At 32.4% G+C, this 64,009-nt stretch overlaps 3 protein-coding genes across 3 annotated transcripts; 2 read left to right on the top strand and 1 right to left on the bottom strand.

The window, feature by feature from the left end:
* The first annotated feature begins 29,606 nt into the window (after window positions 1-29,606).
* LOC105773397 (E3 ubiquitin-protein ligase AIP2) lies at window positions 29,607-31,402 on the top strand. Its single transcript, XM_012595264.2, has 5 exons — window positions 29,607-29,968; window positions 30,059-30,275; window positions 30,502-30,704; window positions 30,802-31,017; window positions 31,114-31,402. The coding sequence occupies exons 1-5, from the start codon at window positions 29,810-29,812 to the stop codon at window positions 31,261-31,263; spliced, it is 945 nt and encodes a 314-aa protein (XP_012450718.1). The 5' UTR covers window positions 29,607-29,809; the 3' UTR covers window positions 31,264-31,402.
* Window positions 31,403-33,729: 2,327 nt separating this feature from the next.
* Window positions 33,730-37,436, top strand: LOC105773396 (uncharacterized). Its single transcript, XM_012595263.2, has 9 exons — window positions 33,730-34,226; window positions 34,306-34,509; window positions 34,581-34,638; window positions 34,820-34,882; window positions 35,737-35,812; window positions 36,058-36,173; window positions 36,494-36,583; window positions 36,670-36,801; window positions 36,962-37,436. The coding sequence occupies exons 1-9, from the start codon at window positions 33,874-33,876 to the stop codon at window positions 37,094-37,096; spliced, it is 1,227 nt and encodes a 408-aa protein (XP_012450717.1). The 5' UTR covers window positions 33,730-33,873; the 3' UTR covers window positions 37,097-37,436.
* Window positions 37,437-38,083: 647 nt separating this feature from the next.
* On the bottom strand, window positions 38,084-39,587 carry LOC105773398 (acyl carrier protein 2, chloroplastic). Its single transcript, XM_012595265.2, has 5 exons — window positions 39,385-39,587; window positions 39,126-39,253; window positions 38,841-38,957; window positions 38,603-38,722; window positions 38,084-38,476 (listed from the first exon to the last, which is right to left on the bottom strand). The coding sequence occupies exons 2-5, from the start codon at window positions 39,225-39,227 to the stop codon at window positions 38,351-38,353; spliced, it is 465 nt and encodes a 154-aa protein (XP_012450719.1). The 5' UTR covers window positions 39,228-39,253; window positions 39,385-39,587; the 3' UTR covers window positions 38,084-38,350.
* Between the last annotated feature and the right edge of the window lie 24,422 nt (window positions 39,588-64,009).

Below are 64,009 nucleotides of genomic sequence, written 5' to 3'. Positions count from 1 at the left end.
TCCTTTAATAGTCACTTCGCAAATATGAATCATCATATATGTAATTTATATTTTTAATCATATACGATTAACTTATTAATGATTCATTACTAATGTTATTCAGGGTGCATTTACATTATGTAGTTATTAATCAATATTCGCTATTATAATTTCTATTAATTGCTAATTATCAACAAAATTATTTCAACAACTTAAAAGTATAATTACGAAATTATATATGCTAGAAATATTCGTCGGGACATACCTTGCAACTATGTTTGGATCTAGGTTTAATAAAATATATATTGATTATATTAATATTATTTGTATATTGTTCTCAACGAGTTTTGCACACAAAATAAAATTGAAGTAAATATTGGTTTCTCGATTATCTAACATTTAACTAATACTAAATGATATTACATGGTCGAATAATAATACGAAAAGATAACTTGTATTAGTAGATAAAACTAAATATGTCCTTAGCCTAATCGAAAATGAACAAACTAATTGAAAGACTAATATGTGTCTTTTGAGTCCAATTCGGGAGTTTTTTTTGGCATCAAAGTATATAACTCCTAGAAGATAGAGACATAGATGTTACTAATTGGACTGATAATATATCAGACAAGACTTAAGTAAAATAGATCCTAAATTTGTTTGTGGATTTATTCACTTGTGGCGTTCATAATATAGTGTACCTTAATCTTAAGTGGATGATGAGCTATGTATGCATAACCCATATACTTTGATGTAGGTAAAAAGCCAGAGTTCAAATAGAATAGGAACCGAAAGTTGGTACATTGGGTATACAATTTCTGTATTATGTAGCATCATTCACAATAGTGGAACTCATAACCCAATTAAAGGGTAAATGATATCCTCTCATTGGCATTACATGATAGATAAAATGTAAGCGTGGCCATGAGTCATTTGTCTTTGTGATAAATGACTTTATTATTTGATAGTAATTGACTTTTTCTTAAAGGAAGATGTAATAGTTAGCATGAGATAAAATAAAATCATATAGGAGAAGGGATTTATTTAAAAGAGATTAAGGATATCCTATGAGGATAACACACTTATGAAAAAGTCATTGGACGAGAACTTATTAAGTAGCTTTCGTAATGATATGTAATTAGGGAGAATTCAATTAGGATATTATATTGGAATGACTTGGTGATTAAATAAGTTTATAATTAATAAGCAAGAAGTTAGAACTTAATTTTAAATTATTTAAGCCGTAATTATATATGTCCAATCGGTCCTTACGCTAGCTCTTTAAAATAAAAATGAATTACATATAAGAATCAAATGGAGAGAAATGAATGGAAATGGTGAAGTAAGGAAATAAGTCACATTCACTAATAAATGTGTTTTCTCGCTAAGTACATAAATAACTTGAGAATTAATTTACGATTTTTTTTGGAATTATTATTTAATTAATTATAATTAAATAATTAAAGTTTAAAATAAATTAAATTAAATTAAATTAAATATATTTTCTTATAGATTCTTTTATGGTAAAGTTGTCGTGGCTTTAATGAAATTAAAATTGAGTGAGAAAATTATTTAATTGAGAAATTAATTTAGTTAATTGAATAAATAATAATCATTTTGGAAATAGGAAACAAGTATTGGGTTGAATTATATTATAAAGTTTCGGGTCAAAAAGTCTAGGAAGCACTTATAAATGGGCCTAATACTACCCCTCATGGACATGAATGGGTGGCAATAGAACTATTCATGGGCTGCAATAGAACTACGTCAATTACATTCAATTTCAACAATTAAACATTTAAAATACGAGTAATACATTTGTATGATACGATATATAATCATGAACCATAGGCTTACCCATACTTTTCTTGATCAAATCATGAACCTGCTTCGAAAAATTAATGTTCAAAAATCCATCCACAATATTCATGATAACATCCCCATCTAACACAGGAAAATCATCCTCTCCATTAGCAACACTGCTAACAGTCAAATACTCTCAATTCCACAACAAAGTGTCCTTAAAATAACATTACACTCCACAGCCTGGAGCCACCAAGTCCATGTCCCGTTGTTCTATTGGGTCCGTTGTAACACCCCTAACTCGAATCTGTTGCTGAAGCATGGTTATGGAGCATTACTAGAGTTTATAGATTAATCAATCAGACATTTCGTATAATATAATATTCACATCAGAAATCAAGTCAAAATCAAACATATTGTCCCTTATATGAGCATTCGAGACTAAATCGGGTATACAAAGAATTTTTTTAGAAAATATTGGAATTTTTCAAAGTTGCAGGGGACGCATGACCGTGCGGCCAGGCCGTGTGACTCACACGGTCAGCAGACACGCCCATATCTCAAGCCGTGTAGGCATTCAAAATAGGGACACACGGCCGTGTCCCAGCCCGTGTCCATGCCCGTGTAACTCTCTGACTTGGGTCACACGGCCAAGTCACACGCCAGTGTGCTAGGTCGTGTTGAGCATACTGACTTGCGCAATTTTAAAAGATACAAGGGACACACGGCGGTGTGTCACACACGACTGAGACACACGCCCGTGTCTCTGCCCGTGTGGACGAAAATAGGTCATTTCCAAGCTACATTTCTCACCCAATTTGGTACCAACCTAAACACAACAATTTGCATATCAACAAGCCATAAAGGCACTCAAATCAAGTTAAAATCAAGTTTTAAACATGTATTATCACAACATACAACCAATATGCCCTTAGGCACCTCAATTGACAACTTAAAGACATGTCAACAAGTATCACAATTTACCTAAATGATCAAATTCATGTATGCATATTCAAACTCCATTTTACTTTCGTTCATTTGTAACATATCAATCACACATCAATCATGACAAAGTCACTTATATATATGCATCAAAATATACCAAACACAAGTCATTCAAGTGGCTAGTCTCAACAAAACCCTTATATGCTAACATTAGCCAAAATAAACTATACATGCCATTATAACCGGAATTAATTTACTGAAAGTACCAAAAGAGCCGATGGATAGTGTGAAATAGCTCCGACCAGCTTCCAACCCGAATGAGCTTCCGAATTATTATAAAACATGGAAAATAACACAGAGTAAGCATTTAAACTTAGTAAGTTCATATAATACAAAATCTAACTTACCATATTTCCACAAAATAGGTAAGTAAACATAGCATATCTCAATCAATTTGGCCAAAAGCCTTAACACATGATCACCAACATATTAGCCATGAAAATCACATATAAAATCTAGTACACATGGTGGAATATTCATCAAATAATCATATTTCATGTATTTCATGTATATATCGGTAATAGTTCATATCAAACTCATATGATTTCATGAAAATTCTCTTTATAAAAGTTGTTTATCTAGCAACAACATTTCATTTTCTATCATAAAACTTCAAAATTCAAGCATACTCATCAATGGAAAAACCCTAATACTTTATCAATTTTGCAAATTAATCTCCGAGTTAGTTAGATTAAGCTATTACAATCTCGAAAACATAGAAATCATTAAAACGGCACAAGAATACATACCTAATTAAGCAAAACAAGCTTGTTAATATCTCAAGCTTCCATGACTAGGTTTTCTTTTTTTTTAGTGGTAGATGAGGATAATAGATTTTTATTTTATTTTATATCACTTTAATTGATAATTTCCAAAATTAACCTTAATGTTTCATGAAATTTCCAATAATGACTATTCATGCTTAACCACTAAGCATTTTAATGGTTTATTTACTATATAAGGACCTCCAGTTTAAAATTTTATAGTTATTTAATACCTTTAGCTATTAGAACTCAACTTTTGCACTTAATGCAATTTAGTCCTTTTCATCAAATTAGGTATGTAAACAGTAAAATTTCTTAACGAAATTTTTATATTGTATTTCTATCATACAGTAGACCATATAATAATAATAAAATTTTTCAACTTCAGATTTGTGGTCCCGAAACCGCTATTCCGATTTAACTGAAAACGGGTTGTTACATCCGTGCCCCCATTCAAAGGTTCATCCTCCTTTTGCCTAACCTTCTTCATTGCACAACCAACACCTACATTAGCAACTGCACGAAGACAATTAAGCATGCCCTAAGATTTTGAAATGAAATTAATATTATAAGTCACAATTTCTTTTTCGAATTTTTATCATGAATAAGGGTGTATTTGATAAACCGTTGAAGATTTTATTTTATTAAAATAAAAATTTCAACATTTAATTTTTTTAATTGTGTTTGATAATTATATTAATTTTTACTTAATATAATTTTTTAACAAAGAAATGTCGAACATAATAAGTAATTAGATAACTACTTATTAAAAATTAAAATATTAAAATTTATCTTTAACTTTTATAAAAAAACTATTCAAAATAAAATAAATAATACTGTACTAATAAGATTAAAATTATGAAATAATAAATTTAAAAATCAAGATTTATTATTATCGAACAAAATAATATATTATGTGCTTAAGTTTTATTAATATATCAAATAATTTTTAATATAAATTCAATACCTATAAAATTCAATACTAAAATTAAATATTTAAATCTTCATTGCTTAAGTGCTATTTGGTAAATTGAAAATAGTTCTGAAAAATTAAGTGTTGAAAACTTAAGTACTGAATTTAAGTTATAAAATATATTTAATATATTCCTTAAAATTAATTACGGAATATAATTAGATTGTATGATAATATAGATTTTCAATTATAAAAAATTATATCTACATTTTATATTTAATTTTAAATATTTCACCTCTAAATAAAAGTGAAAATTTAAATGTATTTTATAGAATAAAATAATAATAAAATAAATACAATAGAAATAATTAAAATATTCCCAATCAAGTAATAAGTAGCTCTTATCTACTTATCATTTTTCACACCTTATTTATAAAATTATTTTTATTTTAAATTATCAAATAGGTGTAAAAATTGACTCATTAGAAATTGTATGCTTGTCGAAGCCGTAAAAATAAAACCTACTTGAAAAATAATAATTAGTAAAAGCGACAAATAGAGTTAAATCCACAAAGGTTGATAGTAATCTTATTCAAAATGGGGTTTTAAAGAAAACTTTAAAACTAAAATTAAGATTTGAAAAAGAAAGAAAGAAAGCAATAATTTGTTATGAATGTTATTTAATGGATGTTCAACCTTTCATCTTTCATTTCCCTTGATCTTTCACCTTTCATCTTCTTTAACCTTTAACTTTCCATCTTCCTTAAGTTGTGTAATGCAAGCAGCATTATCTTTATATAAAACTGTTGGATTGTTTTTTTTTCAGAGCATAAAACACAATCTTTTCGTATGTGATGAATTACATACCTTAGCCACACACATTCACAACTAGCCTCATGGATTGCCAAAATCTTAGCATGATTAGAAGAAGTAGCAACAATTGTTTGTTTCATAGAACGCCAAAAAATTGCAGTACCACCATTTGTGAAAACATAATCAGTTTGTGATCGAACATTGTGAGGATCAGATAAGTACCCTGTATCTGCAAAACTAATCAATTTTGTTTTGGGTAGGTTAGGGCAAAACAAACCCATATCTCTTGAACCTTGAAGATAAAGAAAAACATGCTTAACCCCATTCCAATGTCTTCGGGTTGGAAAAGAGCTAAATGTTGCTAATAAGTTGACAGAAAGTGACATATCAGGTCGTGTATGACTAGCAAGATACACCAATGCACCAATAGAACTTAAATATGGTACTTCAGTACCAAGCAAATCTTCATCACTTTTTTTATATATGTTGTTTAATGCACAAGGATTCCATTATTTAGGTTCTCAATTTGTAACCCTAGACAAAATCTTGTCTTTCTAGGGTCTTTCATTTCAAATTCTTTCTTTAATCACTCCATTGTCACTAAAGTCTCTTTAGGAGTCCTAATGATATTTAAATCATCAACATACACAGCAATTATAACAAATCTTGATCCAAAATTCTTTATAAAAATGCATGGGGAAATGGGATCATTCTTATATTCTTACTTCAATAAGTATTAACTAAGGCGATTATACCACATTCCCCCAGATCGTTTCAATCCATAAAGGGATCTATTTAATTTGATTGAGTAATGTTCTCGAGAACATGAATTAGCTGCTTTTGGCAGTTTAAAACCTTTTGGGAGTTTCATGTAAATGTTATAATCAAATGGGCGATATAAATAGGTTGTAACTACATCCATTAGGCATAAACCAAACCCTTCTCTTATTGCCAGACTAATCAAGAACCTAAAAGTAGTTGCATCCACCACAAAAGAGTATGTCTCTTCATAATCAATACCAAGTCTTTGTGAAAATCCTTGTGCAACCAAACGCGCTTTATATCTCACAATTTTTCCCTTTTCATTTCTCTTTCTCACAAAAACCAATTTATATCCCACAGGTTTTACACCTTCAGGTGTACCAACTACATGTCCGAATACATCTCTTTTCTCAAGAGATTTTAACTCCACCTCAATTGTTTCTTTCCATTTTGGTCAATCATCTCTTTGTCTACATTCATCAATTGACATTGGTTCATGATCCATATTGTCATTCAAAATATCTAGTGCTACATTGCATGCAAATATGTCATCGACGTCAATTTGATTTCGGTTCCATTTAATTCTTGACATGACATAATTTGTTGAGAACTCTTCATTATTAGGTACCTGAGATTTTTCTTGAACTTTATTCATTCTAAAATCTCTTCTAGGGATCCTTTTAAAGTCATTGTTTCCTTAATATGATCATCATCTATTTTTTCTCCTTTTCTTTTTCAAGGATTCTTATCTTTGGAGTCAACTGGTTTACCACGCTTCAAACGTGATTTAGACTCACTAGCAACTAGAGTTTATCCTTCAGGGACATCAATTTTGATTGGAGCATTTACAACTAGTATATGTGATTTTGTCACTCTTTTTGGATAGTAAATGTGTTTGGCAATTGATTTGCTAAACTTTGTAAATGAGTTATCCTCTGAACCTCTAATTCACATTGTTGCATATGAGGATCAAAATGTAACAATGATAATTCATTCCAATCTATTTCTTTTTTCAGCTATTTATTTTGTCCCCCTAACATTAAGAAAACTGACTTATTAAAATGACAGTTAGTAAATCGAGCCGTAAATAAATTCCCCATTGATGGCTCAAGATATTTAATTATTGATGGAGATTCATATCCAACATATATTCCTAACCTCCTTTGAGGACCCATCTTAGAGCATTGTAGTGGAGCAATAGGAACATATACAACACATCCAAAAGTTCTTAGATGGGAAATATTTGGTTCTTGACCAAAAACCATTTGTAACAGGAAAAACTTATGATAACTTGTTGGCCTGACTCGAATTAGTGATGTTGTATGTAGCATGGCATGTGTAACACCCCTAACCCTTATCCATCGCCGAATTAGGGTTACGAGGCATTACTGGACAAAACACAACTCAATACAGACGTTCAATAGAATTCATGGATTTAACATTTATATGCAATTTGTTTGAATACAGGTTTAAATCTACTATTTCCAAATCAATATATAAGCATTGTATATATATATAAATTGAAATATATTAAGCTTAGTCAAATTTTAAGTAAGTATAATTATAAATTCTACTTTAACCTTTTAAAACAAAACATAACATTTCGATCCCGTTAAACCATAAGAAAATAAGCTATTTTCATATGGCTATTAATTATATATACAGTACATCAAAGTACGACTTCCAAAACATTATCTAGCCTATACATGCCATAAGTTAAAATTTAAACATTTCAATACCGAGACAATAGATAGAGTGATGATCTTTGCTGACGATCACGAGCCTGCAGCTTTGTTTTTATCTATAAAACAAATGGACATAAACTAACAAAGTAAGCTTTTATCGCTTAGTAAGTCTTTAGCATATCTATAATACATATAAAAGAATCATATAATTCCCTAAGTAAATTTATTGAGATCACAAATACCAAATATAATTACTATTCAAACATTGCTATCTTAAGTCATTTTGTTGGTATCTAAAAGAATGTATATTTAATTAATACATATAAACGAACATATATATGTATTCATTATATGCATATAACCAAGTTATAAACATACTCACTAACTGCATATACCGATTGTTAGTGTACTTATCGCTTGCACTTCATCGAATGCTTTTATATATATAATTATTCAAATACATATGCCAAAAGCATATATTTATACTTATCAATTACATGTGCTGAATGCACATATATACTTATAATCCACATATGCCGAATGCATACATATATATATATATATCCAACAATTTCATAAAAACCAATATACGTACTTACTCATTAAACACAAAGATCCGAACGTTTATATGCTCATCAAATACATAGAAACAAATGTTCATATATTTATCCATTACATATAACCAAAATCATATATATACCCAATGCATATAATCACTTAATTTAAACAGATTCACCGGCACTTAACCTGTTAGGCTTAAAGCCTGATTCAGATCACCAGCACTTTGCCTGCTAGGCTTATAACCTGATTTAGATCACCGGCACTTGGCCTGCTAGGCTTATAGCCTGATTCAGATCACCGGCACTTAGCCTGCTAGGCTTATAGCTTGATTCAGATCACCGGCACTTAGCCTGCTAGGCTTATAACCTGGTTCAGATCACTGGCACTTAGCTTGCTTGGCTTATAGCCTGATTCAGATCACCGGCACTTAGCCCGCTAGGCTTATAACCTGGTTCAGGTCACCGGCACTTAGCTTGCTAGGTTTTAAAACCTGATTCAGTTCACCAGCTTTTAGCCTGCTAGACTTATAGTCTGAAACGTTTCACCGGCATCAAGCCTGCTAGACATAAAGTCTAAATTATCTCACTGGCGATAAGCCTTCTAGACCCTGAGCCTGAAATCTCATTTCACATAAGTTGTAACTCATATTCAAACTATATATGTATATAAAATCCATACATAAAAATTCAACCCAAAATTTATAACTTATATTCTTGAACCACATGGATATATATAAAGTTCATTCAATCACCAAATCTAACATTAATATCTCAATGATTCAACCGAACACATTTATATATAACTTCATACTTTAGATACTACTATTAATATCATACTATTTAACTTATAACATACTATGTACATTTAACATTCAATCTCACATATACCTATATAATTTCATACCCCATTTCAATACAAAAACTTATACATGTACATATATACATATTCAATCTAACATATATACATATATAATTTTATACTTACATTCAAACAAGTACTTATACTTGTATACACATACATTTTCAATTTAACATATACATATATAATTTCATACTTATACTCAATATAAGTAATTATACATATATATACATGCTTATTCGATCCAAACATATACAAATATATTATACATATATATATGTAACATCCATACTTTTAATAAAATCTAAGAATTTATACTCATATATACATACGTATTCGAACCTATTGTAAACATATATAACATTCAACATTAACTAAATTCAAAACGTATTCATGTATATACACATATATCCTAACTTTATATATATAAATATAACATACGTACTTTTAACTAAATTCAAGAATTTATTCATGTATATACATATATATCCGAACTTTATATATATAAATATAACATACATACTTTTAACTAAATTCAAGAAATACATATATTATCCACTATTAGTTCTATATTATTGAACGTTAAACAACTTTAGCTAACATACATGTAATTTGCATCATTAATATCAACTTACCAAAGTAAATTCTTGTATTCGCTATCAATAATAAAATTTAAAGTTTCATTCAATTTGAATATATTAAGTTTCAGTTTATCATATGTAGAATAAATATAATAAGCATATATTTAATTTAGATAACATTTAATTTCTAATTGACTTACCTCGGATATCGACAGACACGTTCGACTATTCAACTACTTTCGTTTTTCCCCAATCCAATTCCATTTTCTTTGTTTATTGATCTAAACATATTCAAATTTAGCCTTTTTATTCAATTAAATCCAAAAATACATAAATGGGAAAATTACCATTTTGCCCTTAACATTTTACACTTTTTGCAATTTAGTCCTTTTTGTACAAAACACAAAATACACAAAATTTAATCACACCATACTAGGGCCGAATGTTCCTAGTGTTCATACAAGTCCACACATTTTGTTTATTTCACATTTTAGTCCCTAAAAAATTTATTTTCACAATTTAGCCCTAATTACTCAATTTCACCAAAAATTCAAAGACAAAACATGTTAATCTTTCACATATCTTTCATTTTTCATCATCAACTATCACAAAGCTCAAGCATTCATCAATGGCACATTTCAAAATCATCAACAATTCACAAAATTAAGACATGAGTTTTGAAGTATTCAAAGCAACGATATCAAAAACGTAAAAATTATCAAAAACCAAATAAAAACTAACCTTGAATTAAGCTTCAAAAGATGGCTGAACCTAGCTTAGGTTTCTTTCTTTTTCTTTTCTCTAGTTTCGGTCAAAATAAGATGAAAATGTGGCTTTTAATTTGTTTGTCTTTTAATATATTAACTTTATAATATAATATATTATTATAACCTTTATACATAATATAAAAACTATAAATTATAAGCATAATGTCGTCCACTATCTTGATTAATGGCCTAATTTCCTATTAAGGACTTCACATTATAAAGACATTAGCAACTTAGCACTTTACACATTAATTAGTCAATTTCACATTTTACGCGATTAAGTCCTTTTATTAAATTAAGCACACAAACAATAAAATGAATTCACGAAACTTTCACACATGTAAATTAACACATAATAAACACAGAAAATAATATTAAAATATTTTTAAACTCAGACTCGTGGTCCCGAAACCGCTATGTCCGATTAGGGTCGAAATCGGGATGTGACAGCATGCCCTCAAGCAAAAATTGGAAGTTTTGACTTCATAAGTAATGGTCTTGCAATCAATTGAAGACGTTTGATTAATGATTCAGCAAGACCGTTTTGTGTATGAACATGTGCTAGAGGATGTTCAACACTTATTCCAATAGACATACCAAAATCATTGAAAGCTTGGGGAGTAAATTCACCAGCATTGTCAAGACAAATTATCTTGATAGGGAAATATGGAAAACATGCTCGTAATTTGATTAACTGAGCAAGTAACCTGGAAAATTCCATGTTTCGAGTTGATAACAAGGATACACGCAACCATCTAGTCGAACCATCAAGTAAAATAAAAAAATATCTAAATGGTCCATACAGAGGGTGTATTGGTCTACACATATCTCTTTGTATTCGTTCTAGAAAAGTGATAGATTCATAATTTATCTTGGCTGGTGATGGCCGAATGATTAATTTTCCTTGAGAGCAAGCATCACATGAAAAATTATTAGCTTGAAGAATTTGCTGGCTCTTGAATGAATGTCCACATGAATTGTCAATAATTTTTTGCATCATAATTGAACCGGGATGACCTAATCGGTCATGCTAAATAATAAAGTCATCAGTAAACTTCTAATTTATTTTAGCATTTGCTTCAATTTTACTAATTCTCGTGTAGTACAAACCAGAGAAGAGTGCGAACAATTTCTCCAAAATAATTTTATTTCCTTGAATTATACTTGTAATTTGAAGATATTCATCATTCCCTTCACTTATTGTCTCAATATGATATCCATTATGGCGAATATCTTTAAAACTCAACAAATTTCTTGGAGACTTAGGAGATTATAACGCATCATTAATTTGAAACTTAGTTCCTTTAGGCAACAATATAGTTGCTCTTTCGGAGCCTTGAATGATTTTGATACTACCAATTATAGTACTTACACTAGCTTTTTGCATTGTTAAATGAGAAAAATATTTCTTATTCATAAGTATAGTATGAGTAGTTGTACTGTCTGCTAAGCATAAGTCTTCATCATTTGTCGTTAATTGAATTTAAGGGTATTAATATTCTTCAAAGAAAACAAATAAATGTCACATAAATTTTCAAAATATATAAAATTTTCATAAATAGTTTAAAACATAATATAAAAACCATTTTGTTAAAACATAACAAACTTGCATAAAATTTATTCTTTAAAACTATAATAATAAAATTAAAAGAGCAATCATTCCCTTAATACATAATCATCTTTGCCATTCTCGCAAAAAAATTTCTCTATATTTTATTCCCTTTATCCTTCAATGATTGTTGATATAGTTCTACAAGATGCTTTGGTGTACGACAAGTATGGGACCAATAGTTTTTACCTCTATAACGATAACACAAACTTCTCACTTTCCCAGTTGTATTTTTATCATTCTTTCCATCATTAAGATCCCACTTATGGTGGGTATTCCTGAAATGACCTGCTAATTCGCATCCACGTCCTCGACCACGATCACGACCATGACCTCGACCACGACTGTAACACCCTTAACCCGTATCCATCGTCGGAATAAGTTTATGAGGCATTACCGGATAAAACACAGTTTCGCATAGTCATTTATTAGTCATTTATCATTTTTCATAGACAAGGTTATATCAACTTCTATAAAATATAACTTCTAAATCCAATAGCGATTATCCATTAAATCATATTAGTTAAATTTGCACATATGGAACACATAACCGATAAAATTGATCATGCCTTATTACTTATAACACATACAAACTATGCTTCAAATTTCAACCATATTAATATCATCTATATAACCACATATTCAATTAACTAATGTCTAACAAAGCCAAGTTACATGCACTTAATACATATAAATGTTCGAACCACATGACTCTAACATTAATGACACTTGCATACTTAAAGCATATCCCAGCATATATCATTACATTTCATACATCGAATTTTTGTCAATATATCTATTTCATTAGTTGAATATCAAACATATCATTTCGTAACTTCTGCACAAGCACATAATAAAACCATTTGAACCATATTACGTTAATTATTATTCAATCACTTATGTGACTTTAGTAACATTACAACATGGCCGAACATACTATTGATGCATATATATATAGTGCGCATTTTACCCAAAAAAAAAAAACAAAAGCCACATTAAACACTTGAACACAAATAACATCCCAAAGTACACCTAATTCGCATATATATATTAATATACCTAAACTTCATATTTACTCCTATTACCTAATCATTGATTCGGTCACACCATTATCAAGATCATATGCTTATCAAAATGAACCAAATATTGTAACTGAATTTACAACCACATATGTACGCATAACTATATTAATATTAACATCAACTTGACACTTTTAACTATCCGTTAAAACTAACCAAAACATACCTAAATCATAACCATCATTTACCATTTGGATACGTACCAAAACAATCAACCAAAATAATCATGAAACATATTCATTTCTTACCATTTAGCAACCAAACCTATATAGCCAATATACAATCAAATACATATCCATAATATTACCTCATCACTAAGCCAAATTTTACAATCATTCACCATCCAAATTAATCTACATTTCATACTTCCAAAGTGAGCTAACTATTAAGCCGATTATACATCATACTTACCATTTCTCTTTGTCGAATCATATAACCAAACATCATAAACATATATATATAAATACTTCCAAAATAAGTTTAAGTCATAGCCACACACAAAAACTTTAACATTATAATCAAGCCATTTTCGCATGCCTTTCTATATACAAATTTCAAAACCAAACATATAAAAACCAGCCTATACATGCCATATGTTCATATTTCAAACTTCAAAAGTATCAAGTAATAGTCGATAATGTGACGATGATCCTTGACGATCCACGAGCTCAGAGCTAGTTTTTAAAATCTATAAAACAACGGATAAACACACAAAGTAAGCTTCGAATGCTTAGTAAGCCATAAGCAAATAAATCATTATAAGATTATTAACAATTCAATTCAAATAGGCCGAATACAAACAATTTTAAACATATATACATTCACTTTTCTCATATAATTCAATTTAATACATAAGCTTCATTCATTGTCATTTATTTCACATATAGTCATTTGAAATATACTCACTTTTACATAATCATTCATTTCTCGATATTGCCCGTCGAACCATTCGGAATCAATAAGGATACTCAGATAACTCAAAAAGCTGGTACAATGCCAACGTCTCAGACGTGGTCTTACATGCAATCAAATATAGACTCCATTGTCCCAAACAGGGCCTTACACGAAATCATATACGATGCCGATGTCCCAGGCATGGTCTTACACGTAAATCTCAAATCAATGCCAACGTCCCAGACGTGGTCTTACACGAAATCACATATCGGAATCCTATGTCATGACATATGTATCCTATACTATTCCTATGGTTCGTACGGGGCTTTCGGACATCATAATTCGATCAATTCAAGCTTGTAACTAGGTCTCCAATGCTTAATTAATTTCGGCATATACACACATATATTTATTATAATTCAATTTGGCACATATAATACACATACAATCGAATTTAATAACATTTATTTACTTATGAACTTACCTCGTACGGAAATGAACGGATGGAATCGACAACTCGACCACTTTCAACTTCTCCTGATCTAATTCTGTTTTCTTTTGTTCTTGATCTATATAAATTCAAAGTTGGATATTTAATAACACATTTCATTCAACTCAAACCACAAACACATAATTAGGGCATTTTTCACTTTAGCCCCTAAAATTCACATTTTTGACATTCTACTCTTTATTTGATAAAATCACAAAATACACAAAATTTCATATTTCTCATGCTTGGCCGAATATTCATATAGCTCATATAAGCCTATATCTTTCATTTATTTCATATTTTAACCCTTCAAATTCTCATTTTCACAAATTAGTCCATACCAAGAAAATTCATCAAAAATCACAATACAAAACATATGAATCCAACATATATCTTTCATTTTTCACCAACTAACAACACAAAACTCATGGATTCATCAATGGCGTATCTCAAAATCACTAAAAATTTCAGAAATTATGACATGGGCTAGCTAGAATTCAAAGCAACAATCTCAAAGACATAAAAATTATCAAAAACCGAATAAAAAACATACCTCAATCAAAACCTTCAAAGTCTGAATGTAAAAAAGCTTTAAAACCCCTTTTTCTTTTCTTATTTCGGTGAAAGAAAGATGAACTAAACACTAAATTCATGTTTTGTTTTTATTTAATACATATTAATAAACTATTTACCATTTTAACCTTAATGAAATTACTTTAATAATTAACTCACCATGTCCATAAAAGTCCACTCATAATTTCAATGATATAATATCAACATAAGGACCCCACATTATAAAATCCATAGCAATATAGCACTTTAACAAATAGCTAGCCACTTTTGCATTTTATGCGTTTAAGTCCTTTTATAAAATCGAGCACACAAACGATAAAATTTTCATACGAAATTTTCACACATATAAATTAACATGTTGTGGACATAAAAAATAATATTAAAAAATATTTTTCTGACTCAGATTTGTGGTCCCAAAACCACTGCTCCGATTAGGGTCTTATCATTGAACAGATGCGGATATTGCTGTCTCATAGCATCTTCGGGCTCCCACGTAGCCTCTTCAACACCGTGTCGATGCCACATTACTTTTACTAACAGAATTTTCTTATTTCGCAGTTCTTTAATCTCATGAGCTAAGATACAAATCAATTTTTCTTCATAAGTCATATTGGACTGAATTTCTATCTATGACAGAGAAATTACATGCGAGGGATCAGATCTGTATCGTCGAAGCATCGATACGTGAAACACATTGTGTATCTTTTCTAACTCAGGTGGCAATAACAATCTGTAAGCAATCGGCCCGATACGTTCAATAATCTCATACTGTTCGATGAATCTCGAACTCAATTTACCTTTACGACCGAATCAGAGTATTTTCTTCCACGGAGATACTTTCAAAAACACTTTATCCCCGATCTGAAACTCAATATCTTTCTGTTTCAAGTCTGCATACGATTTCTGACGATCTGATGTTGCTTTCAGACTATCACAAATCACTTTTATTTTCTATTCAGTCTCTTTAATCAAATCAAACTCGAAAATCTTATTCTCACTAAGGTCTGTCTTATACAAAGGTGTTCGGCATTTACAACCGTACAAAGCTTCATAAGTTGCCATTTTTATACTCGATTGAAAGCTATTATTATACGCAAATTCAACCAAAGGTAGATATCATTCCCACGTACCTTCAAAATCAAGAATGCAACATCTCAACATATCCTCAAGTATCTGAATAATCTGCTCGAATTGACCATCCATTTGTGGGTGAAAAGTAGTACTGAAGTATAGTTTCGTACCTAATGCATTTTGCAGTTTCTTCCAAAACTACGATGTAAATCTCGAATCTCTATTCGAAACAATAGAGATAGGTACACCGTGCAATTTCACAACCTGAGAATTGTACAAGTCATCAAGCTTATTAAGTGAATAATTTGTATGAACCGAAATAAAATGAGCCGATTTAGTCAATCTATCAACAACAACAACCCTAATTAGATCTTTCTTACTCGGTGACAAAGGCAAACTCGATACAAAATCCATCGTGATTCTGTCCCATTTCCACTTGAGAATGATAATCAGCTGTAGTAACCTAGACGGTACCTGATGTTTAGCTTTGACTTGCTAACAAGTTAGACATTTCGAAACAAATTCTGAGATATCCCGTTTCATACCAAGCCACCAATACTATTTCAGATTGTTATACATTTTCGTACTTCCCGGGTGAACAGATAACTGACTATTGTGAGCTTCATTTAAAATCATCTAAATTAACTCTGAGTTTCTCGGAACACAAATTCGATCTCTGAACCTCAAACAAACCTCAGTGTCTATTTGAAACTCTGAATCAGTATTCAAATCACAATGAGTCTGTTTCGTTAACAATTCATTATCAACATTCTAAGCTTCGCAAATCTACTATATAAATAACGGTTTCGCTTTTAGCTCAGCTACAATCGAACAGTCATCGAATAGGGCCAACTAAGTATTCATCGCACGTAGGGCAAACAGAGATTTTTGACTTAAAACATCAGCAACAACATTGGCTTTCCCAGGATGGTAGTCAATTACTAGCTCGTAATCTTTTAACAACTCTAACCATCTTCACTGTGGTAGATTCAGATCTTTCTGACTCATCAAATATTTTAAGCTTTTGTGATCAGAATAGATGTGACATTTCTCTCCGAACCGATAGTGGCGCCAAATCTTCAACGCAAACACAATAGCTGCCAATTCCATATCATGTGTCGGATAATTCTTTTCGTGCGGCTTTAACTGTCTCGAGGCATAGGCTATCACTTTGCCTTCTTGCATCAAAAAACAGCCTAAACCATTCAAATATGCATCACTAAAGATTACGAATTCTTTACTCGATTTTGGCTGAACTAACACCGGAGCTTCAGTCAACAAAGCTTTCAACTGATCAAAACTTTTCTAGCACTTTTTTGACCACTCGAACTTAACATATTTTTAAAGTCGTCTCGTCATCGGGGTTGCAATCATTGAAAAACATTTTACGAATCTTCTGTAATAACCAGCAAGTCCTAGAAAACTTTAGACTTCGGATACATTTCTCCGAGGCTTCCAATCCAGTATTGCCGAAATCTTGCTCGGATCAACCAGAATACTCGATGCTGATACAACATGTCCCGAAAAATTGACTTCTCGTAACTAGAACTTACATTTACTGAACTTTGCATATAATTGTTTATCATGCATAATCTGTAGCACTATTCTCAAATGTTCGACATGCTCGGATTCATCACGAGAATAAATTAAGATGTCATCTATAAACACAACCATAAATCGATCCAAATACAGTTTAAAAATTCGATTCATTAGGTCCATAAAAGCAACAGGTGCATTTGTTAATCCGAAAGGCATAACTAAAAACTCATAATGCCCATACCTCGTTCTGAAAGCTATTTTCAGAATAACAAAATCTTTTACTCGCAACTGATAATAGCCCGATCTCAGATATATCTTCGAAAACACAGTAGCATCTTTCAACTGATCAAACAAATCGTCAATTCTGGGCAGAGGATATTTGTTCTTTATAGTCACTTTGTTCAACTGACGGTATTCAATGCACATTCTCCTCGTGCCATCTTTCTTTTTCACAAACAAAACCGGAGCACCCCAAGGTGAGAAACTAGGTCTAGCGAACCCTTTATCTGTCCATTCTTGTAACTGAGACTTTAATTCTTTCAACTCGGTCGGAGCCATTCTATACGGAGCTATCGAAATCAGAATTATTCCCGGTATTAATTCAATGCCAAATTCAACTTCTAGAATTGGAGGTAATGTAGGAAGTTCTTCAGGAAAAACATCAGGGAACTCACAAACAACAGGCACTGATTCTGTTTTCTTTTCTGTCACATTCGAATAAATCACAAAAACAAAATAGGCTTCACATCCCTTTTTCACATAATTCATAGTTTTCATCGATGATATCACAGTTGGCAGCCCATTTAGATCACTGGACTCAATTCGAATTATCTCGTCATTCTTGCATCTCAAATCAATAGTTTTCCGTTTGCAATTCACAGTAGCATCGTGCAAGGTTAGCCAATCTAAACCCAGAATTACATCAAATTCATCAAAAGGTAATAGCAACAGATTAGCTGGAAAATAGATATCTCGAATCATCAACGGACAATTCTTGCAAACTTTTTTGACCAGACAACTTTTGTCTAGGGGTTTCGATACTCTAATCACAAATTCAGTAGACTCTACAGGCAAAATCTTACTGGATACTAAATTCATGCATATATACGAATGTGTTGATCATGGATCTATCAATGCAATCACAAAAGTATCGTAAAGAGTAAAATTACCAGTTATTACATCTGGGGACAAAGCTTCTTCACGAGCTCGGATGGCGTAGGCTCTAGCAGGAGACCTAGCCTCAGATCAAACAATTGTATCTTTTGTTTCTCTTTGACTTCCATGCATATTTCCTGTATTTCTAGGAGGCCTGCCTCTAGCTGAGGTGTTACTTGATCTTGGATTCTGTGCAATCTCTTGTTCAGCAGACTCGTGACAGTTTCGGATAAAGTGATCTAAAGATCCACATCTAAAGCAAACTCAATCATTAAATCTACAACTTCCTAGATGTTTTTTTACCACAATGCTTGCACTCAGGTCGATCGGATCAAACATTTCCAACGTTCACAATTGAAGTAGCAGGAGCTTTGAAACTCGAATGTAATCTAGCTCGATCTCTGTTCAAAGGTCCCATATTAGCCTTTGAACAGCTAAAATCATCTCGAAATTTCTTTGATGCAGACTGAAATGATTTACTCGAGGGTCTCTTTCTTACATCTCTATCTTCTGAATCCGCTTTTCTTTTATCTTTACTGAGTTCTTCAGCTTTACATGCTCGATCAACGAGTACAACAAACTCTTTGATTTCTAAAATCCTGACTAGCAGACGGATATCTTCACTTAAACCATCTTTGAATCTTTTGCACATTATTTCTTCAGTTGATACACATTCTCCTGCATACCTGCTCAGTCGAACAAATTCACGCTCATATTCTGTAACAGACATACGGTACTGTTTTAGCTTCAGAAATTCTTTACGTTTCTGATTAATAAATCTCTGATTAATATCATCTATATAACCACATATTTGAATTAACTAATGTGCAACAAAGCCAAGTTACATGTACTTAATACATATAAATGTTCAAACCACATAACTCTAATATTAATGGCACTTGTATACTTAAAGCATACCCCAACATATATCATTACATTTCATACATCGAATTTATGTCACTATATCTATTTCATTAGTTGAATACCAAACATATCATTTCGTAACTTCTGCACAAGCACATAATAAAACCATTCGAACCATATTACATTAATTATTATGCAATCACATATGGGACTTTAGTAACATTACAACATGGCCGAACATACTATTGATGCATATATATGTAATGCGCATTTTACCCCCCCAAAAAAAAAACAAAAGCCACATTTAACACTTGAACACAAATAACATACCAATGTACACCTAATTCGTATATATATATATTAATATACCTAAACTTCATATTTACTCTTATTAACTAATCATTGATTCGGTCACACCATTATCAAGATCATATGCTTATCAAAATGAACCAAATATCGTAACTGAATTTAGAACCACACATGTACGTATAACTATATTTATATTAAAATCAACTTGACATTTTTAACTATCCATTAAAAACTAACCAAAACATACCTAAATCATAACCATCACCAAAACAATCAACCAAAATAATCATGAAACATATTCATTTCTTACCATTTAGCAACCAAACCTATATAGCCAATATACAATCAAATACATATCCATCATATTTCCTTATTACTAAGCCAAATTTTACAATCATCCACCATCCAAATTAATCTACATTTCATACTTTCAAAGTGAGCTAACTATTAAGTCGATTATACATCATACTTACCATTTCTCTTTGTCGAATCATATAACCAAACATCATAAACATATATATCAAAAAAAAATACTTCCAAAATAAGTTTAAGTCATAGCCACACACAAAAACTTTAACATTATAATCAAGCCATTTTCGCATGCCTTTCTATATACAAATTTCAAAACCAAACATATAAAAACCAGCCTATACATGCCATATGTTCATAGTTCAAACTTCAAAAGTACCGAGTAATAGTCGATAGTGTGACGATGATCCTAGACGATCCACGAGCTCGGAGCTAGTTTTTAAAATCTATAAAACAACGGATAAACACACAAAGTAAGCTTGGAATACTTAGTAAGCCATAAGCAAATAAATCATTATAAGATTATTAACAATTCAATTCAAATAGGCTGAATACAAACAATTTTAAACATATATACATTCAATTTTCTCATATAATTCAATTTAATACATAAGCATCATTCATTGTCATGTATTTCACATATAGTCATTTGAAATATACTCACTTTTCATTTTTGAAATACATAAACAAATCACACGTACCTGAATTAGATACATTTTTACATAATCATTCATTTCTCGATATTGCTCGTTGAACCGTTCGGAATCAATAAGGATACTCAGATTACTCAGAAAGGCCGTACAATGCCAACGTCCCAGACGTGGTCTTACATGTAATCAAATATTGATGCCACTGTCCCAAACAGGGTCTTACACGAAATCATTATACGATACCGATGTCCCAGACATGGTCTTACACGTAAATCTCAAATCAATGCCAACGTCCCAGATGTGGTCTTACACGAAATCACATATCGGAATCCTATGTCATGACATATGTATCCTATACTATTCCTATGGTTCGTACGGGGCTTTCGGCCATCATAATTCGATCAATTCAAGCTTGTAACTAGATCTCCAATGCTTAATTAATTTCGGCATATACACACATATATTTATTATAATTCAATTCGGCACATATAATACATATACAATCAAATTTAATAACATTTATTTACTTATGAACTTACCTCGTACGGAAATGAACGGATGGAATCGACAACTCGACCACTTTCGACTTCTCCTGATCTAATTCCGTTTTCTTTTGTTCTTGATCTATATAAATTCAAATTTGGCTATTTAATAACACATTTCATTCAACTCAAACCACAAACACATAATCAGGGCATTTTTCACTTTAGCCCTTAAAGTTCACATTTTTGACATTCTAGTCCCTATTTCATAAAATCACAAAATACACAAAATTTCATATTTCTCATGTTTGGTCGAATATTCATATAGTTCATATAAGCCCATATATTTCATTTATTTCACATTTTTACCCTTCAATTTCCCATTTTCACAAAATTGTCTATACTACGAAAATTCATCAAAAATCACAATACGAAACATATGAACCCAACATATATCTTTCAATTTTCACCAACTATCAACACAAAACTCATGGATTCATCGATGGTGTATTTCGAAATCACTAAAAATTTCAAAAATTATCAAAAACCAAATAAAAAACATACCTCAATCAAAATCTTCAAAGGCCGAATGTACAAAAGCTTTAAAACCCCTTTTTCTTTTCTTATTTCGGTGAAAGAAAGATGAACTAAACACTAAATTCATGTTTTATTTTTATTTAATACATATTAATAAGCCATTTACCATTTTAACCTTAATGAAATTACTTTAATAATTAACTCACCATGTCCATAAAAGTCCACTCATAATTTCAATGATATAATATTAACATAAGGACCCCACATTATAAAATTCATACCAATATAGCACTTTAACAAATAGCTAGCCACTTTTGCATTTTACGCGTTTAAGTCCTTTTATAAAATCGAGCACAGAAATGATAAAATTTTCACACGAATTTTTCACATATATAAATATACATGCTATAGACACCAAAAATAATATTAAAAAATATTTTTCTGACTCAGATTTGTGGTTCTGAAGCCACTGTTCCGACTAGTATCTAAACCGGGCTGTTACAACAACTGCTAGTGTGGTCTTTATCCTTTTCGTTGTATGATATCACATTCGCTTCTTGGAATGGAGTAGAGCAAGTTGGATGTGACTCATGATTTTTTCATTAACAGTTCATTATGTTGCTCAGCCACAAGAAGACAAGATACTAATTCAAAATATATCTTAAAACCTTTTTAATGATATTGTGTCTGCAGGACAACATTATTTGCATGAAATATGAAGTATGTTTTTTCTAACATATACTCATAAGTTATGTTCTCTCCACATAATTTCAATTGGGAAGTGATTTTAAACATAGTCGAGTTATACTCACTCATAGATTTAAAATCTTATAATCTCAAATGCAACCAATCATAGCGAGCTTTAAAAAGTATTACGGTTTTCTGATGAACATATCTTTCTTTTAAACTATTCCAAAGGACAAGTGGATCTTTAACAGTTAAATATTTAGTCTTTAGTCCCTCATGGAGGTGATGACGAAGAAATATATGGCTTTGGCCTTATCTTGACTAGATGTTTCATTTCCTTCATTAATAGCCTCACCAAGGCCTTTTGCATCTAAATGTATTTCAGCATCTAACATCCGGGATAAATAGTTCTTTCCAGTAATATCAAGAGCCACAATTTCAAGTTTTTCAAAGTTCAACATTGATGCTATTGCTACAATATAAATATAAATATAAATATAAATATAAATAGTTCATTAACAAACATTCAAGCAAACATTAGTAATCCCTTAACAATAATTTCAAGCATAACATAACAGAAAAAATAACCCAAATAATTGCAATAATTAGTCATAAAATAATTACAAGTAATTTGACTATGTTAGTAGTTTTTAACAAATTACAAGATTAGTGGAACTCTTAAAAAAATGAAACAAATTATAAACATAAGTAATTTTATCATAATGGACATCTTGATAAAATGTATTACATACCCTGATCCAAACTAACGAAAAACGCAAGACTCTTGTATTGATGTAAGTGCCCGTGCTGATAACGTATTATAAACAAAAATAATAGATAAAAGATGGATATGAGAATATGAGAATTTCTATTGCATTCTATACTTTTTCATCATACTTACAAGTAGTATACTCCACTATATATATAGGGAGATTAGACTTTTCATATTCTAATACATAAATAAGAAAAAGGGGTTACAAAGAGATGAAAGGTTTAAGGAAGATGGAAAGTTAAAGGTTATAGAATATGAAAGGTGGAAGGTCAAGGGAGATGAAAGATGAAAGGTTGAACATCCATTAAATAACATTCATAACACTCCCACTTGGATGTTCATTGTATAAATGATATGCCTCATTAAAAATCTTACTAGGAAAAAACCATGTGGGACAAAACCTAGTGAAGGAAAAAAGAGTACATAATCCTTTGATACACAGTATGTCACAACCTTACAAGAACAAATTTACTCTCCCTCATGTAAGCATCACTTAAGATCTTTAAAATGACGCAATCCAATGTTGAAAATTAACTTCTCAAATGTAGCAGTAGGGAGCGCCTTAGTAAAAAGATCTATCAAATTCTCACTTGAACGAATCTGTTGAACATTTATATCTCCATTCTTTTGTAGATCATGAGTGAAGAAAAGTTTTGTAAGGTTTGGAATTGATGATATCGTTTGATCCAAACCAACAAAAAATACAATACCCGTGCTGATAACATGTTATAAAATAATAATGTAGAGAACACAATAATAATAGATGAGAATAAATTGATATTTCTATTGCAATTTTCTTCTATTTCCATCATCCTTACAAGTAGTATACTCTTATATATATAGGGAGATTAGACTCCTCATTTTCTAATACATAAATAGGAAAGGGGTTACAATAAGATAAAAGGTGAAGAGTTAAGGAAGATGAAAGGTGAAAGGTGAAAGGTTGAGGAAGATGAAAGGTGAAAGGTTGGAGAAGATGAAAGGTTGAACATCCACTTAATAACATTCATAACACTCCCCCTTAGATGTTCATTGTATAAAGTATATGCCTCATTAAAAACCTTACTAGGAAAAATCTTGTGGAACAAAAACCTAGTGAAGAAAAAAAGAGTATATAATCCTTTGATACATATTATGTTACAACTTTAAAAGAAAAATATAGTGTTAATTTACTCCCCTCATCTATGGATCACTTAAGATCTTTGAAACGACGCAATCCAATGCTAAAAATTAACTTATCAAATGTAGTAGTAGGGATGCCTAATTAAATCCTTGATTATTATTCGGATCGGGTGATGGGTGTTACAACAATCCATATTTTGCTCCCCCTTATTTGAACATCATTTTATAACCAAATATTGAGACATTCAATATTATTTATCAATAACAAATCAACAAAATTTATTGATGTGTATCAATATAGCAATAAATTTCAATTACATTCTCATGCTTTGGATGTCACTAACAACTTTATAAAGCATGATGTATTGTATCATTCACTATTACCAATACAATGAGTGCATTGGGCACAAAAAATTGTGCTTTAGGACATTCGCTTTATAACATTATTGTATGACCATTTGTTCTTATTGAACACTCAATCTTTAGGTCAAGATAAAATTTAATTTTTAGATATACTTTCATTATAAAGTTTATTTACGAATAATTATTGCTCTTGAAAATTCTTCAAGAACTCCAATGATATTTGATACATTAATATCAACAATGATGATAACAACCTATATGCATAAATACATTCTAAACAAAATCATATTTACATTTAATGATTTTCTCATGCAACTCAAGTTTTATGCTTCGTATCAATATTATGAAATAATTTATACTAGCCGAATACAAATTCACTAGACGTAAATAAATAAATTTATTTAGTGTTTGAATACACCACAAATTATACTAGCCAAATACAAATTCACTAGACGTAAATAAATAAGTTTATATGGTGTTTGAATACACCACAAATTAATCATTTTTCATAACCAAAACCAAATGTCTTGTTACAAGTCAATTCATATATTATGACTTGCTATTATGCTAACATGTACTCTCATTGGCTTTACACCTTTTGGGTGTTTGGACTTCAAGTTCGAGATGCATTTCATAAGTTATAATAGAAGTGTCTCTTTATTTTGATGAGTTGCTCCCAAATCAATGCTTTCAAATATATTTTCATTCAAGATCCTCACTTTTCCATAATATTGAAGTGTTCTACGTATATTATCGTTGTCGACTACAATTTCCTTTTGTCAGCTCCATTTAGTTATATATGAAAAAGGGATTTCAAGGAGATGAAAAGTTTAAGGTGTTGGAAAAACGGGTTTCGAAAACGCAGCAAAAAATAAATTTAGGGAAAATTAGAGTTTTAAATTTTTTGTCAAAATAAGATCTTGCTTGTGATATCTAAAGTAATAAACACTTAATCAAATTGTACCTTTTCGATTTGTCTAGGATGAATGCTTCGACCGAGTAGTTTTCTCTGCTATCCTCAAGCTCACGTTTGTCTAGTGTGGGCTCACTTCGAATCAAAAAAATTTCCACAAAAATTATCAGTGGGGTAATTTTGCAATTTTTCTAAACTTTTGAGTCAAATTGTAAATTAGAAAAACATCTCTAAAAATTTTTTGAAATAATCTCTTCAGTGAATTTTCTCTTTACAACTTTCTCTTGAATTAAAGTGTGTGTAAATAATGACCCAAGGCTCTCTTTATATAGAGAGAGTTTAAAGAGTTCAACTATGATTAAACTTAATCACTTTAATATTAAATCTTATTAAAATAATAGAATATTTAATATTAAAATAATCACTTTAATACTAAATTAATAAAATACTATTAAGATAAGTATTAAATTAAATTTAATATTAAACTATTAAAATAATATTATTTTTGGAACAATTAATCTGAAATCAAATTCTCTCGTAGAGTCTCAGTGGGAGTGTAACTCTTCCACTGCTCAACCACCAACGACCAACCGTTACCGGCCACCAAGGTGTCGTCGTCACAGCCGCCGGCACTGCCGTGTCTGGTGATGCATGTGCGATACCCTTACGGTAGGTCAATGATGACCCGACCGGTTCGGTCTAGCCACCGGTTGGATCGTTGGTCCGGTTTCACATACCGGACCTGGTTCGACCAATTTTTGGGTCTTAGGCTCGGTTTTGGACTCATAGGTTTAATTTACGATATTAGGTCCAATTTTAGAGTTCAATTACCCATTGGGCAATTGTCTAACTTGAAAATTAATTTCCAAAAACATCATATTAATTTTAATTAATTTGATTAATTTAATTTTACTTGATTAAAATTAATTTTTCAAAAAATCACTTAGATTTTTCAAATTATTTTTTCAAGAAAATTCTTTAATCAAATTCTCTAGTCGAACAATTCTCATAACCACCTAATTTAGTTCCACATTGAATAAATCAACTCAATTAAATTATTCTCAAATTCGTAGAATTTTCTTCTGATTCAAATGCAATCTGATCGAGCTTTTGTTAAACTAGCTGAGGGACAATCGGACATATATAATTAGGCTCTAGTGATTGCAATTATGTTCAGAAGCATCATTCCGATAGTTTTCAATTACTTAGTTATAGAGTCAGTCCACAAGAAGTACCATGATTGAAAATTCCTTATTATATACTCTTTACAAAAGCAATTCATCCAGCTGTTTTGTCCAATGACCTCATCATGTGTGTTTTACCCTCATATGATATCCTTGATTCCTTTGAGTTAAGTTCGTTCACTCAATACAATCATATTTTATCTCTTTGTTAGCATTATGTCTTCTTAATGATTAATATGATCACTATCAACAAATGACTGTGATAAATTGCTCGTTCGAGAACTAGCAACTCGTGACAACGTTTCATATTTAACAATCCACACAATGCCAATGAGAGGATATCATTAACTTTTTAATTGAGCTATGAATTTCACTGTTGCTAGTAAAGTTATGCCATACACAAGTTATGTACCCAACATATCGGCTATGGGCTCGATCATCTTTAGAGCATAAACCTTCACTTATATTAAAGCACATGAGTTGCATATGCACGGTCAGTGACTAACTCAGGATTTAGGTAAATCACACCATAACGTCACAAGTGAATTAATTCACAAACGAATTCTGAATTAATTCATCTTGAGTCCAGTCCAATGTATCATTCTACCAATGAATACATCTATGTCTCTACTTATGGAGTCTACTGCTCTGGTAGTCAAGACTAGTCATCTTCCCAATTGGAATTGTAGACAACATAATAATCTTTCTCAGTATTTGAATCAAATGCTCACTTTGATTCTTTTAAGAGATTACGAACTCATTTAGATTATCGACTAAAGTAAGTTGTCTTTCTCGCAATGTAAGCGTTCTTTACAATGCCACTTAACTTCAGTTTGAATTTTAGACAATCAATGAGCTAATATTTTCTTGTCACAATTTCGCTATTCATGCAAAATATAAAAGACAGAAAATAAAAAAAGACATAATAGTGAAATGTGAAATTAACTTTACTTAATTATTAATCGTTCAAATAAATAGAAAACAGTTACATATTTACTACAATATTGGCACATTTCCCAACATAAGGGAGATGGAAGGTTAAAGGTTAAAGAAGATGAAAGGTGGAAGGTCAAGGGAGATGAAAGATGAAAGATGAAAGATGAAAGGTTGAACATCCAAGGGGGAGTGTTATGAATGTCATTTAATGGATGTTCAACATTTCATCTTTCATCTCCCTTGACCTTCCACCTTTCATCTTCTTTAATCTTTAACCTTCCATCTTCCTTAAACCTTTTCATCTTCTTGTAACCACTTTTTCTTATTTATGTATTAGAATATTGAAAGTCTAATCTCCCTATATATATAGTGGACTGTACTACTTGTAAGTATAATGGAAAAGTATAGAATGCAATAGAAATTCTCATATTCTCATATCCATCTTTTATCTATTATTTTTGTTTATAATATAATTAAAATTTTGAGAAAAATCAATTAGGAGTTCTAGTCAAAGTAAATTCTTCGTTTGATTTGAGAGTTTGATCATTGATGCAAGATCAATTTCAATGTTCTTTAATAAATTGATTATAGGCATTGCCAATCGCCAAGTAACCTAATCTCTTCTGACTTTCTTGATAATCAAGACAATCGTCATTAATTGCTTTCTTTATTTATAAATAATTCTATAATAATCACTTATGAATTTAATTTATCAATAACTTTAAGAATGAAAGAAACTCAATTCTAACCAACAAGTGCACAGTCATGGTTTATTTAAGTTAGACCGCATGCTTACACTACATAAATAATCATGCAGTCGTCACAAATATTAGAAATCAATCAATCGACTAATTATCTAATTGAGAAAGCAACCGCTCTAAGCTATCAAATATTGGTCGGATATTTAGCAAACTTGAATAATTGTAATTAAACCAAAAGACATTCAAATACTAAAGAGCAAAGAAAGATTAAAAACAATTCGATCTTACAAACTCGTACAATCAAATTTCGAATATTGCTTTAACTAGAAAAGAGGGTTTAAAACCCATAAATTAAAAAAAACAATATAAAATTAAGAATGGCTAGGTATCTCACAAATCTTAACCTAATAATATTTATTTATAGGACAAAAATAATATAATAGAGAAAATATAAAAGTGCCATTAATTAAATAACAATTTTTTAGATTTTAGGCAATTTTTGCGTTAGACTTTTAGGCCATTTTCAAACATCTTCCTGACATTTTTAAGCTTGAGTTGTGAAATAAATTCAGTTATATTTTTAATTTCTTTTAAATTGGTATATTATAGGCCCAAAACGGAGCTTGTAACTAAGTTATGACCAAAATATTAAAGCTACACCGTGTTAAAAATTCAAATCACAAAAATTTGTCAAAAAAATAAACTTTTAACCTTTTTTTATCTAATTATTTCATAAATCAATAAAAATAAACCTAATTAAATAAAAAATATACATACTTATAATAAATATTAAGTTTCAATAAATTTAAATTTTACATCTGTTAGTCTTAATCTTTAAATTTATCATAGACACGCAAGTCGTTTCAAATCACTCCAGATCCGGGCATTCGCCCATATAAGATTGAGCCGGGCGGACTGGTCCACGGCCGACATCCTCGTTATCCCCCTCGCCAAGAAATCTGCTCTTAAAAACAAAATTCGAATAAGAATTCTCTAAACCCCCAACATATAAAATAAGTAACGAGATTCAAGAATCGGAATTTTTTTTTCTTTAAGAATTTGATTGCAGAGTTGAAAGAATGGGGTCTTCTTCTTGTTCAGATGGAAGCTTGAAGCAACAATTAGAGGAATTACAGAAACAGCTTGGAAAGAAACAGAGATTCGAGGAGGCAGTTTCCTCCATCAATTCCCTTCTTAAACTCCATTATCCTTCAGCTTCTCCCTCCCTTCGCAAATCGGTGAGATCCCCTTTTCTTTATTCATCTTTTCTCTCTTCCAATTTAAAGCGGTAATTGAATTTTCACATGCTATCGTTTTTCGTCGTTCAGTTTTATTCCGTTGTTTGCCGTGTTGCTACCATTTTGAAGACCAGATACACCGCACCCGGTTTCTGGCTTGCCGGTTTACGCCTTGTCGAACTCTTGGAACCCCTTGTCTCTGATCCTTCTGAAAAGAGTCATCTTAGGAATTGCATTTCTCAGGCTAAGCAACACTTGAATGAAATCGAAAACCCCGTCCAATCATCTGGATCTTCCGCCAACAGAGGTTTGTTTCGAAAACAATCCTTTGCTTTTTTCTTGCTTGGACTTCTTTATTTTTGTTTAAGAACGGATGTGATATACAAGGATCCTACAAATATACACATAGAAAAATCTAACCTTATTCATGTCAGTATCCGACCTTCATATTCAAGTTCGAGTAACATAGTTTTGAAGTATGTTTAGGGACATTGAAATGTTTAAAATGATTTCTGTTTTGTTTTGCCCAAAAGGTTATCTATTTGAGGGACATCTTACCGTGGATCCTGAACCACCACAGCCTCAATGGTTGGTCCAATCAAATCTCATGAATGCTTTTGCTTCTGCTGCGGCTGCCGAATCTTCTCAGGGTTCGGCAACAAATGTTAACACAGTGGAAAATGCTGCCAATGTGCTTGAACAGCTCATTGATCATCTTGATAGTGTTATACCAGAGGTACTTTTTCTGCGATCTGCTAGTTGAATATATATTGGTTTATAGAAGTTGATTAGAATTTGAAACTCATGTGAATGGATTAATCTTTGTTTTCAAGATACTTGAGAATGAGGGTGGTGTTCGAAGAGTCCCACCAGCTAGTAAAGAAGTTGTCGCAGAGCTTCCGGTAATTACTCTCACAGAAGAAATCCTGGCTAAGCTTGGATCTGATTCTGAATGTGCAATATGTAAGGAGAACCTTCTTGTTGGCGATAACATGCAAGAATTGCCGTGCAAGCACACATTCCATCCTCCTTGTTTGAAGCCATGGCTGGTAATTAATAGTGCTTGATTTTATTTTATTAGTGATGGAGGATTAAATGCGATTGTGGGTTATCTGTGTCTTATATTCAATGGTATTTTGTGGCAGGATGAACACAATTCTTGCCCAATTTGTAGATACGAGCTGCAAACAGATGACCATGATTATGAGAGCTGGAAGGAGCGGGAAAAGGAGGCCGAAGAAGAGAGAAAAGGTGCTGCAAATGCTGTTCGTGGTGGTGAATACATGTATGTGTAGATGACTGGTCTTATTGGATTTATACTCAATTTCAATGATATTTCATTATTGTATTTATACGTGTGACTAAGTGGTGTAATAAAGATACTGATTTTTTTAACACATTATATGGTTACCTTTTTAGCTCACCTCTATCATAGATTGCGGGTTGCTCTTGTTTTTTCTTTTTCCTTTGGTTTCAGTATTAAGCTGCTTGCCGAGGACATGTTATAGGTCTATGGGTTTGACATGGTATGGACTCGAGATGTGGTAATATCATTGCTATGATCCATGATAAATAGTTATACATTGTCTCTAGCTCTTTGATGCTCTTATAATTTCCAAACAAGCTAGTAATTTATACCATGGTAGTCGGTACAATAATGGCCGGTATGTACCGTTCCAGTCCTAAACTGGTACCAAGTATTTTGTGTTCCGTTTCGGTCAAAATTTCAGTGCATTTTGATCATTTCGGTGTATTTTAGCCTGTTACGATCAATACCAGCTTGTACCAGTGCGTTCCGACCTGTAGCGGTTGGTACAAAAATTTTACTGACTACCTTGGTTTATACAAGACTGCATTTCTAGCTCGTAGTTTGGATGAAGCAGAACCTTTTGTATCCTAGACGAATGCTGCTTGCTGCTTTCTAAAGCAAATGAACTGTTGTAGGTTTTATTCTGATAGATTAGGGTAATGTCATCAATGTAAGAGGAATAACAGTTGACTCTAAACATTTCTGTCTTTGATAAATTAAGAACCCATATATACATGATTAATGAGTTTAGTGGCTTCTCTTGGCTCAAAACCGGGTGGACTTGAGAACTATGTTATTCGCATTTGGTCTCGGATGTGATGTGAGTGTTGATATGATATGGTTAGCTATGTATTTAGAGGAGGTCATATTCTTATGCCTAATCTATGTGTTGGAGACGGGAGTTTCAAGAAAAATAATGAGTGTTGGCATTTTTTTGTTCATTATACATTTTCGGGTATATTTCAAGAAGTTTGGATCTACAACATCTATAGTTTTGAAACATCTACACAAAAAAAGAAACATTGTGGGTATTTTTGGCCGCTCATTATTTTTTCTTTCAATTTTTTCGCGGGTTATAACATATTCCAAATCCCTTTACTCCTTTTTCTTTTTAAAATTTAATCTTTTTTGTTCATTTTTAATTAATTGTTAATATAGTTAAAATTTTTTTGTTAAATTTATTAGTAAGATATTTTTGAATATTGAAAAAATATTTATTTATTTATTTATATATAATGCACTTGAATTTAATAAAAAATATAGTAGTCTTGATTACATATTTTAAATTGAAAAAATAAGGAGATTAAATTCAAAACTTTCCTCTAGTTTGTTCACTTGAGCTCTGGTTATTTACTTGGTTTAGAAGCTCTGCAGGTCTTGAATGTTTTTTTTTTTAATAATAATTTTATAATAGATTGTTATTTTTGATACAATACTTACAATTATTTATAGTTTTTCTCTAATCCTTAAATAGAAGAATAATGCGCTTCAACGTATTCGAACCTATGACCTCCTGCATTGACAACAATACAATATTCATTGAGCTAAAACTTAATATTCAATGTTTCACTTCTATTTATACGGCCTTTAGGATGTCAACAAGGTAGTGCTTTTTTTTGCTTGCTTCGACCTTTATCTCATTTTTGTCTCTTGTTTTGTCAGGCAGTCTTGAACTTAATTTTATTTAAAATTTCAATACCTGCATCTGACTTCCAAAAAATCACAATTGATTTCGTTCGTCTTGAGATATTAAATAAAGTTTTACAAGACTAAATTGATCGCATATTGTGGTAGATTGGTTTTGGGTTTTGAATATAACTATAGATTAGATTATTTGATATTTTTCTATTATTTTATTTTTACCAAATAAAATATTAAAACATCAAAAAAGAAAAAAGAAATACAACTTACCTGTTGAAAATTGGACCGAAAAGTTATATTTGAAATCCAAAACCAATGGCATTCATTTATCTATTGCTGCCAAGTTAATGTGTAAATTAAATGATAATAAAATTTTGGGTACCAGAATAATACAAGTATCAAATGAGATATTTTTGTATAAGTACTACATTGTATATATGCCAATTGTGACATTAAGGATATAATTAAAATACGTAAAAATAATTAAGATGTTATAAAATCTTACAAAAGTCATAAAAATTTCTAGTTGAAACATATAAAATCTGTTATAAAATTTTAAAATTTTTTTGGGTGAATTTAACTGAAGGATGTTGCAGAACTCAATTTAAGGAAAAAAAAACCCTTATAAAATGGGATTGAAAGCGAGAGATTTGAATTATTTTGCCTAGATCTTCTTTTAACACTTGTGTTATGAAATTAAGAAAAATTACTCTTTTTAAATTAAGTATAAGAAAACCTAAAAATGTTATAATTGTAAGAGTGGGTGAAGTTGGATATTATAAGATACGGATTCACCAAACTCTGGCCATTTCCAGCCCAAGTCTGTAAACCTGAATGGTGTGATTCGTGGCTTAACTATCAGCATATATTCAAGTTTCCTCCTTTTCAACCAAAAGTTTTAGTGGTTTTCCCGCAAAGTGGTTCTTTTCGGATTTTGTCTCCGCAAATCACACCCATGGAGTTAGCCACTTCTTTCATCTCAGGCGCACAGCTGAACTTGCTTTGTCCCAAGAATCTCACAACCTCCACTTCCCGCTCTTACAAGCTTCCTAAAAGAACCAAGTTTCTGAGCCTTCACTCTCTGCTTCCACCCCCGTTTTCCAATGCCTTTATTTGCCAAGGAAGCAGCTTTGGTTTCATTAACAACTCTACCTCTACCTCAAGTACCAATAGTAACATTTCTAACAGGTTTTACAAGAGGTTGGATTCTTGTTTGATCATACCCCCATCCAGAAACAAGAAACCACGTGCTATCATCAAGTTCTTAGGAGGTGCTTTCCTTGGAGCTGTCCCCGAAGTTACTTACAGGTACCTCGTTTTCTCGTTTCCATGGTGGAATCAAAATAAGGTCCTTTTTGCTGATTTGGGGGTTTTTTTTTTTTTAAAGTTACTTGATTGAGCTTTTGGCCAAGGAAGGATTTTTGATTATATCAGTGCCATACAATGTGACATTTGATCATGAACAAGCTACTAAACAAGTGTATGAGAGGTTTAATGCTTGCTTGGACAACATTCTTGCTTTTGGATATCCAGATGCTAATCTTACTCCTGCTGATCTTGTTAATCTTCCACTTTTCTCTGTTGGTCACAGGTAAGTGTTTCTAAGTGGTTGTAAATTTTTTATGCTTAAGTAATATTATTTTAATTATATGATAATTGCAGCAATGGTGCTCTTCTTCAAGTACTCACAGGCAGTTATTTCTCTGAGAGGATACCGAAGGTTTGGTTTTTCTTTTCCCGGTTTTTTAAGCTTTCTTTGTTGGTTGCAGTTTTGAAGAAGTTGATTTTACAATTTAGTTTTTGTAGACAAAATGTAAAATTATGAAGTTTTAGATAGTGCAATTTATTATTAGGTTCAATAGTTCCTGGAGTGTGACAAAGAATGTTATCTCTTGTGGAAGGCTAATGCCATAATCTCATACAACAACAAGTCAGCAACAGAGGCGGTGCCATACTTTGAGCAGGTAATAATCTTTATTTTATAAAAGGCAGCAGATATTGATTACGGTTACCTTAGGGCATATGTTTAATCTCCATGCCTAATGTGTTAGTAGAATTGCACTGGTATGTTGTTCTTGTCGCTTTTGATACCATTTCTTTTGCATGTTAACCATTATGTGAATAAAAGAAGGTTCTAAGCTTAAATTGAAGGTAACATTTGGTGGACTTGCCCAAATTTATTAGTTTTTTTTTTGTTGTTGTTGTTAAGTGGTGTTATCTCACATCTATCAAAATTGGGCTTCTCCTATTAACAAAAGGTTTTAGATTGGATGCTTAACATGGTATCCGAGTCCAAGTTTGTTATGCTGTTCTACCTACCAAAACCTGATGTGAGGTTGTCCACATGTAGGCCCTGTGAGCTATACATGTGGGGGGGGGGTTGTTAAGTGATGTTGTCACACCTGTTAAGTACTTGGGCTCCTCTTATAACCAAATGATTTTTGGTCAGATGCTTATTCCTTTATTAGGGTTAATACTATATGAGTTGAGTTGGTTAATAAATTGCATGCATAAAAGATGATGGCTGTTATTAACTTTTATCAGGTAAAAGCTACTAGAACCGAAGTTTTTTTGGTAAAGCATTAGCAATAATGTGTTGTTAATGAGGCTTATTTTCTTGGGATCAACTAAAATTATTGGTAATGTTCTATTAAGCCTCTCATGTTTTTGCTTGTTATTGATACTTCATCATCCAGAGCTTTTTGATGTTGTTTATAAGTTTGCACTCACAGAGCCTGTATGAATCTTGTTAGTTCTTGCCCTTGCATGTTTGTCTAATGAACTGCGTAATGGTAAAACTGGTGATAATACTTTGCAGTTGGGTCCTCTAGTTAGGCAGATGATGCCAATGGTAGAAACATCTCCAATGTATTCAATGGCTAGGAGTGCTTCAGGTAAATTACATTCTAACTCTTGCTTAGCGACTTTTGGCTTGCTAATAAATTTGGTGCTATACTGTGATAGTTTTTTTTCTTTTGGAATCATAGACTTGATGTCTTCCCCTGTTGTATAACCATGACTATTCAAAATACAGCATGATTTTATAATGCGTGTGCATTGTTAACATACACATTATCCTTTTGTATGCATAAATAATATGAGATTATTTGGATGTAATTTTTCATTGCAAACGCTGCAGATGATGCGTGGAAGATGTTTATTGACACTGCTGGAGCAATGATACCTGAAAGAGACCAAGAAGCCTTTGTCTCGTTCACCAATTTTGTGGATCAGTTGCCCTCCGTTTTTGGTCAGGTATGTATCTGTCTTTTACAAAGTTGTCTGAGATACTACATGAAGTGACCGAGTCTATTGTGCACTGTAATTGGTTCTTTCTTCTCTCTGCCATGCGGTTTCAACTTATTGTGTTTAGACTGTTCTAGTGGATGAGACTCCAATTTGGAGTTTGTAACTTGAATCTTATTGAGCAAATGTAACACAAAAGTGAGGATAGTGGTGATTTGCTAGTTTGATTAGACCAATTTTCCTCTGATGCTTCTTTGATGCTAGTGAGATTCCCCTGGACAGGTGGACATTAATTTTTTACTTTCACTTTGTAATCTTGTTTCCTTTAGGTCACACAAGGGATATCAGAGTTCAAGCCAACACCTTCTGAGAACCGTGAATGTTGCAAGAACAAATACAATGTCCAACATACACTACTGGTATACATTTTGTGCATTCTATTTGGTTAATTAGATGTTGTAGGTTGCTATTGTGTTTATTCTTGTGAACCTACATCTGTTTTTAGGTGAAGTTCAACTTTGACACAATTGATGAAACTGATCTCCTTGAAGAGACATTGAAGCCTCGCGTGGAGTCTATTGCTGGGACGCTAGAAAAGGTCCAATTAAGTGGCAACCATATAACACCGTGTGTGCTGGTATGACATGCAAAGTTTATTTCTTTCTGCCTCCCTTGTTCACCCCTCTGTCCCTCACCTTCTCTATACATCTGGCTGTGTGGCGAGCATGGATACATTGAGTTTCCATGTTCATAATGGTACGCATCTTGAATATGTTAAATTTACTTTGCCTGATCAGGAACCAAAATGGCAAGCAGGATATGTATACACTCCGGCAGATGCTATTGCTCAGGGATTTAAGACTCTTTCACTGAGTGAAACTAAAGTGCTCTCAAGAACAATTTCTGATTGGTTCAGACGTTTTGAAGAGTAACTGCCAAAATTTGATGGTAAGTTGATTCTGTGCGGGCACACAGTTTATTGAAAATATAATTTATGAGATTATTGAGGTCCAAGGAATTAAAAATTAGATAGCTGCATGTGTATAGCCAAGCTGAATGAGCTTTCATATGTACCAACAAATGAAAATTAGGAATTGAACTTAGACTACAAATTGATCAAAAAAGAATATAAAATGGGCCCCTGAGAGCTTCTTTTATCTGATATACATTTCTTGCTTGAATGTACATAATATGAATTTCATTAGCTGAATTGGTTGGTCTCTTCCGAATCCATGAAATCAATGGGCAAATACTTTTCTCTATTTGAACATACATGGTTATGTAGCTTGTGAATGTTATTTCTGAGTGCATATATACTGGTGTATGATAAATACTTTCCTTTTTGCTTGGATTATCACCCTCTTTAACAGCTACTTTTCTAAACTTTTGGGTTCCAAAAAGGCTATGATCCTTTAAATGAATGAGGTTTATTTGTCAGTTGGAGAATACGTTTAAGTTTGAATCTTTCTTGTTTATTGGTATTTTCTTCATGCTTTTTTCTGGTGTATTTCTTCAATATACATGCTGTTAAGTGACTGATGCTCTCTTATCAAATAATCCTAACCATGTTTTTGTGCTACCGTTTGACCATTGTATGTATATTTAAGATAAGGGCCTTTCAGATGATGGTATTCCTCTGAGGGTGTCATTGCATTACCCATCAATTACAGCCCTATCTTGGTTGCAAAACCTGCCAAAAATTTTAGGATAGGCTAAATACAACTTTCTTATTACATGTTTTCTTGTTTTGAAAAGAGAAGGAACAATACACCCTGCAAATGGGGGTTAACAAACTCTTATCTTTGTTGCTTAGATAATGATCTCCTTATATTAGTTGTAAGTTTCATTTTTCAGCCAGATTTTAACCGGATTCTCACCGGAAGAAGCTGTAAGTTGCATATCTGAAAACAAAGCTCAAGTTGATTCATGCATTTATTCATTGGCTTTACTGTTTTCGTTCTTGCTTTTGCATGAAACAGAAAAGAACAAAGAGACAAGTGACAGGCTACAATTTAAGATCCACCCTGTTACAAAAATTGCCCTCTTGGTTAAGCAAAAGGAAAGAAAAATAGTGCCACACCTTGTAGGAAAGAAAAGGAAAATCGATTACTGTAATTTATGATTTTTTCTTTGGTGGCATTTATAGGAACTAAAAGAAAATAAGTTCTGGTATTCTTGTAAGTGGCCTATGCAGCAGCAGCTTTCACTTTCTCAATCAAGTCCGCGGCATCTTGGACGGTTGTGATGTTCTCAGCTCCGCCTTCTCCGACTGAAACTCCAAATTGTTCCTCCAACGCCATCATTATCTCCACCTGAAATGAATTTGACATCAAACAAAACATAAGAAATGAACCAGGATATTATGCTCATGATGTAAGAAACTGAAAGGGTTAAAAAAAACACAAATGTGGATATGTCTTGTAAAAGGTGTAACGCACCGTGTCAAGTGAATCAGCTCCTAGATCAGCAAATTTAGTATCAGGAGTCACTGAACTCGCATCAATTGACAATTGCTTGGCAATGGTATTTTGGACGGTTTTCAATGTCTCAGGTTGAGCCTAGTGGAATCCAATATGTACGAAGATAATGAGCTTAATGACGATTTCATGTACTAAAGTCAATTGTAATAAGAATAAAAAAAAAACGAAACAAAGACATGGTCTACAAGTTTCTTACAAGAGAGCATGAAACTGATGTCTTAAAGCAGCTAGATCGAGTCGAAAATTTGTTTCTCTCCTTGGAGAATTGAATCTTTGGAATAAGCTTCAATCCATTGCATACTACAGGACATCCCTGCAATAAAAACTCGGTTGGATGAGATCTACACATGATGAGCCAGTATTATTTACATAGGTAGAAAGGTCCCAAAGTTTTTATTTTGTCATTAAACCGAGACCTCATTGGTCGGTTCAATCTGCCTTACTATTCACATTGTAGTTTTCCCCAAAAAGGATCACTTACAATGGTGGTGAAGCTTTTGTGCTGAGAAATAGATCCTTTGGCAAAAGGAATTGTAGCAGGGGCGGGCAATGAAGATGCGGAGATTGAAGCAAAAGCAGCCATTGAAACTGGATTGACTAAAATGCAGGCTGAAAATAACGAGATATATAGGGTATTACAAGTAGTGAAAAGGAAGTAAATTGATGAAGAAACTCAAAGTTGTAGATATATAAATAGAGAAAATGTTGAAGACAAAGCCAGAAAGTGTCCGGGGAGTTACATGAACACCCGATGATGATTCCAATGTTTGATTTGGTTTTCTTTAATGACTTTTAGAATGGGGCGGTCACTTCCATGGATGTTCTGTGTTTGCTTATGCTATGCGAATTGGACTCTTAACGTTATTTTCTATTTGCAGAAATTCACCACTGCATGCATGGTATGGCAACAGTAGAACAGTTACCTCCTATCCTATCAAGTGCTTGCATTCAAATGTTAAATATTATTACATTTACACCTCAAAATATTAATAAGATAAGAAAATTGATGTGTTTGCGGTTTATAATCAGAGAGACAGTGGGCTGGCAGTTTCTATTGGGTGAAACTTGTCATAAGTCAAAACCATAATCAAAGCCGTATTATATGTATAGAAAATTTGATATGCTGCATTGCACTGCACTGCTCTGCTCTCTTATGTTGGGGGTTTTGTGTAAGGTGTTGTTTGTTGGTGGCAGGTTGAAATTTGAAATGGTCCCACCGCCACCAACCCTCCCCCAGTTATGGCGGAAAGTGACCTTACGCTTTCGACCGTAAATGGCTTAGAGATAAAAAAGACTGCATCATCTTCCATAATAAAAAAATTCCAACCATCCATGAATTTTTTGAAAAATTGGGTGTGACGAAATGAATTTTTTAAAAACTGCCTATCGAATGGTTATAATAATTGTTTATTTATTTTATCTTATTTTTTACTGTAAAAATTATTATTTTACTTATATAAATAATTATTAGAATGATAAAAATATATAAACATGTCATAAAAAATCATATGTATTTAAATAACTAACAAAAATAAAATTAAAGTGAAGTGAGGTGCGAATAAAATGAATGCATTTAATATTTATAAAATGATGGTAATTTTAAAATTATACCTGCATCGATGATGTATTTGACAATTTTACCTTTTCTTATTATGCTCATATTTTATATCTAAAACATTAATATTTAATAATGTTATTAAACTTTGACTGAATTTGAAATTAAAATAACATTATTTCCTAATTTAAATTTTACTTAAAAAATATTAAATTTTTATCATAATTTCATCGTCCATGGAAATTCAAAATAGAACCCAAATAAATGATATTGCAAATGGTGGCCAGCTGTCATGGTCCCTTTCCGTGGGTTCCCGCGTGGCAACGTGCCTCTATTTGGAGCCTCACTGATCTGACACGTGGCATCCAGTTGTCAGCAAATGTTCCAACCTCCTCCACTCACTGAAAAATTATAGCCGTGCGATTATGAGCGGTCCCATCATGTCCGTCAGTCATTGCAGGCGGTCCCACCCCCATTCTTGGGCATTTTGAAAGAGAGAAAAAAAGAAACCTACAGTTCTGCACCTCAACAGTTGTTTATATTCATTTCGCTTAATAAATTTATAAATTAATTTATGTTTCTTTATTAAATGGAATAAATGGAAAGCATTTTAAAATTAATTTATTAAGCGAAATCAATATAAACAATTTTTTATGAATATTATCATGATAGTTGGTATCGTTCCGGTGTCACTTATATCAGCCGGAACGTTTCATTCCTACAATAGATCATTCCACTTTGATACAAATTTCGATTGGTATAATTGGTGCCAGTGCATACCAGTTGGAATATAGTGTGGTATTAAAAATTAAAATTAAAATTAAAATTATTTATTTTAGATTTGTTGAATTATGGAATGAAATAGCTTTATTGTTTAATTTATAAAATAGATTTTTACTTGTTTATGTGTTGTCTAATGATTGTATTTGTGAAGCTAATTAAATAATATTTTGTATTTTATTTTAAAATTGACATAAGGTGCCATCAATAATTTTTAGAATGTTATCTTTACCATTTTACGAAATTTTTATTTCTATTTAATTTTATTATTTAATATTTATATACATATATAAAAAGTATTTTGTAAAAATAATAATATATCCGGGCAATAGGTACCAATAGAAAAACAGTATGTAGTGACTAGAGTTGGTTTAAAATTGCAGGATTGTTATATAATTAATATTATCTATACTGTTATAGAAAAGTAAGGTCCCAACAACCCTACCACTTAACGCTACTTTTGGTTTGCCTTGTATTATTTTATTAAATTTTAGTTTTTACTCTGGTACTATATTAAATGTTAATATCACATTACAACTAAAAAGTAATTTATATTGAGTGAATATTTTAAGAAAAATATTATTGTTACAAGTTGCCAATATTTTAATTTCAAGATATTATACCAATAAATTTAATAAAAGAATTTAACGGTGATAATAGTTGAACTTGAATTTTAAATTCAGAAATTAAATGGACTAAATTTCATGTAAACCTCAAATTTTTTATATATAATTTTAGTAATTATAAATAATTGAATAGTAGTAATTTATTAATTTATATTTAAAAATAGAAACATATTTATTTGCGATTTGTTAACTCTTCAAGAACATATTTTTGCTCTTCACAAATATGTTGAATTATATTTCCATGATTATATTCTTGGTAAATATAATTTAAACAAATTTAAAATTTTAATGACAAACATAATCTTATTTAATAAAAGTTGATGTACCCATGGGTGAGTTTGGAGGTGAATATAAATGAATGAAAAAGAGTGTTCTACATTTAATAATCATATGGAGCCGTAATTACTGTTGCTTCAACTTTTCAGGCTAAGCCTAAGGCATTCATGGAGACCAACTTGATTATAGGGGGCCAAAACAACCACCCCGGAAAATGTATATTTCTGGTTATTCAGAAGTGGTTTTGTTTAGAATAGAGGTTTGTTTCTCTTCTAAAATGAAACATTAGTGTTGTAAATTATTCAAATTTTATTAAAAAAAATTAAACTTAAATGTATTGCTGTAAAAGGATAATTTACAATGCAGAGAGAGAAAAAGAGCAGTCCTCTTCATCCGAGTTTTGCAAACTATCTGCCCCCCAAGGGAAGGGTTTGTTTTTCACTTTTTCTCCTCGGAGGGGAAAATGCTGCATTTATTTTCCCTCTCGTGTTTTCTAATATTTTATTTTTATCCATGCTAGCTACTTATTTCTATCTCTGTTTTTGCTTAAATCTTTTCTCCCTCTCTATTCTAAAATTAAAGAAACAGATCGAACAGCAGATTAAAAGCACTTGAGTCTAGCATGATTTTGTTTTCTGATTGTCTGATCAGTTATCGTGCATGCAATTCAAATTATAATTCCCAAAGTACGGTCAGAATTAGTATTCGAGACATTTCAAAAGGTTTCCAGATTTATTTTCTAATTCATTATTAGTGATTAATTTAGTTATTATTAAGAAAATTAGAAGTTGTGGCAAGGAAATAAAAATTAGTGGGGCAAATGTCTTAAGAGTGAGAAACAAAATTAGAAAGGAGTAATGTCTTAAAACGGTTATCAGCCCAAGGGCATGAGAGCAAATAGACTAATAGGTGCGATTTGTTATAGCCAACAATTATTTTCTATTCATTTTCATGAGTTGTTTGAAAACATTTTCTCTCAAACAATTTGATTCTTGATTTTCAACCAGTCAATATTAGTAAGGTAAACATGTTTTCTCATCAATTCTTTCATCATTTTAATTTTTAAAATCATGATTTCCCTTCCTCATTCATATGAAAACTACCATTGATAGGAAGGGGTTGGTTCTTTGAGTTTTTCTTGAATACAAACATTTGATTTCAGCAAAGTAAGTAAAACTTCACATTTAATTCATTATAATTAATTTTAGTTTTTGAAATCATGGTTTCACCATTTTTCATCTTTTCCTTTGTTCACATCAATTTCACTCATAGATAGCGCTTTAATTTTGTGTTTTTCTTGAAGATTTTTGGTTAGATACTTGGGGCTAATGAGTTTAGAATAACATTAGAATTTTTGCATATTTGAAATGGATTTGAGTGAATTTTTGCAATTTAGGATGAGTTTTAGAGAGAGAAGAGTGATGGGATTTAAGAATAAGTTTGCTAGAATTAAGAGATGTCTAGACTAATTAGGAGCCCTAAATCATTAGCAAGTTATTATATTTTAGTTTGGGGACATTTAGTTTAAAGTTCTCTTAAGTGGTTTAGGTGAAATGAAAGTCTCGCCCTATCGAATTGCATCATTTCATTAGGTTTAGGAATTTTTATTGTTGTTTATGGTTAATTTGACTTGATTTATTATTTTGGCAATGAACTTGAAGCTAAGGAAGTTGGTGAGAGCTTTAAGGTGAAAGGGAAGGAAAATGTGTTGGAAGCATAGTTGGTTTCGAGTTGTACATTCTAATTTTGATATGCTTCATGATAATGCCTAAATTGCTAGCTTGAGGATTAATTTTACAATTTTTGTGTCATATGTTTGACTTGATAAATGATATGTTATGTATGCGACGCTTAAGTTGATATGTGATGAAATAAGTGAATGTTGATGTTTGACATGTTTTATTGAAAGGTCAAATGAAAATCATGATGCTAATTTGTTGGTATGTTTTGGAGGTTTTCATGTTGGAAATATATGTTTCTAACTATTAATGGTCTAATTAAATGATATTGGCTAGTTCTCGGGTATAGTTGACATGCCATAGAATAGAACTCTTAAAAGATTATGTGTTTACGAATTCTTAGTGTGCCCAAGAGAGTTGTTTTGTCATACTTTGCACAATTCTTGAGGATTGGTTGGATAAATTGTGGTAAACAAACATTGGAGATTCGTTATATTGTATAGCTTACCATTGTGCTTATGCATTGCTTTTTGGGGATTTGGTTGGATATTCGTGTATCCATTTACGCAAATCTGATTAATAAGGGCAATGTTTTAGTATGTAATGATAACTAAATTTGATATATAAATCTCATTGGTGAATGCTCATGTTGATTTGATTTGAGTAAAGCAATTAAATATACTATGGTGCTTATGATGAAAATCTGAAATGTATGCTTTCAATGTGTATTCACGGTGATCTAATGCATTTAAATGACCTTTTAATTATGTTTAATATTATTGTGATAATGTATTTTAAATGTTTGTTTTAGTATGCTTTCAATTTAGTTTAATCATTAAGTATATTAGAAATTGGATGTGCACCATTGAGCTTTAGTGGAAAAGCTCATCATGCAAATTATTTTATTTTCGTGCACAGGTTTCAAGGATTTTAGAGTTGTTTATCGTGTCAAGCAACAACTTTTGAGGAGTTCTCAACAAGCCTTTTGGATTGTAAGTTTTTAGCTTTTAGTAGTTTAGGACATGTACTTAAAGGTCTTAGTTTGGTTTTTCGATATTTTTTTTGTTGAAGTTTAATTTTGCTTATGGATAATTGGCGCAAATGGTACTGTTGGATCTAGTGCTCTAAGTGTAGTATATTCATTTTGTATACTTATATTATTTGAATAAATTGGTTTAATAAAAATATCCATTAATTATATTAATACCCTTTGTATATTGTCCTTAATGTTTTTGCACGCAAAGCAAATGGAAGCAAATATTGACTCATTGACTATCTAATGTTTAATTAATACTAAGCGATATTACGTGGTTAAATCGTAATACGGAAAGACAACTTGTATTAGTAGATGAACCTAAACATGTCTTTCGTCAATCAAAAATGAACCATTTGAAAGACTAACGTGTTGTCTATCAAGTCTAATTGGGGAATTGCTTTATCTTGAGCATCGGAGCAGATGAATCCCAGAAGATAGAGACATAGATGTGATTGGCTGGATTGATAGTACACCGTACAAGACCTAAGTTATATAGATCCTAGATCTGTTTATAGATTTATTCACTTGTGATGTTTATAGTGTGACATACCTTAATTTAGAGTGGATGTTTGACAATGTATGTAATACCCTACACCCGACTCGATCATTGACCTGTCGCTAATTATAGTGGTAGTGTCACACCCCAAAAATCGGTGGATTCGAAAAGGTGAGCAAAGTAAGTATGTTGGTTATTGGGCTTTTTGTAGTAACATAATTCGCCACCTTATTGGCCTGATGGCGAGTTAGAGTATTGGCGTATACTAGCGTTAAAGCATATGTTCATTGGCGGTATCTAAGGAATTGATCGTAGGATCTTTCCAAGAGAAGAAAGAGTTTGCCTATGAGAGTGTGCGCCTATAAAGGGGAATGCCCCAGAGTTTTGTTTACTAAGAGCCTGTCAAGTGTATGAGGAACCTGTAGGAGACTTAATTATCTTTAAGATCACGCCGAATGTGAGTCACTGCCAAGATATGGTGCGCCCAAATTGCATAAATACTGTCCAATTAGATTTTGTATCTGGTTTGGTTAGGAGTTGTTAGGATTCCGCAGCGACAGAAGCAGAGATCAGGGTAAAGGGCAAAGTAGCAAGATGTGTGAAGGATTTCTTGTATACTAAAACAAGCCAACTAAACAAATTATCATAAGCAGTATGGTCGACCATTTCTCAACAGGATTCAATTAGATTGATTTGACCCTTCCCATGACTGGTCAACAGTAAGTTAAACCTTTATCAGATTTTATTGTACCTATCCTGGGTTTGGTAGGGAAATCAGGGGACTAAAAGTATATTTATGGGAAGGGGACACTTTGAATGGTTTTTTTCTATTTGTTTAATGTTCAGGTTCTTCTTTCTATCCTCATCAGTTTCTTCTTCTTCTTCTTTGTTAAGATTGAACTAAGATCTCTTTTAATGAATAGATGTTCAGCATTTTGGTAAGTTTTACAGCTTTGCACATTACGACTATAGAAGGGAATAGTGTTACAGGAAGGCCCTGCATGAGGGTCGCTTGTAGTTGAAATATTAGTAAAATGTCTGTAATGTGGATTCTAATAGAAACCTTATAATCGTTTAAGCAGTTGCTGCTGCTGGGTCGAGAATGACTATTGAAGTAGAAGCTTTAGGCCGAGGTATAGGTGAGTCTCTGGTGACTTTTTAAACTCGACTTTTGCATGTCATGTAATTATGTGTATATGTGTTCCTGTGATGCATCTATAAATACGCAAATGAGGTGAACAATGTGTGACATGATATGATGTTGTGTGATATAAGATGTTGTTGCAAGTGTGTGTGTAGTCATTACCTAATACTTTCCTGTTATATGATTCCAGTACCTGACAATTCTAGGTTATGCGAAAAGGTGAGAAAGAGATCTATTTGTGTTGCCTTCGATAGGGTAGGTATATTGCTAATTGGACAAACAAATCATTGTGAAAATGAAGATTTATTGTGTAGCCTCTGGTGGGGTAGCTATAATGCTAACCAAACTGATAGATCATGAAATAAATATGTGGAAAGTCCATGAACATGACATCATATGATAATATACCAAAAGCGTGTGAAGGTATAAGACCATGTGGGAGAAGCCCCATGGCATCCACAGAGATGGTCCATCGAGACAGTAAACACAAAATTCTCTAGAAAGCCTTTGTGGCTAATTCTTTGGGAAGTATTCTTGGTGTGTTATATAGGAAATCCATAGAGTGAATTCTATAATGATAAAGCGTTACTATGCTAATCTGCCTTGTGTGAGATCTAGGTATGCTTGTGAGACATTTTCCGATAGAATTCTCGACAGAGTAACCAATTGATGAATTCGCCTTAGTGATCTGCCAAACATGGAATTTATTAGGTTATGTATTGAAGTCATCTACGATTCTATTACTTGAATTAAAACGTTGTATTCTTCTAAGTAAGTATGCCTGTCTGTACTAATTTGAAAATACGATGTAATTGGTATTCTGATAATCACTGGGTTCTATAAAGGAATCCGTCAAGAGTAGTATCCGCTGAGTATCGTTTTGAGAATCATATCTAACTACAAACATAAAAGAGATTGTGTAATGGGATTTGAAGTATGATGTACAGTTGAGATCTGCCATTCGGGTGAGAGATGGTTAAGTACAGAGATTGACGTATGATTATCCGCCAATCAAGAACCAGAAGGTATTTGAAAAGGTCTGAGATGGGATCCAAACCATTGAGTTGAGAAATTCTACAACACCGTTGAAAGGTAATAATGAGTTAGACCCACTAAGTTCCTTTAAATTTATATGCATCTTTTGGTATGTAGGTTTATGAATTGAACCAGTGCACTAAGAGGAACCAAGCCAGGGAAGCGCCAAGGTGGTAGACCGAAGGAAATGTTATGCATATGGAGGGACATTTGTAGAAATATGTTTTTCAAATGACAAATAGTAATATACACTATGAATATGTCTATTTTATTAGACAATTTGATGTAGGGTCTTATTTTACCTTTGAAAGTTTGTGACAAATTATAAATGTATTATTCAAACCTATTGTCCTAGAAAGAATTTTATAAAGATAAGAGGTATATTCAATATGGTTTTTGTAGATTATAAAATTTGACTATGTAAGTATTGTGACGTATTATATTCGGATTCAGTAAATTGGGTCGGGTATATGGTGTTACAAGTAGTTTGAATACATTTCGGCACTTAACGAGCTTGTTTTCTTGGCGCTTTGTAATTAATTATTACATTTTCAGTATTAGTAGGTTAGGAACTAAATATTAATAAAATAATTTTTTTATGCATTTTCTGCTATTTCGATGACTCGTAAGGCCGACTTGAGCCGCATGAGTGACTATTCAGGTCCAAGAATACAATGGATGATGGGACGCGAGATAAGGAAGCCCGATAGAGAAACGAAGTTGCCAAGACAGGAAAGCACTTGACGTCGTGATAAGGATGTTCATCTTATCATGACGACGCGATGATTTTGGGAAGAAATTCATAATGGCGATGTCGTGATGAGGAGTCTTCTCATGTCATGATGATGTGACGATGGCAGACCAAAATATGGCTGATTCTTTTGATGAAACTTTTGGGATATTTCTATATTTGGACCGTAGCCTTTATCAAAATATTGTATTAATTGATATCTAAATGTATCTAGGGTTGAATGGTCACCAAGTATCCCATTGCCTATATAAGCAACCTTAGGGTCACCATAATTGGTGTGCAGAAGTAGACAAACAAATTTTCCTATTCAATTTTTAGTTTTATTTTCTTTTCATGTTCGTGTAGTCTGAATTTTTCTATTCTAATGTGAAGATGTAACGGGATTTATGTGCAAGTGTACACAGTCGTTCAAGTAATAAGTAAGTAAAATGAATTATCGTCTCCACAGGGACTATGTGTGCTAATCGATTATTTGCGAGATTATAAATTCACAATTTGGTACAAAAACACAATAGTTTGAGTGATGATGATTTAACTAGATTAATTCAACTAAATGCAAAATTGATCCCTAATGCAATTTAACCTAAATGCAAAGGAAATGAATGTTTAAAATGGATGAGATGGATTTTAGCAACAGAAACACAACTTCAACAATCAATAACATGTATAGGCTAGGATAATTACATTAATCAACTTAATTCATTTTCATCATGCTTGACAGTGTTCGGAAAACATTCCTTGGCAACTTGATCTTTCATGAGTTTGGAAACCAAATTAAGTCCTTTTAGATTTTTTACTTAGTGAAACATGCATTTTACTGATCATATTAAACTAATGGTTTCTTAGTATTTATGCGAGGTAACAAGGACAATTAAATTTGAAACAATTTAATCACATAAACCTAAAAACTGTGTAAGATAATAGAGCTAACTAAATATATTATGTGTAATAGCTCGTTTATCAGTGGTATCAGAAATAATGATTTTGGGGCCACAAATCTGACGAGTAAGTTCGTAAATATTATTATTAAATATTTATGAGTTAATTATGGTATTAAATAAATTTTGAATTGGCAATTTATGCTATTTGAATGAATAATTAGGTTCAAGTGGTATGACCCTAAAGTCAAGTGGTTTTAGAAAATGAGGTATCAGGACCTCGTTTCTACAAACCGAGCTAAAAATATTTTATTAAATATTTATGGAGTGTTATTAAGGTTGTCTTAAGGTTTTGTTAAGAAATTTTAACATTTAAATGGTTAATTAAGCAAAAAGGACTAAATAGTAATAGTTGAAAAAGTCAATCGCTATTAGTTTAAAGGTGTTAATTGATTAAAGAAACATAATTGGATGGCCTTAGTGGATAAATTAACCATTTTTAAGTTGGTGGAAGGTTAAAGCTTTAATTTCCTTTAATTAAATATGTTTTATATGTTATATTATTAAAAATAAAGAATAAAAGGTTAACAAAAAAAGAAAACATAATGTTTTCTTCTCCAATTGTTTTGTTCATAACTGAACCACCACAGGAGGTTTTGAAGTTTCGGCTAACAAAGTTTCCCCCTAAACTATCAGTTTAACGTAATTTTTATGTTTTTGATATCATTGCAACTAGGTCTAGCTAGCCCATACCTTTGTTTTTGAAACTGTTAAAGATTTTGAATGTTGCCATTGATGAATTTTTGTGATTTTAGATGTTAAATGATGAATTTGAAATATTAGTTGTTGTTTATAAGTATTTTGTTAAGTAATTTTTAATGATTTAAATGTTTAGGGATTAAATTACTACTTGGTGTGAAATTGTTACAAATGTGGGCTATAATGGATGCTAGTAACACTCGATTGGTATGAATTTTCAATAAAATTGGTTTATTTGCATGATTAGGATATATGGGCTAAATTGAATAAAAATGAAAAGTTGAGGTAATTTTGTAAAATGTAAAAAGACTAATTTGCATAAAATGAATTGGTTTTACTGTCTAAATTAATGGATTGAATGAAATTATTAATTTAGATCAAGAACGAGTGGAAAATCAAGGAGAAGAGAAAATTACCAAATAACCTCTATACTTAGTCATTGTTGCAAATTAGACAGGTAAACTCGTATGAATTGTAATGATTATAATATTAATTAAATTAAATGTTTATTATGTTGTTTTTAATGTAAATGAATCAATATATATGTGAATATATCTACATTATGAAGAATTGACGGTTATCGAGCCCCGTTTGGACCTTAAGAATTCGTAGGGTACAAATGACATGTCATTAGGGTTACCATGTTTTGAGTGTTGGTCCTAACTGTCTTACTAATGGTTGAAGTTTGGCATTTGTTGTTGATACTCAACAACTTGTATGAGTAGCATCATGTAGCTTACATTCCGATCGTCAGCTTGTGTGAGCAAACCCATTTTTCAGCTTGAGTGAGCAACGATGTAGAGGAAAAAGGAAATGTTACGACTATATGTTTAGCACACTTTGTGTGAGGTTTCCTGCATATCTGATGTTATTCTAAATGGTTCAACGGGCATGAAAAGAAAAGGAACGGTAAGTATTCGAATGATTTATGTCATGAATCTATGAAAATGTTTGAAAACGAAATGTTCAATGAAAGTATGTTTATGTTCATGAAATTGATGATTTTAAATGATGTTGTTCATGTAGAATGACTTACCTTATTTTAATTCAAGTGAATTATGAGTTGATGCACTAGCATGTTTTTTTGATGATGCTTAGGCTTGTGCCAAGCTTATGGTTGGATTTTATCATGCTTAATCTTAATGACATACATTGAAATGATAAGTGTCCAAATGGAAATATGCTTATGTGCATGAAAAGGTTGTATGAATAAAAAGATATATATATTCTTATGAAATGGCTTAGCATGTGGTTGATCCAAAAAGAGTTATGTATAAATGCACTAACTTGTGTATTAATGATGATATTTAGGCTTGTGTCAAGCTTGTATAATTGATTGAAGTTTATGACTATGTCTTGTATTATGCAAATGATACGGGCAAGAAAAGGTAATAAAACCGTAAGTTCATAATTGAGATGTAATATGATGATATAAAAGGATGGAAGAGTCAAAGAACTTACTTATATGTAAGTAATTTACTTATGCTATGGATGAATTTACCTATGTCATGAATAAACACACTAATTCGTGAATTGATAATGTTATTTAAACTTATGCTAAGTAAATGGAATGGTAAGTAAGTAAATGGAATGCTTCATCGTTTTAAGAAAAGGTTGATGATTATGTAATACAACTTATAAGATCTTATTATGATATGAATGAAAAGTATGCGTGATGCAGAGGGATTTACTCATTTGTGAGTTGATGGTTATGTAGTTTTATAAATCTTCTGGCATTGGTATATGTTTATATTTACCCTATAAAGTTCATTATTGAAATGAATGTTATGTTAAAATTTTATACGAGCTTAGTAAGCATTCATCGCTTACGTAGTTATTTTCCTTTACTTTACAGATTATCAGAAGCTCGATCGGTTAGAAGCTCGTTGGAGATCTATTACACTATCCAGCGATTATATGGGTAGTTTTTGATGTTTTGGCTAAGGTTGTAATGGCATGTATAGGTTGACTTGTATTGGTATCTAATTGAATGTTAGTTGATGATATTGACATGCATAAGTTGTTTTGGTACCATTTGGTGTTGGTTGGTTAGTGTCATTTTGGTACTTATTGATGCCTTTCTAGTATGAGTTAATTTCGCAATGTGTTGATGCATGTTTGAGTGGACAAAGTGGCATGTTATGAATTGATCTCAATACGGTCAAGTTAGGGTATGTTTTGGAAGTGGTATTAAACTAGATGTTTATGAATCAAATGTGGTTAAGTATATACATATGTTTAGGTAAGTTTGAATGTTGCAATTGAGGTTCCTTGCATGGCATATTGGTTAAATGATAATAATCTATTGAATTGGTCATTTCATGTATGTTTTGGTAAGGTTATGATATTTTGAGTCTGGGAAAAAATTGCTTTTAGGTACATGCTTGTGTTAGTGATGGGAATAACTTGAATTTGACCAATCTCATGTCTACACGACTTGAGAAACGGGCGTGTGACTCAGCCGTGTGTGACACACGACCATGCGACATGGCCATGTGTCCCCTGTAGGTTTCAAGGTTTGCAAGTCAGGCAGTTACACAGCCTAGCACACAGCTTGGCACACGGGCGTGTGAGGGTATTTTGAGAGTTACATGGCCTGGCACACAAGTGTGTGGCTTAGCTGTGTGACCCAACTTCAAAAGTTACACGGGTATGGACACGGGCTGGGACACGACTGTGTGTTCCTATTTTGATATTTACACGGCCTGAGATATGGATGTGTGTCTAAACTGTGTGAGTCACACAACTGTGTGACTCCTGCAGTCTAAATTTTCTTACTTTTTCATGAAATTTTTGATTGATTCCAATTTAGTCCTGAATTGTTTCTATTGTATTTCTAGGGTCTCGAGGGATCTATTAAGGGACAATATGCATGTAATGAATGATTATGCTAAGACTATGTTGTTGTATGAAATGTATGTTTTAAAGCTACATTTTTATGGTAATGCTTTTTAATCCTAATCCGATGATGGATACGGGTTAGGGGTGTTACATTAAGAACCTCTAATTTAGTCGGGTGTAATGATCTAAATTGAGCATTGCACTTTTCAATTATGTGCTTACTAGCCTTTGTCTAGTTAGGATCGCTCAGCTAATCTGAATACATCCAATCACGTATGAATGAAATACATCTTGATTTTAATTGAAAACATGATTGACTAAAGCACAAACACGTTAAACATGAATCAAACAAATATTATTGAATTAACATAATTATCCTAGCTAAACAAAATTAAGCTATCATTGTTGATTGCAAGATCAATAAACACTTAGCAAACATGTTTACATTCAACAACAAAGAGGAAAGTGTAAACTCTAATTCAATTCAGTAGCCTTTCGAATATTTCTAACTGATGTGTTTCTCTGATTTGCCCATTTCTCCTTTGCTAAGGGTTTCTCAAGGTGGTCGGCCAAGAGATGATCTTGACAAGGCTTTTGTTGGCTAAAGAATGGAAGGGAAAATGGAGTGGTTAGGTGTGGGGAAAAAGGAAAGGGAAATGGAATGTGAGAAAAGAATGTAGAATGAGAGATGTGTTATAAATGAAGGGATGAAAAATAAGGGATGAGTAGTGTGGAATTTATAGGAGAAGGTGAGGGTGAAGTTTAATAAAAATAGAGTTTAAAATCCTTCCATCTTCTCCATTGCATGGCCGACCACAAATTATGGAAAGGGAGGTGGTTTGGTTGGTTATTTCAAAAATAAAATCATGCTATAATTAGCATAGAGTGGATGATTTGAAAGGCATAGTTTTTGTGTCAATTTCTTATTAAATTGCAACTGTAGGGACCTCCAACGAAATATCCAAAGTTGAGTTTTGGGCAGCCATATGCTTGTGCTAAAATTGGGCTTGACTCCCCCTTGTTGGACAGTTTCATGATCCAAAAATTAATTAGACATGTCCACTTTGTAGCACACTTTAACTGGGTCAAATTAGCATCCTTATGACCTAATTTTGCATGGTATTATTGTCCAAGTAAGGTGTGTCCATGTCCATGCATCATTATGGTAATCTCATCTTCCATGGACCCACTGCATTATAAAAATCACATATTAATAATTAACATGAAAATAAGATAATTTATGCGCAAAAATAATGTAATAAAGCATAATTTCGCATACTTCATAAATTCAAGTCCAATATTAACATTTAAACAAAATCCCCTTAATTTATTAACAATTACTCAAGATTAATATAATTATTAAGTCAAAAGGTAGTAAAATTTCTAGAAAAATCCTATACAAATCGAGTTTACAAAAGAAAATCGCGAGTGGGGATTGCTCTAGATCCGCACTTCAATATATATTCTCTTTTCTATTCTCTTCTTTTCATTCATTTATCTTCTATTAATTTGGTTAATTGATCGTTGTATAAATATTTAAATAGATTATTGGTGTTTATTTATATTTTGCATGTTTGGATTATTAATCTGATTTATTTGTTAAATGATTATTTATTCGAAATTGGTTGTTTATTCAAGAGTACTCAGTATATTTGGGAGTGATGCCCTTGATAAAATATCTAGACAGGTGAGACCGGAAGAGTATCCTGTCGTGTATAACTTTTGCAAAGCAGTGAGATTGGAAATGTATCCGTATGCTTAAGAAGAGACCAGAAGGGTGACGTAGGCGGTAATCCTAAGTGTAGATGAGACTAGGAGAGTATTCTTAACTAAAGGTGGTAAATAATTCAATTGAGGACAAATTATTGAATTAGATTATTATGGATTTAATTGATCATATGCTAGAGGCTCGCTTTGTCATTACTAGGAATATGAAATTCCATTAGGTTTAATTTAGGTTTATTTAATTTAATTATTTTAATTAATACTTTAATTTGGATTAACACTACTAATTTGTGACTCAGTTAGATTAGTAATTATTTTTTATAATTAATTTAATAATAATTTCTCCAATTTGCAATCCCTTGGGCACGATCCTAAAAAAACTTGTGTTCTGTTGTACACATATTATATTACAATTTGACCAGTATACTTGCAGACATCGCCATTCTAATTTTATATAAATTTGGTGTGCTAATTTTACCATAAACGATAACACATTTATAGGCGGTCAATTGTCGGACCCAAGTTTGAAGTGTCATAATTTGAAACAATCTAAAGTAACAAATCAATTTGAAATCCAAACACTTCAAGTTCGATTGGTTACTCCACGAACTGTGGCATTAACATAAAACGTCAAACGACATATAAACTTTCAAAAACACTTTAAGTGGTAATATGCCAAATATAATTAAACCAAGTCTAAACAAACATTTGGTGGAAGCCTTATAATCATTAGAATGTTTAAATAAAATGAAAAATGAACCAACATTCTTACAAAAGTTCAAAATTTATTCTTGGATGAATGTTACCATAAAAAACTTTTTTTGCGGAGTGCCATGTATTACTCCTCATAAGAGCCCAAAGATATGAAATCAATAAGTCAATTACAAACTTTCGAATTTAGAACTGGCAAAATCAAACATTCATCCTATCCCTAGCGTTTACATGTTACAAGCAAAAATAAAAGATGTTGCACGAAAGAAGCCGTAGTTCTGGCTGATTCCTTTCTACAATTATTCCAACCTAACATCTAAAAGTAAGAAAAAGAGACCAAGTAAGTTCATAAGAACTTAGTGAGTTCCACAGAATTTCAACCTTGTAAAAGAGTTCAACTAACAATGCATGACTAAGACTTAGAGAGTTTAAACGACACGCCATTGTAGGCAGATACAATATCCCCTTACCAAAGTATCTGCTGGGGGATACAATTTGCAAGTGGTTACAGTCCATTGGTGGATACTATCTATTATCAAATATCATATACTGCATGACTAAGACTTTGACAGTTTAAAATACATGACGACTCTATTGATATATTACCCTTGTGAACTAACCTTTATAGTCATTTCATGTACTTTTTACGCTTCATGCAAATGTTCACACATAATCTAAATACACTTATACACATTTATACTAATACACCCCTTTCTTGTGCTTACTTCTGATCTTTGTTTTGAAAAACCAATATTCTCATTTCCTTATAAAGCTTCGTAGAGCTAGTAGAATAGTTATACCCACCGAACCTGGAACACCCCTAACCTGTATCCATTGCCGAAATAGGGTTACGGAGCATTACCGGAGTGTACATATCGAACAAACAAAATTTTAAAACATTTTAATTCACATCATTAAACATAGAAAAAATAATCCATAACATGCATATTGTCCCTTATACGAGCCCTCGAGGCCCTAAAAACACATTAGAAATAAGTTGGGACTAAATCAGTAGCTTATAGAATTTTTCAAGGAAAAGTGAAAATTTTCAAAATTGCAGGATCACACGGCAATGTGGCTAGGTCGTATGACTTACACAGCTGAGAGTCATGCCCATATCTCAGGCCGTGTGGACATTCGAAGTAGGGACACACGGCAGTGTCTCAGCCCATGTCTGTGCCCGTGTAACTCTCTGACTTGGGTCACATGGCCAAGCCACACGCCTGTGTGCCAGGCCATGTAACTTTTGAAATGCAACCTTTAAAAAAACTACAGGGGACACACGACCGTGTTGCCACGGCTGAGACACACGCCCGTGTCTCTGACCGTGTGGACAAAAAATAGGCTATTTCCAAGCCATTTTTCTCACCCACTCATGCACAAACCTATAACCAATTTACCACATGTGATCAAGCATCCTAAAGTACACCAAACCATACAATAACAAGCTATCCAAATAGGTACATATTCATACGAACAATATGCCCAAAAGGCACCTCAATCAAAATAATTTACATATATAACTAAATGCTTAGTTTAGCCAAAAATTACCGTTTTGTACACATCAAATCCACACTCATATGTACTTAATTTACCTTTTAACATTTAGCATCATAAGGCATAAATACCAACTACATTTTTAATACCAAAATGTCCATGTTCTACTTCCATCATCTAAGCATCATAAAGACTATAAAGTCATCCATCAAAAGGCCACATACATATATCCACATATCAACCATTTAAATCATTCAAAATACCAAATTTACAAGCCAAAACATAATGGCTAAAACATCAACCAAAAACACCTATACATGGGCATATTTATCCAATTATCATTTAACTTGTTTCCATGCCAAAACATAACATAATTGCTACATAATCACCACACCATATTAGATTCATGCATATCTAGTTCAAAACCTTTCAAAAGCATACCATATCTTGACCATGTTGAGGTCAATTCATCATATATCACTTGGACCATTCAAACTTTCTTTAGCACATTATCAAATTAACACAGATCAACAAGGTACCAAATTTACCAAGGCTACATCACCCAAAATGACATAGACATGCCAAACTCATTAACTAACATTCAACTATCATGAACCATAAGTCCACCTATACATGCCATTATAACCTTAACCAAGACATCGAAAACTCTGATATAACTGCTGGATAGTGTGATAGGTCTCCGATGAGCTTCCAAAGTTATCGAGCTTTTGATAATCTGAAAAGGTAAAGAAAGACAACTACGTAAGCAATGAATGCTTAGTAAGCTCGTATAAACTTTAGTCATATCAATCCATTTCAAATATAAAATTTATACATATCAAGAATAATCCTATATCGATACCACAAGATTCATGAAATCATATTCAACAACTCACAAGGTGACTAAATCCACAGTATCACATATACATATCATCCTAGCAAAGTAGGATTTTAAATAACTTTAAACTCTTTTAAATTTTCTTATTTTCATTTTCATTTCATTACTTTCCATTGCATTTACTTTCTTTAACTTAAATAAGAACATCAATTCAACTTATCATTCTTTTTTTTTATCATTTTACACTTCAAGTATGAACTTACTATTTCATTACCTTTCCACACCCGTTTCAAATGCATAACACACAAGACATAAGCATATCATCAACCATAGCCACAAGCTAGTGCATTTAAACATAGCTCTTTTGGGAATTAACCACATGATAAATCATTTCATAAGAAATCTCATAATTAAAACCTTACCATTCTTTCATGAACACAAGCACATTTCCATTTGGGCTCTTACCATTTCAATGCAACTTATAAGTAAACATAACAACATTCAACCAATATATTGTCACATGTCTAAGCATCAAACAACAACACATGTTAGCATACTTGAACATATTTCATATAAATCCAACATGGATAACCATTTATTCTGAACATGTAACACTTGAGTTTATTACTAATCTCCACTTACATACTTAGCATGTATCATCATATCAAGGATGTTCATATATGTACATGTCATAATACACATCATTCTCTTACCATTTCTTATCTGAATAATGCCCGTTGAACCATTTAGAATACCGTTGGATGCCTGGGATAGCTCACACATAGTGTGCTAACTCATATAACTATAATCCGTCAATTCCTATACATGTATGCTCACACGAGCTGTGAATCAGAATGCTCACACGAGCTGTGGGTCGGATCGTAGCTACATGATGCTACTCACAAGAGCTGTGGAGTATCTGCAACACATGCCATACCTCAGCCATCGGTAGGACGTTCAGGACCAAGACTCGAATCATGTAAACCCTAATGACATGTCATTTCTATCCTATGAATTCCTAAGGTTCAAACGGGGGTCGATAGTCGTTGTAATATCGTTGGATATGCAATTCGCAATATAATCACATGTTAAAATTCAATTTAATGAAAATTATACAGAATACAGTTCATACAAACTTACCTGGCTAAAAGTAAAAATACCAAAGTTTAGAGGCATTTTGGTAATTTTCTATTTCCTCGATTTTCCACTCGATATTGATCTAAATTAATAATTTCATTCAATATATTAATTTAGACAATAAAAAATTCTTTTATGCAATTTGGTCATTTTGACATTTTTACAAAATATCCCTTAAAGTTTTAGTTTTATTCAATTTAGTCCCCGAGCCCAAAACATGAAAATTAACCATTTTACCCAAAATTGAGCTTATAATAATGTTCATGGTATCTAAAAGATCCCATTCATGCAACAAATTCATATTTAATCCTTGCATTTTACTATTTTAATAATTTAGTCCCTAATCAAAAATTCATAAAAATCACTTAATAAAATACTTTTAAATAACAAATAATATTTCAAATTCATCATTTAACATCTAAAATCACAAGTTTCATCAATGGTAACTTTCAAAATCTTTAACAATTTCAAAATCGAAGATATGGGCTAGCTAGACCTAGTTGAAACGGTCTCAAAAACATAAAATTTATTAGAAACAGATAGCTTAGGGACTTACATGCACATAAATGAAGAATGGACGAACCTAGCTTCCATAACCATGGTTGTAAGGCCCTGAATTTGGGCCTAGAAAGAAAGGGCCTTGAGCGTAGGATCAGCTAGGAGACTGCAGACAAATGTTTATGTTTGCAAGAAAATGACACAAATTGCTTGCTTGCTTGCTTTAGTGGTTAAGTGATTAGGCAGAGTTGGGAGTGTTGGAGAATCCTAGGTTCAAACCTAGGTTTTAGCAAAAATTTTGATTTTTCTTTTAAGTGAATCTTGGTCTTAGCTTGAAGGCTTTGTAAATATTTTTGGTGAAATCATGACGCAAAAAGAGCTTGTGGTCTAGTGTCAAGGTGGTGTGCTGAGAAACTGTGAGGTCTCAGGTTCAAGTCCTAGTTTGCGTAAAAGAGTATTTATTTTGCTCTCTTGCCTTGTGAGAAGCAGAAGTCGACTAGAACTCTGGAAAATTGGAATTTGAATTGGTCAATGAGAAGGCTGTGGAGAGGATTATGGAGGAATTTGAATGAAAAGTTCAAATTGGATGGTTGAGAGATTTGTGGAGGGATGTTGGGAGAGATTAAGGGAGGAAAAAGAAGAGTTTGAAAGGGAGAAGAGTTGTAGCTGAATAGGTACTCTGACCATAGGGAATTTGGCTTGGGAGTTTTGGGAGCTCCTCTTGCTATTCATTTCAGGTTTTGGCATTTTTGTTCTTTTTCACCTTTGTTTCTAAAGCAGTGGACTTCGTTTGCTACTCTTCTCTCTAACTCTTTAGTCCACCACTTTTTGTCCTTCATTCTCTTTTATTCAGTTGATATTCCCCTCTTTGGCCGAGTAGCACTTGTTTTTCCTTTCATAAACCTTTTTCGGTTGCTAGGATCGACTCATATATTCTTCTCCTCTTCCTCTCTCAACTCTTCTGTCCTTCTTGTTCGGCCGAATGTTGTCAAGGCCTGGCCATCTTCCTTCTCTTCTTTTCTTTTCTGATCCTTGGCCGTTTATTGCTGAAGGTTTGCCTAAAACCCCTTGGTCTATCGGTAAGTGTTACGGTTTGTTCTCCCTAGCCGAACCTTATTAGGTTCTCCTCTTAAAGGTTTGACTTATGTATCTCTTAGGCCAATCATTGGTGTTTCCTCTTTTCCACCATGGGAAAATATTCCTATAACACTTCTTTTTGTACGAATGATGCTAGGGAATCAAGTTCATAACAATGTGTTAGGCAGACTACTTATCCCCTACAAGGGATATCTCTTTTATTAGCAAGTGCTTTAAGCCCTTGATGTATTGGATATTCTTATGAATCAGTTTACGGTTTCGTGTGAAGGGAAGGCATTGAAGAGAATACGTGGTTTTGGAACACGAGGGGTACTGCGATTGGTTGTTTGGTAAGTAATTATGATTTGATTAAACGTTCCAATGTTATGATTATGGATAAACGATGGTTTTGGACTAATAAAGGGTTGTGTTTCAACCATAGGCTCTCAACTTCAGAAGCATCTCGGCCACAACTCCTTAACATGTGTGTAATTGTACACACACATTGATTAAACTGTAAATCGGTAAAAGCCAAAAAGCCAGAAAATGCTGCACTTGATGTATGGTAATCCGAGCCCACGAAACATGGGCGTTTGGCTATAGAGGCCACCATGAGCGATCTCATGGGCCTAGGCCGTTTTGGGCCACGTTGGGCCGAATATTAGGCCTTGGGCCCATTTACACTGTTATGACGATTTAGGTTATCTGGGTCGCTCGAGGCGACTGTAGACCTTCGGAAAGGTTGTAAAATGATCGTAATACCCCTGTAGGGTAAAATGACCGTAATGCCCTGTAAGGTAAAATGACTGTAATACCCTTGTTGGGTAAAATGATCGTAATACCCCTGTAGGGTAAAATGACCGTAATACCCCTGTAGGGTAAAATAACCGTAATACCCCTATAGGGTAGAATGACCGTAATACCACTGTAGGGTAAAATGAACGTAATGCCCTGGTGGGTAAATGACTATTTTGCCCCTCGAGGTCAAATGATTGATTTCTCTGTGGTTAAATGACTGATTCGTCTGTGTTTGGTATGATTGATTTGTCTGTGATTTGAATGACTGATTCTGAGCATGGCATTCTGCATACACGACATACTGCATGGGGTTGGGATTCTGTTATGGAGGAAGTACTGTACTGGTGGCTTGGCCACATATACTATTATTGGCAGCTTTGCTGCGATACTGCTACTGGCAGCTTTGCTGCGATGCTACTGATGGCTTTGTGCCGATCATATTACCATACTGATGGCTTTGTGCCGATCATATTACCGTTACTGATGTCTTTGTGCCAATCATATTACCGTTACTGATAGCTTTGTACCGATCATATCGCTGCTACTGATGGCTTTGTGCCAATCATATTACTGTACTTATGGCTTGTAGCCATTCTGTTTATAGCTTATAGCTATCCTGTTTATGACTCTTAGCCATTCTAACTACTGGCAGCTATGCTGCGATATTGGTGTGAAGGCTGGGTGGGTCGACTCTATCCCCTCATGGTGTGTTGGGTTGGTAAGAGTGGTGTGTTGGCTGGATTATGATGGGTTTGCATACTTGCACCATATTGACACAGTGTTAGGCTTCAGCCACACTGTTTTTGTATTGGGCTGAGGCCCATACTGTACTATTATTGTTAAATGGCTCTGGCCTAGACTGATTCTGTTCTGTATGCCAACTGTTTGATAAGGGATTACACACTGAGTTTTCGCAAACTCACCCTTCTGTCTAACTGTGCAGGTAATCCCTAGCCTTAGGCGATTCGGTGCTGCGAGAGACATGGAGGTAGCCCCACAACTGCTGTTGTTTAAATTTGCTTCTATTTTAATTAAATTTTATGCTGGGTTTTATTTTTGTAATAAAGCCTCTAAAATTTCTAGATTCTAAATTCGGGATTTTATTAATTGTGATTCTTATCTGCTAGATGTAGAATCCAGTTTTCCAAAACAATAACTATTTTCAAACGCTAGGTTTCAGTAGCTCATTTTTTTTAAATATTACGTTTTCGTAAATCATTTGTTTTAAATTAAGCTTCCGCAACAATAAGGTTTTGAAGGTAACAACTTTTCTTTAATAAACCTCGATTGGAAATAAACGAATGCAAATTCAGGTTTTGTACAAGTTTTAAATGGCAAGAAGGTTGAAATTTCAAGACGGGTTTTCAATGGAAACTCAATTTTTGAAAAACACTTCAATATGACCCGCCAGATTCGGGCCTAGCTTCTAGGCCAGATTTGGGGTGATACAATGGCTTTCGGTTGAAAAAACAAAAGAGAAAGGAAGATAACCATATCCTTTACTTATGTTTAATTAATTTAATTAATTATCAAATTACCATTTTACCCTCGGTTAATAAATAAATAAAACACCAAAGTGATGTCCATATTTTTCCACTAACCTCTTAAATGATCTAATTACCATTTAAGTCCCTTTTCCTTTATTCAGTTAACCATTTAATCACTCAAATCAAATAGTGATCAAATTTTACGTCGTTTACGATTTAGTCCTTTTTATTTTTCAACTAAACTTTAATACCACGTTAATAATACGCCGTAAATATGTATAAAAATATTTACAACTCAGTTTATAGAAACGAGGTCTCAATACCTCATTTCCTAATACCACTTGACCTTAGGGTCATACCACTTGAACTTAATAAATCGTTTATAAATCATAATTTATCAAATCAAAAACCTTTTTAAAAAACATATTTGACTCATAAAAATTAAATAATAATATATACAAACTTTATCGTCGAATTTTGTGGCCACGAAACCACAATTTTTAACACCATTGAAAAACGGGCTGTTACAGAACCTCTACTATTCTTCCTTGTTAATTCGAACACGTAAGTGTTGCCCCACAAGGCCTCGAGTTCACCAGTCATGGTTTGCATCAAGTGCCATACCAGAGGTGAAACATATAATACAATGTCTCTTTTATTCTTTTTCAGCGTCATACATTGTTTCAGATACAGAGCTTATGCACCAAGGAAGGATTTTTTATGTCAATGCACATACAGGACTCATGACTACAATTCACCGACATCGACAATACATGCATCGTCTAATTTCCATATTCCTTTAATAGAGTGCCAAAACTAAAGGTCAAGAAAACTCACTTGAATATATAATAAGAAAGTTTGAACAAGTTAATACAGTTAACAGACACAAGTACAAAGTAACTCACCAGAAGCTAATAAACAACTCCTACTACTACATCCTCTTATTTGGTAAAAGCTAAAGAAGGATTTAAGAGTTTTCTAGTAGACATCTTTAGAGCTTAAGAAAGGTAACTTCTATAAGCTTAATGATTAGCTCCTCTAAAATCAATGAAGAACACTTTTGAGTTTTCTTCGATGATAACGAAGGTGAGCAAAGAAGAGGAAATAAAAAATCTTCTCTCCACTATCGAGTTGTCCTATTTATAGGTAAGCTCTAATCCAAGTCCCAATCTACGTAAGTTGTCTAATCAATATTCAAGCACACATGTTTTCACTAATTAATCACATCATACGAGGTTCTCTAGGTGTTTTTGTTATTGACACGATACCCCTATTAGGATGCCACATAACTTAAACGTGTCCCACTAACCACTAATTCTAATAAACTAATATGTTTATAGTAACAGAAAACACTAGTGGTAGACTTATTAGCAGAAGAATTCCTGAAATAAAGAACTCGCTAAATAAGGAAATCACCAACTTCATAATAAGAGTCCGCAAACTTGGTGAAGCTCAGCGAAACTCTTCGCCATGGAATTCACTAACACTAACCAATATAAATCTCGCAACTTAGGTGGTTGCACCAGTACAACCTTCAAAACATTTCGGCTCTCCAAACGAGGGTGTGGCAGATCTTTCACCTTTGAAGAAAATTTTGTCTCCAAAATTTTTTACCTACGAAGTGATGAAGGTACTGCTCTTTCATGGTGCTTTCTCTTTCCCGCATAGCCTCTTCAACTTTATGGTTCCTCCATAAAAAAATTACTAAGGGAATTTCTTTATTCCTTAGTGTCTTTATCTA

This window comes from Gossypium raimondii, chromosome 6, assembly GCF_025698545.1.
Source record: "Gossypium raimondii isolate GPD5lz chromosome 6, ASM2569854v1, whole genome shotgun sequence".
Taxonomy (NCBI): domain Eukaryota; kingdom Viridiplantae; phylum Streptophyta; class Magnoliopsida; order Malvales; family Malvaceae; genus Gossypium; species Gossypium raimondii.
This window is presented reverse-complemented; position numbering and strand designations above follow the sequence as displayed.

What these genes read in the sequence shown, in the direction of transcription:
- LOC105773397 (XM_012595264.2), top strand. Translation starts at nt 29,810, where the DNA reads ATGGGGTCTTCTTCTTGTTCAGATGGAAGCTTGAAGCAACAATTAGAG. An exon ending in CTCCCTCCCTTCGCAAATCG is followed by an intron (nt 29,969 to 30,058) that starts GTGAGATCCCCT and finishes TTCGTCGTTCAG; the next exon opens with TTTTATTCCGTTGTTTGCCG. An exon ending in CTTGTTTGAAGCCATGGCTG is followed by an intron (nt 31,018 to 31,113) that starts GTAATTAATAGT and finishes ATTTTGTGGCAG; the next exon opens with GATGAACACAATTCTTGCCC.
- LOC105773396 (XM_012595263.2), top strand. Translation starts at nt 33,874, where the DNA reads ATGGAGTTAGCCACTTCTTTCATCTCAGGCGCACAGCTGAACTTGCTT. An exon ending in ATGTCCAACATACACTACTG is followed by an intron (nt 36,584 to 36,669) that starts GTATACATTTTG and finishes ATCTGTTTTTAG; the next exon opens with GTGAAGTTCAACTTTGACAC. An exon ending in ATATAACACCGTGTGTGCTG is followed by an intron (nt 36,802 to 36,961) that starts GTATGACATGCA and finishes TTGCCTGATCAG; the next exon opens with GAACCAAAATGGCAAGCAGG.
- LOC105773398 (XM_012595265.2), bottom strand. Translation starts at nt 39,227, where the DNA reads ATGGCTGCTTTTGCTTCAATCTCCGCATCTTCATTGCCCGCCCCTGCT. An exon ending in ACAAAAGCTTCACCACCATT is followed by an intron (nt 38,958 to 39,125) that starts GTAAGTGATCCT and finishes TTTTTATTGCAG; the next exon opens with GGATGTCCTGTAGTATGCAA. An exon ending in CATCAGTTTCATGCTCTCTT is followed by an intron (nt 38,723 to 38,840) that starts GTAAGAAACTTG and finishes GGATTCCACTAG; the next exon opens with GCTCAACCTGAGACATTGAA.